Raw genomic sequence first — 72089 nt, 5'->3', positions numbered from 1 at the left:
AGAACAGCACAACCAAGTCATCAGTCATGGTCATCATTCGCAGACCCTGCCCTGAGGAGCAGGCTTAGGCAGTAACAATGTAGAGTAATGCTCTGACTCAGCATCCAGGCCTGATGCAAAGGGCAAATGCCATATTATAATAGTAAATTACTCCTAACTCAGTTGATCAGGCTATGAATTAATGATTTTACAAGGGGATTATTAGGAGGCATTTTTATGGCAGATTATTTCTTAAAGTGCAATACTATCCTGAGGCACCATTGCGTCATGTGAGGGTGAAGGCAGGCTTAAAATAACCTGATATGGCAGTTTTTTTTATAATTGGGAAAATATTGATACAGATTTTTGTCATGCTTTGTACTTGGGTAGGCTATCATAAATTAGGCCACACAGCCAGTCCAACAAGTCTGTTAAAGGAATACTTCACCGGCAAAATTACCATTTAACAACATTTTTAATGTAACACTTTTGTTTTTACAGGTTTAAGTTAAAGAGCTTAGACTTTTTCATGCACTTGGATGTATTGCCAAATTCAGGGAATAGACACTGAAGACATCTTATGACAGTGAAATGAACACTCAGTTTACGGGCAACAGTCACCATGCCAATAACATGCTCCCTCAAAACTTCTCACAAGACATCTGTGGCCCTGTGATCAAACTGCACATTTCAGAGCGGCCTTTTATTGTGACCATCCCATGGCACAGCTGTGTAGTTATGGATTATCTTGGAAAAGGGGAAGTGCTCACTAACATGGATTTTAACAAATTTGTGACCAGAATTTGAGAGGAAATATATCTACTGAGGGAATGAAAAAAGATCTTTAAAACTTAAATCTATGAAAAATGCGAGCAAAAACAAAACTGCTGTGTCAGATTTTTTTTTTAGTATATACTATCAGTTACTTACTGTATATTACCTTGAATTTGTGAAGAAAACTGTCTTTCTCGCATGTCTCTGCAATGAACTAAGAATCCAATGAAAGCCAACATTCTTCATGAACTGAAGTGAACAGGGACTGTTTTTAACAAAAGCAAAGCTATATTAAAACATCTCATCTCAGACACAACTCATGCAGTAAAATGCAAGTCCCATTTATCCAGTCATATGTTCAGTACTTCCCAAACACATGCATGTTTGCTAAAACATTATGTAAAACACAACAGAATAAACAGTCTTCCCTACAGCCGAATAGTGTGCCTAGCATGCCTGTGAACTCTTGAGCAGAGATTATACACAAGTGTGTGGTAAGGAGCATACGAGTGGACAAATTAGACCTCGATTATACTTCAGAAGTTGTATTAGTTTTGATACAGTTTGCTATTTCACCAAGATTGTTATCCTTTTTTGGATTCTTCGTTCACCATGGAGGCATGTGAGTAAAAAAAGTTTTCTTTATGAATTCACATGTTCTTTTGAGGCATCCTTATGCAATGAAAAATAAGTTAATTATTAAGTTAATTTAGCTGCTTTAAGTGTTGCACTACACAGCGTCTTGCTTTTACAAGGGCTGTGCACGTGATGCTGCTTTCAGTTAGCTGTCTCATGTTTGTAAGCTAACAGCAGGAATGAGTGCAAAATACATGTAGAGCTGTCAACCATCTAAAATCAATAAATTTAAAATCATTAAATAATTAAAATGTGTCCAAAATAAGTCTACATTTTCATTACAGGACTTAATAAATCAAATTCAGGTGCTAAAATTAGCTGCTGACTGCTGGTGATGCCATAAGTCAAAGATAATTTGCATCATTTATAGCCTCCTGAAAAAACTGACTCCCAGATAAGTAAAGTCAGTGTCTAACATCCTGGGTATTGTTATGAAATAAAGACCACATGATTATACTTGCTTTCCAAAAATATGGTTTGAAGAAGAAGCTGTGTCTTCATATACTGTAAAATTCTTTTATACAATGATTAAAATGATCAACCTGCAAATGGATTGAGTTATCTGTGTGTGCGCACTGTCCTTCCTCCGCAGCGTCTTCTCCCTACTTGCATCAATCATGCTCATGTCCCATAATGCAATCAAAAGCTTAATGGCAAACACGACCTAGCGGCACAATGCTGATGCAGGACATTTTTCTTGCTGGCATAAGTGGACACGTAAATAAGTGAGTTAGGGTAATCAGGGAGTAGAGATAGTAGTGGCTCTGTCTATGTGTGTGCTTGTGTGTGTGTGTCAGTCTACAGCGTCAGCCCAATATCGATCACATTCACAGTTGCGAGACCATGTTGGGCAACCTGCCTTCTAGTTTGACAGGTGTCCTTGTCGGCCTAATTCCTTTTCCACCGCTTTGTCTCTCCTTCTTCTCTTTTCCCTACTGGGGCGCAGCACCCCAGGGGGGCTGTTCATGTGACAGGTGTCCCAGTCGATACGGAAAGCACAGACGAATACAAAGGTGAAATAGAAAGACACCTGCTTCTGTGGCTCCCTCTTTAATATGTCGCCAGTGACCTGTGCGCAAAGTCACGCTCGAGCTTTAGCACATAAACAAACATCAGACACGCAGGCAAACAAACACCAAGGTGTCCTCATATGACTGGATTGAGGTCAGGTGAGAGGCGCTGCTGTGTGTGAAGAATCCTTGGAGTAGCTAGATCAGCAGCTGTGTGGCACACTGAAGGGAGGTAATCACTATTCAGAACGCAAAGGCTCTTTATTATAGGGATACACTGCAATGATGCAAGGCAGTCTTGCGTGAAATTGAAGAACTGACATACTGTGTTTTCATCTCCTTTTTTATTTGTCAGCTTTACGCAGTTCAATAACAAGTTGAGTCAGTCACTCACTCAAGTCGAGTGACGCTGTGTTATTGTTTTCCTCTTTCTCTCGTGCTCAACTTTTTCCCTTATCGTCGCACTGAATGGGGCTGCCGATTGAAGCGACATACTTTTCGTGACACCTGAAAACTTGTGTGTCTGCATCTGGAAGGCTGAATCCCCGTGATTGAGGGAGAAAGACCTTCCTTTGACGTGCCACAAAAATATGTCCAGGAGAATGGGTGATAAAGGGGTTTTGGGAAGGGACTGTCAGCAAAAATGAATATCAGCACGAGAGGACACAACGCAGGCAACGGTTCAGTGGTTCACCACATCCTGGCAGTTATTCACAACGACAACTTTTCAAACACGGCTTTGCGTGACTTTATCCCTGAAAAAATGCATTTGTCCGAAACCAACTGAATCTACTTGGATTATGAAGGCTATTCCAGGCTTGTGTCAAAGATGTTATTGTGGTTGCCATGTATATTTGGTTGTCTTTCATCATGTCATGTGTCTCAATTTATAGAAATGAAATCAGTGGCAATGCAGACAAAGAATATCATACATATACTCTCTAAAGGGTTTCTTAATTTCTAAGGTTTCCCCATGTCTTGGATGCCCCTTAAAGGTCCTGTGTGTAAAACTGAATCAGTCATTGAATCAGAAGTTTTGAATCACCAGAAAATTGGAATTGTTCTGTTTTCATGACCTTAGAATTGGGCATTTATATATATATGGAGAAGTTCCTCTTCCACTGAGGTGATCATGTTCATCTACAGTAGCCCAGAAAGGACAAATAAAACAGTGGCTCTAGATATGGCTATTCACATTTTTAAGTTGGCCACCGTAGTCCTCCTACATACTTGGTGCACAGGAGAAGTTTCAGTTCTAAATCCTACACAATAGAATCTTACAGTGCTGTCCTTTATCCTCTAGTAATACCCATTTTCACCCCAAATGTACAACAAGGCAGTTATGTAGCTGCTATTAAACGTTTTTGGCTGCCCACCATGAGCAATTTTAAGACTTGATAGCATCAGTTTAGGGTTTTGAGGACCATTGGTATTGTGGTCACTTAGGACTTTATTCTGCTCGCTAAAGTTTTCTGTTTTAAATTTTAATGTTTTGCCCCACTAATGAAAGTTCATATTGAATTCAGTGATTTAAAGGAGGAGTCCGGTATTTTGCACTTTGAGCCCCATGTCTGGGTTGTTTATGATGAAATAGAGTGGCTAAGACCAAAATAGTGACGATTGCTTGAGAATTTGTCTTTCCCCTGCCTGGCTTAACACTGCTGCCTATGGCCATGTGTGAACCTGTCCTATAACCACCCTAAACNTGGTTTCCTGCTGGTTGGCGACACCCACGTAAAGGAGCATTATCGCCATCAAGTGGGCTGGAGTGTTTAATGCTTCAGGGTCAAAGGAACGATCAAGCGGAAGTTTACACACAGGTGTGAGGCATTTTTATGTCAGAACATCAGCGAACACCACTGACCACTTGGTGAGTTTCATGGCTTTGAAAATGAACGTTAAGAGTGGTTTTAGGACAGGTTCACACATGGCCATAGGCAGCAGTGTTAAGCCAGGCAGGGGAAAGCCAAATTCTCTGAAAATGAGCAATCATCACTATTCTGGTCTTAGCCACTCTATTTCATCATAAACAACCCAGACATGGGGCTCAAAGTGCAAAATACCAGACTTCTCCTTTAATGCTCAAACTACTTTGCTCTCATAAGTTGTTGAAAAGTTTCCCGTGCTGTCCAAAACTGATCTTTCGTGCATGTCATCAGAGCAGTCTTGGCAAAGATGCACATGGAGGTGGTATCGATTTAACGGACTCCAGTCTAAAGTACATGTTTGAAGTCTCTCCATCCTATTGAGTTGCAGTGTTTTCTCCCTGGTACTGCAATGGGGAATTTACTGACAAAATAAATTCTTCACTTGGAGGAAAGAAACACCTGTCTTTTCTGCGTGGGCAGGTTGGTGCTTTTCTTACAGGAGTAACCACTTTGTTTAAAGTGATGTAAATACTCAGTTCAATATTCACTGTTGATTTCTCTATTTAAAAGAGTATTTCTGAGTGAGATGATACTGAGGAGTATGCCACATGTATTATATATAGTTTTGGCCATTTTCTGGAACTGATCCTAGCTGACACTATTTGAAAAGTGGGATACACCCTGGACATGTTGCAAGACTATCACACTATGACACTATGACACACAGAGATAGACAACCATTCACACCTACTGGCAATTTAGTGGACAGTCAGCTGTGGGAAGAAGCCAGAGAACCCACAGAAAACTCAAACCCAAGCGTGCAAATTCCACACAGAAGGGCTCTAAGTCTTGGTTCGAACATGAAGACTAAAATAGTATAATATCTTATTAAATGCATTATGAAAAGACTAGCGTTATAACACAAAAACATATTCTTTCTCACCTTGTCTTTTGTCCCGTTCAGCAGTACACTAAACAGACATTTCTGATCTTGTTTCATCTTCCTTTCTCTTCCTTTCTCTGTTTTCTGTCAAACTCTCACTATGTCTCTCCTTCCACTTTGGCATATCCCACTAGGCCTTGTGTCCCTACTCTGCACTCTCTACAATGCATTTGACCAGCTCTCACAAGACACTTTCTTTCCTCTAGCTAAGCCCATTCTTCTGTATCCTGCCCTAAATTCTACCATCCATTAAAACACAGATCCCCAAGGTTTATGATTAGATGTTTTTGATCTTCTCTTGCTTTAATATATATATATATATATATATATATATATTAGAATTTGCTGACTACCTACCCTCAGTATTATATTATTATATAATTATCCTATTTGTCCTGGTTTTGGAACAGATGACACAGTGTAAGACAAGTTTGCGGGTACACCAACAGACTTCCATCCAAAACTAATAAAATTAGCGTTTTCTGATCAGGCACATCGACAGGATGACTTTTGGTTTTGCCTTTTTTGATGTCACTGCATTGAGTAACAGTAGGTAAAGTTCTGGGCCGCGAGTAGCAGGTATTAGTGGACATACAATGCTGATTGGCCAGAGTGACACAATCAGCAACTCAGTATCAAATATCAACCGTGTTTGATGATGATGGGAACAGTGTGAGGCCTGCCTTCTACCAGCAGGGTGGTGATGAGACCTTGCCCGAGTTCTGACAATTCTCTGGAACTCATTTGGCATATAGCTTGTCTTTATTCCCACACCCGAACAAGGAAAGAAGCTGGATGGGCAGCTATTATTTCTGGCCGTCATGCTTTGTTTGGGCCCGAGAAAATTTCTGTAAAAGCAGGATAAAAGAGTCCTAAGAATTTTGAACAGGGCTTCAGAAATGTGGTAAGTTCATGGACTTGCCCTGTGTCTGATGGTGTTTGAGTTTCCTTTGTCTGAATCATCAGTGCGAAAAAATGAAGAGGCACAGGTTAGAATTACACTGTATTTGAAAATTGTGTTTCAGTTTTATCAGCTTGGTGCACACACAAGTGAAGTTAAGCATCGCACCAACACTGCACACGCTCACCATTTATGAATTAATGAAATATAAGTTATTAGCTTCTTTGACATCCATTTAGAGAGGCAGTAACCACTCATAATTCAGTAATGATAACACTTTCACATATTATGTAAAAATGAAACTCTGGCCTTGAGCTTTCAACCTCTGACACTGTTCCATTACAACTTGCAGAGTGTGTGTTTTATATTAAGCATGCTGGCTCTGTGGTTGCCATGGTGCTACAGCTTCCTAGTTTAATTTAAACCTCTTAGATTTGCAATCTTAAGATGATTCATTCAATACTTCTTGTAATTATTTTTTAAGAAGCAGCACTGAAAGCAGAGTGGATGAAAAACAGCTCCTCATGTTCTAATATAGAGTTTAAGGCCATCGTTCCTCAGATCTCAGTGAAAGACACATTCCAGACATTTCAGATAAGGAAATGGAACCAAAACAGAAAGCAAAGGCAAGGGGAAAGAGCTCTTGCTGCCCAAATACAGCTGGGCCGGGTGGGTGAATAGGCAGAAACTGTGGGTAATAGTAGAGAGAGACTGTGGGTAACATTGCATGTCGGTATAGTGGGAGGTGGAAACTGGGTGTATGGAATATGAAAAGCCCTAACACTGTTATCGTTGACTGTCTGCGCGTGCAAGATGCGATGTGACAGCTGAGCAGGGCTGTGAGGGCAGAGATGAATTCACAAATGGTAGCCCTAGGGACCAGTGGGCTGGGGTGGAAGGAGGTGGGAAGGGGTGAGAGGGTGACGGTGCATGCTGGGGGAGGGATGGAGGGACGGAGGGAGGGTCGGGGGGTTATCAAGGGCTAGCGAGGGTAAACTATCCGCAGTGCAGCCAGGATTCTCCCTCAACCTCTCTGCCCTTTGTTGTGATGGTCAAAATAAACTGTGGGATGGAGCATCAAAAAAAAAATCACCATTTATCAATTCATTTTGTGTGATGAGACAAAGCTGAGGGGAACACTTTACAGATATGTGGATAGTTGCATGGAGCCTTCATGGCAGAAGGGACCATTCAAGGTCAACAACAATGTCAACACACATGGTCCTTTCAAGTTACTCAAGCTTAACGCAATGGTTGCACATGGTAGGAAATATGATTATTCCCTTTCTTGCTGAGAGTTACATGGCAAGATTGATACCACTCTTTTGTCTGTATGGTAAATATGAAGCTACAACCAGCAGCTGGTTAGCTTAGCTCAGCATAAAGACTGAAAACAGGGTAAAAGAGGATGCATGACTGAAGCTACGAAATCCGACAACCAGCACCTCTAAAGCTAAAAAATATCATGTTATATTTATTTTTATTTACTTATTTAATCTGCAGTTTCCAAGGCTTGACGATTGGCTGCCAACCCACTGATGTGGGAAGCAGCAAGTGTTGGTTCAAAGAGGCGTCTATAGCTGGGTGCCCTGTGAACAGCTTGAGTCAGACAGTTGCTTTGAACACCACCCTTGAAAAAAAATAAAATTGAGGAACTCTACCCCCTCACATTCCTCTCTTTACAGGCAGGATGTTGGGTTTTGATGCCCCTTTACCTCCTGTATGTATCTATGTGTATGCCTCCCATGCTTTTATCTGTTTTTACTTATAGTTGCTCTATGAATTCAAGTTACTACAACCCATAATTTGCCAAATTTTCAATCAATTTCTTTTTTAAATTAGCAAAGTTTTCCTTTAACTACCCATATCTTTATTTTTAAGCTACTACAGCTCTCATGCTTTGCAGAGACACACCTTCAGTAGCTTAGCTTATAAAAATTGAATTTCCCCTCGGGGATTAATAAAGTATATAAAAAAAATTATCAACTCAAATTCAGCCACTGCAAACCCCAGGTTCTAGGGTCCGATCTTGGACCGCTCTCTTCTGAATCAGCAAACTTTCTGGCTTTGTTGTCTCTGAGTGGCGGGGAATGAGGCGGAGGGACCACACACGGGAAAAGTTAGTTTGTTCTTGCAGAAATCTTTTCATTTGAACCCAAAACACGTTTTTCCCTGAACCTAACCAAGAAAAACGTTCTGACCTAAGTCCTGAAGGCAAACATTTCCCAACAGTGGACCATGAGGTGGACTGGCTAGCTAGCCGCAGTCTCTTTCAATGGTGCTGGCTTGGAGTAGGTTGGCGGACAATCATTGGGCCTTGACCTGTCCGCTTCAATCATGCGGAAATGTGTGTGTTGCCATCTAAAGTGTGTTGGAAAAACAAAAAGCACTGCCTGGCAACTTCATGGTGATGACAACACTCAGGACAGATGTCGATGATACTCCCACACATAACCCTTGAACCACGAATGGACTTGATAAGACCTAGCTGTTTCCCTCAGTTTCCAGTCTTTATGCTAAGCCAAGCCATTGGATGCTGTGTTTAGCTTCATATTTAGCACACAAATATGACAGTGATATCAATTTTTTCATCCAACCCTCTGCAACAAAGTGAATACGCATATTTACCAAAATGTCAAACTATTCCTTTAAAGACTAAAATGTATGCATCTAGTCGAATTAAAGCCGGAATCACACACTGATACCAATGGCAAGTACTTTACTACAACGCAGCCACATTCATTTACCATCCTGTAAAACAGGCATTAAGAAATGCATGACATACTGATGCACTAATGGACAATAATTGTGTCTCCTGATTTGTCATGCTGATGATTCAGACAGGCTTGCAGGTTGTCCACGGGGAATCCCACTGAACATGTGTGTCAAAGAGCTTCTTCCATGTGCTATTCTAACAACAGGAAACTGCACAATACAGGCCTACTGATTCAGACTTAGAATGACTGTTAAATATTTCAGAGGCCCAAGTCTTCCATTGCTGTGAATTAAAAGTGTTTCTCATGTTCTTTTTGTTACCCCACAGTCTTCTACATGCAATGGTCTTGTCACAGGCCCATTTCTCTAACCCTTCATCTGACGCTGCCCTACATAAGAGTCTGTCTTTTCCTTCCTTCAGGACAAATTCACCACATGCCAGGTGAATAAGGATGCTAATTCCTGTTGTGATTTGGCTTCCAATCCTCCCTAACAATACAACTCTACATCCCTGGACTTCTTAAAAACACTGGGCTAATACAAGATCGCAGATGACATTAGGATTCAATCAATCAATCCATCACTGCTCTGTAGCTCCTCCATCTCCACCACACATATGTGCGTCATACCCTACCATAAGAACGCAGCACTCCTCTCAGCATAGGCAAAATTAATCACAGATGCCACCAAGAGTGAGTCTGACAGCAGCGAGAGAGAAGTGTGTGTGTTTGTGTGTGTGTGTGTGTGCAGCGCTAGTGAGAGGGGGGTCTGTTGAGTGAGAAAGAGAAAATCCGAAAAAACCATTTAGCATTTTAAATAGCTGCACCATCTCCAACTCAGCCGAACCCCATTAATTAAAAGGACATGGCCCGTTGAAGCCCAAATGAAATCTCACTCTTATTCACTGTAGAAGGAGTCTGTAAGAATGATCTCTCCCCTGCCCCATGGTAAAACCACGTAATCTAGGCTACAGACTTTATCATAATTGGATGAGGATGATTTATGCCAGGTAGAGAGAAATGATGAGGGGGAAACCTACTCCTCTACTTCACCCCAGTCCTCCTCCTCCTCATTTCCCCTTACACACTCACACTCTCACACACAGACAGCTCAAGAGGATGTCATATACTCTTGTATACACTTAGAGCTTCTAACATACTGAGGGAGGTCTCAATTATCTTGATTGACATTTTCATCTCAATGGGAGAGTTGTCGTCACTGTTTTGGCATCTAATTTCAGAGGATTTAATTTGCACTTCTGAGTCGGTGCTGAGCTTGGTAGTCAATTTCAAAATGTAAATGTGTTGATTGCACTCCCAAGGGCCAATGGTTATACTCTGATAAATAAAATACTATCAGTACTATTTTTTTTTTTTTTAACAAATATATGCACAGTATTTCTACCTTCTGTACATGTATTATAAGATCTTTAAAGTCACAGAGCGGCCCAAGGTAACCTCTGCTATGGACCCATGTTGTGATCAACACAGCTCACAATATGCTGAGCTGATGGTCCCGTGAGTTCAGTGTTAGCATTGTATGTTTTTGCAAACCCCAAATACATTACATTTGTATTTTTCATATGCATTTCTAAGGTGATGCCGTACATGAGCTGGCTTTGGGAGGTTAAGCAGACGGTGGATGGTGTGGCACCTAGGCGAGACACCTGCCAAGCTGCAGACAACTGCAGTGGTCCAAGACCAACAAACAAGAAAACTGTTTTTTAGCGAAACTTTGCTGCATCTTTCATTGGCTTTTTGGCCACCAAACATGGGTGTTTTTTAAAGACCTGTCACTGTATTTCCACTGGGGAAAGTACCACAAAAAGCAGTTGTTTTTTAGTGAGACGATATTGAATTTAAAGGCAAGAAAAGCAGTTGTTTTTTCCCTAACTATTGCTGCATTTCCAGGGTTTTTTAGCCATTAAAAACAGCTATTTTAAGCCAAATCATGATCTTTTCCAAACCTTAACCAAGTGCTTTTTGTGCCTATCCCTAACCACATGTTAACTACAGTGTTAATTACATGTAAAGTCCCAACGTCTCATAATAACATACAAATGTAACACAATGCAAACACTTATTCTGGTAATAGTGATGTTATTTTTGGCCTCTGTGCAAATATTCTGAGTGCCTTAGTAATCAATGTTAATATTTTATAGCTTTTAAGTCATCATCAATGAGCCTGGATCAAGTCTGATGTCTTCAAACACAAACTTCAAGTCTCAACTCTGTTCAGAATAACTATGACTCTTACATGTCCATGTCGTGCCGTGTGGCTGTGCAGCAGTCGAATGCCCTCATCGGTGCCCTTGAACCTCGAGATGCAACCAGAACTTTTGTGTGTATTTTTGGATGTGTACGTGCGTGGGCAAGCGTGTGCATATGCATGCACATCTGCATTTATGTTTTTATTCATGCGTTAGTAGTTTGCACTTTTTCCCCTGCTGTTGCCTGCTGTGGGATTTTGCTCTTGGCTATCCAACCTGCTCAAATTTCAGGTAGCTGCACTCCTTACCCCAGAGGAAAGTCATTGGGGAGGTCTTGTTGTTTGAACAAAACTTTCCACCGTGTCTTACTGTAAAATGTAAAGGAGGCTGCTACATCGCTGTAAACCGTGCATTAGGGAATGGAGGAGAAAAAGCAAGAGAGCAGGGCAGCTTTAAAAATATATCTGCAAAGGGCTTTTAACCTGTTCAGGTCTGGAGTAACACGACCAGGGAGCTTTAGCCGACATTAATGGGAGTGGGTGATGTGGTGTGCTAGAAAACATGATGAATTTATGCCATACACTGTCACCACACATGCTGTAGAGATACATATGATATAAACTATTTTAATTCAAAGCACGTGCAATTTGTGAATATATAAATATGTATAAAAAAACTCTGATAACCACACTGTATTCTTCATCCACAGCTTGTTAACTCAGAGATGGTATAATGAAGGAAAAGAGGAGGGGAGGTGGTAATAATGCTTCCCCCACCCTATATTGGGAGCGGATGCGTAGCTAATGAAATGGACGACACAGACGACATGTTGCTGATACAGTGGTAATTACCAACTGCTGCTACTGCAGTACCTACACTGCCTCAGTCACGTGCTCATAGCCCTGAGCATGACTTAGGCGATGCTCAGAGCAACTCTTCTCTCACTACTCCTCTCCCTGCGTGTCACTGTCAATTTCTGCATCTCTCTACCTTTACTTTAGTTCTCTTCGTTCTCTGTTGACTATCTTTCTTTGCACAGGCTTCCATCATCTACCTGTGCCAAGTGGGCAGTTAATAGCTTTCCTCTATAATATAAAATGCATATAGTTAAACAGCAAATAAAGCGTTATCTCATATGGGTCATTATTTCCAACATATCATATCATGCTGTAAACTCTACTACATAAAAGATAGGAACACAACCAAACCCTGATATAGTTTATGCCTTTGTTCAAATACTATAAAAGTTAAAGCTTCAAATAACCCTGTTTCAGGTCTTTTCTACAATTAAATACCCACTAAAAAAAGACGCAATATTCAATATACTCAACATTTTTCATGCTATTTTCAAATGCAGCTTCCACAGTTGCCATAAGACTCTTCACTTACCCTTCACTCATGCCTAAATCCGACCGCTACAGGGCAGTGATTTTAAGCCTCTGAGTGCTCACTCAGGAACCCTCGCTTTAGTGCCCTGATTGGGACCCAAGTAAACAAAAGCATTCATAAGTTCAGTGATGCAGTGCATGAATAAAAACTTGCTGATGCACATTTACTTTAGCGCGTGAGTCTTTTAACTAATTTATTACTACCCCCTGAAGCAAAAATTCTCATTGCAGTGATGCACGTAGTCCATTTAGGGCTCCTGCTGTCATAAAACTGCCAAACATTCTACTGCAAATTTGTGTCTCCCACACACAGTGACCATTTCTATCAATATCAGTTATCAATATGCTATGAATATGCTTGCTAGCTGCATCCATTTGTGGATATGACACCCTTAAACTCATGCATTAAGGTCAGAAATCATCTATACTTTTGCAGAACCACTTTTTGTTGTACAGTATGATATATAACATGGTCTTGGTGTCAAACAGCTGCATGCCTCTGTCAAACATTGTTACTATTCTAACTGTGTCCACTCCATTAGCTGTGTGGCCCACACATCTCCCTCATCCCACTAAGATTAGCATATGCTAATATGGCTGTAGGTGAAATACTTTGGAGTAATTACAGTGCCATGAGACAGAGGGGGTTTTGAAATTGCAATCCATTGATTATGTTAAATAGAAAGCATCTAATGGAGGGAAACTGATGCACAGGCAGTAGACTGCAGTTGTAAAGGCGCAGATGCTTCAGAGATCATACTGCAATGATTACATTGCGGGATGAAAATTATCACGTGCTTGGACAACGTAAGTGGTAGCACTTTCACGATAGTTTGCAGGTCAACGCCGTTTACCGTTCCAAACCCAACAGACGGCTCATTAAGCGAAGAAACATGGTTTAACAACAAACAATTATGCACAGAACCTAGCACTGCGAGTAGAATTGCAACACCTGCAGAGACCCTTAAAGCTAATTTGGGAGAAATCCTTTGAGTGAGACATTAACTCAGCACAAATGATATGAAAAGCTCAATTAACATTTAACCAAGTGATGAAATACAACAATACAAACAAGTGTGCCTCTGGGCACAGTGAGAATAAGCCCTCATTAGCCAGATGGAAATTATCAAAATAAGATAATATGAAGACCTCCCCCAGTGCAAGGCTGTGCGGGGTGGAAAAGTTAAAGATGCTGCTTTTATTTACCAAAGATGAATATTAACAAAGAATATTCACAAGGAGGAAAATACTGCTTATCTCACAAGGAAATGCAAACCAATTTGCGAAGATACACAAACATATTGTGATATTTTCCAGACTACATTTTGCTATTTTAATGCTATTTTTGCCTGTCGTTTCAATTTGAAAACAAGATTTATTCCACCCTGCAAAACAATGCTCATGTCCTCTTACTGTTATTTCAGTGACTGGGCTGCTGTGTAGCAGATAGCAATATTGATCTCAGTGTTGGTGGTCTCTGACCCACCAAACAGCTCGCTTATCTCGTCTGTGCATCGTAATGGAATTAAAACATTGGGAGCAGAGGTTGGGATCGCAGGGGGGAAGAGTTGCTACCAGAGTAGGAATGGTCCCAACCTTTTCCCCTCTCACGTGTACACCATTAATAAAGTCATACATCATTGCGAGGACTGCTTATCCTGCTGTTGTCATTCGTGAACTGCACCGTTGTGTCCTCGAACGCGCCTGACACTACATTCCTGACCCCACAGATGAATAAAGAATCTGTTTGGGATTAGCCCTTTATCGTTAAGGTCTCTTCCCTCCACTGAATCTGTTGAATTTCAATTTCAATCTGTCCCAGGCATTGATATTTTTCTTCTCCACATCCTGACAGTCTGTTGATATACGTTTATGCCGCAGTTTATGACTTTGTCTGGACTTTTTGTGAAACACAATAAAGAAAACAATAAATCTACTCTTACATATTCTCCTGCACAGTGATGTGGTGGCAATATCCTGGCTGCAAACCTGGAATGTACTGCCATAAAGTGAAGGCATGTGTTGCGATTAGAGCCACATGCAAGGCTATACAATATACAAATATGATTAATGGAACGCCGCCATCGCCCCTCCGATTCCCATCTATATCCGCAGCTATAATTACACCCAGCAGCATTTTTCTTGTACTTGCTGCAAGGATTGATGTGCATAATTTATTTACTTTCTGACAGATTTTAAATAGGAAGCATCAAACAACGGAGTAACCTTGGCGCTTCATCTGAGTGCACTTACATCGCTGTCACTTTGAGGAAAACAGAGTGTGAATATGCAGATGTATTTCCTTTTTACACGCCCTTACGCGTTAGACGGCAATGACTCCCTCTGTTGTTTTTATTAACAGCGATATGAAAATGCGACAAATGGCTATCAGGTTCATTAACACCAGTCTGATGATAAACTGTGAAGTAGGAGGCTTCAGAAACAAGGTGGACTCATGCTCGAAGTCCCTGAGGTGCGACAACAGGTGCATTGCATCGCCTAAATGCAGGGAAATGGACAGCTGAGCCTTTTAGCTGATACAACACCATGAGTAAGCTTGTAGGGATTCAATATCTCAAGAGGCGTTCAGCAGTATGAATGCATGTTTTATCTTGGAGATTGAACGTATGACTGTATGATTCAGTCTCTAATAACCAGATCACCCTGTTGCCCATATTAAAATCCAACTTTCTTGCAATTTGTCCCCACTCCACCCTGCGCACACGTGATATCAGCCAGTGACATCAATACATTTCCAACTGTCCAGCACTCCATCAACATTATCGGCTGGTTAATGTATAAACTGCTGCTTTCTGTTGCCAAAGGGACAAGATTTGCCCCCTCATCTAGGAACACCAGATAGAAAATATAAAATTAATATTTCATAGTGCTCCGACGCCCGTCAGACAAATTTATGTGGACATCCCGTCAATAAATGGTTGAAAGATTGATGGAATATGATGTCCCCGGGTGGAGCATGAAGCAGCTGGTGGCACTGTTGATACAAGTGCTATTTTTGGAAGATCCCCGGTTCTTTCCTTTAATCTAGTGGGGCAGCCAACTGATGCATTGTTGCATGCATTAGTGTGGTCCGGGAACATGGACAGCAGAAGGGCATGTCACAGGAATGTCCCATCTCTGTCACAGCGTGTGTAAAATCCCTCCACATACTGGACTTGTCAGATTTATGTAAGGACATAAATCTGAGGTGTTATGTTACTGACTGGAAATCAGTTTGCAAGTGTAGCTTTTTTTAGTAATAAGAGTTTCCTGCAAAAACTTTAATGGTCTTAAGGAGAAATACTTTGAGCTGTCACTATGACAGTGTAACATTTCATTATTCAAACTAGCCAAGCTATAATGGAAGAGTTCACAAAGTGGTGAGTGATAACTAAATTCAGTGGTGTAAGGTAGTTACGACAGGCCCCAGTGCACTCTATTATGAAGGGCCCCATAGTGTACGCTATCGTGCATCTTGTCACATGATCAGAGACTTGACATTGGATAACATTGACACAAATATTACCCAGCAATTATCATTCCATACCTGCATATCACAAAAAATACCAAAGAAAATGAGAAATCACTAATTTAATTTAACAGTTTTAATAGTCTATTAAAGTTTATTTGGAATAAGTATATAATTTTGTTATAGATGCTCTTGACTATTTTACAAAAAAAAGAAACATGATGAAGATGGGTTTGCCTTTTTCAAGGGCATATACTGTATATATATAGAGTTCTTCTTTGAACACGGGCATATCTCCAAGGTGGAAATCACTCATAAGGGCCCATTCTCCACCCAATACATTGTCGGAGGGCCCACTCTCTTTATGGGCCCCTCCACCTCATGGGCCCCAATGAAATTGCACTGCCTGCACTGTCTATACATACGACTATGACTAAATTAAAAGCAGGGTGCACCACACAAACTATTTTTTACATACAGATTAGTTGGTCTTAAGTATTTTCACCCTGTCCTACTGCCTGCCAGGTGTAGGCCTTACTGTTGCATAGCCAACTGAACCGACTGATAAAGCTAGCATTAGCTTGCTAACATATGACCAGGTTAGACTGCAAAGTAATATCTGAAAGTGTAATGCTATCAAAGAACATCAGCCTAAATGACCTGATAGCATTGGTTAAAGCAGAATCAGATATTTCCAATTCATTCTAGTCTGCATGAACACTGCTTACTCTGAAACACATATTCCGCCACATGCAAATATATATAAAACACAGTCATTACTACATTTACAGGATTGGCAGCTAAGTTTAACATATGGCTTGGACACCTAAAACCATAATTTTTATCAGTTATGTGACAGCTTGTGATGCTACAGTCACTTCCTGTTTGCAGCTGATCAGTTTTGATAGGAAGCACTATAAATTGTCTATCAACTGACTAACTAAGGTTACAAGGTTACAATCTAAAGCATGTCTTAAGTTTTACTTGCACAACCTAATATAGTAAATTACTATCTATTACCTAGTCAATTACTATTACCAAGAACTGTAAAGCACTCTACACACCATCCTGGTGACAAATTTATTAATAACTAGTGCAACCCAATCCTGAAACTGAGACATCTAGAGACCATGTTCTAAAAGATTAATGAGCAGAAATTATCATGTGCTCTCTCTCTGCCTCTGTGACATTTGTCCACCTGCAGGTCTCAGGGCATGTGCCTAGAGGGTTGCCTGGAGGGCCACGGTCTTCCATGAAATCTGAGCGGATTCTTAAAATGGAAATTACAAAATAGAAAAGATCTAAAAGCCTACAGTAATTGTCTACAATAATACTGGTATCGCATAACACAAGGCGTGGTCTTTAATAAGCTGTAGTTTCCATTGAAGATAGGGAAATGTCTTTGCTATTAGAGGAGAAAAAAAACACGTGTTAAATTTTAAAAAGTACCTCTAGTGTGCGTCTGGTTTGGAGTACATATACATAATGTACCTCTCACAGAGACACTGAAACAAGTTGTACCCAAACAGTGGTTCCCTTTTTTTTGTCTTGAGAAACCCATACCTTGACTTTTGTGGCTGATCAGTTATTCTCTACCTGCCCACAATATAGGTATTATAATGGTACCAGTGTACCTTTGGCAATGGAATAGCGATTTGTGTATATCCTGCAAAACATCTGTCTTTCAACTCATTCTGTTGCAGCTCCAAAGCTCCCCTGCCACTCTCTGACATCATAAATAAATTAACTGAATGTCAAGGCAAATACTGAACGTTTGTACAGAGAGACCCACAAGCCAAGGATAGAGGGACCACACAATATTAGTTGTGACAATGACACATCCAAACCCCTGGAACAGCCTTCAATGGATTTGACATGGTCCCATCTTGCCGGATCTGTCAAACTCCTCTTGAACTTTTCTTTCTATTATTTTGCGGTAAGGAACACAGTTGAGCCTAGAGCAGCTCTTGCATGGGTTTGAAGTAATGTGCTTTACCCTGACAGTGAAGATAAAGGGCCGGGGCTGGGGGTGAGGAGGAAAAAACAACAACTCTGAGGTCTCCGGAGAGCTTACTGTGAATTTGAAGGTTAGCTCTGCAGTTTTATGCCAATAGAAAACCGGTATCTGATTTGAGTATCCAGGAAAGCTGCTGCAAGCAATTAATATACACCCTGAGCATAACAATGAAAATATTTTGACCTTCTTATGGGCTTCATAAACATTGCTGCAGCCTCTCGATGAAATTACAAGGCAATATGCATTATTTCATTTGCATCACTGACTTCTTGTGGGTTGGCAATTTCAACCCAAGCTTATAGTATTTTAACACCTATTAACCGTGTGCCAATCATGCATGGTTTATATGGGTTCTTCTTTTATTTTTAAATGACAGTCCATCCCATAATCCAAAATTCTATTTTCCCCCTTATCTGTCGTGCTATTTATCAGTCTAGATTGTTTTGGTGTGAGTTGCAGAGTGTTGGAGATACCGGTCTTAGAGATGTCTGCCTTCTCTACAATAAAATGGAAGTAGATGGCACTCGGCTTGTGGTGCTCATAGCACCATGAAAAAATAAATAAATAAAAATTTGAGGGGAAAGAAACAATCTCTTTCCAGAAATCATGATTCGGTAACTCAAGATAATCCACAGACCTTGTTGTGAACAATTTCATTAAGGAACTATATTATTTTTACTGAACTACACCCTCCAGCTGTATCACTGCGCAGAAGAAAGTGTGAATCTACTGCTAGCTCACCAAGCACCACTGAGCTAGCTAACGTTACAACTCAGCAAAGAAGGATGCCCTTTATGTTTACATCCTGCGCTGTCACAAACACGAGCTTCTTGTCCATTAGTAGATGCACACTTCCTTCTGCACAGTGATACGCTTGGTGGGTGTAATATGTTTGAGGAAAAAATAGGTCCTACCTGAAACTGCTCACAACAAGGTCTGCAGATTATCTTGAGTAACTGGGTCATGATTTCTGGAAAGAGACATTGCAATTGAGTTTTTCAACTGTATTTTATTGGTGCTTTAAGCACCACAAGCTGAGTGCCATCTAGTTATAGTATACTAGAGAGAAGGCAGACATCTCTACAGTTGGAGCCCGGTCTCACTCCGAAGTCGTCGAAATCCGGGGCTTTGGCAGTGACTTGCAGCCAACCACTTGCTTTTGTTGCCTAAACCAAAGCGTGTGTGTTTGTTCATTCATTCATTCATCTTCTAACCGCTTCATCCTCTTGAGGGTTGCGGGGGGGCTGGAGCCTATCCCAGCTGACATCGGGCGAGAGGCAGGGTACACCCTGGACAGGCTATAGAGACAAACAACCATTCACGCTCACATTCACACCTATGGACAATTTAGAGTTATCAATTAACCTAGTCCCCAATCTGCCTGTCTTTGGACTGTGGGAGGAAGCCGGAGTGCCCGGAGAGAACCCACGCTGACACGGGGAGAACATGCAAACTCCGCACAGAAGGGCCCCCACGCCCGGGATCGAACCAGCAACCCTCTTGCTGTGAGGCGAGAGTGCTAACCACCACACCACCGTGCCGCCCCGTGTGTGTTTGTTGTTGAAAGAAAAAGAAAACGTCAATTTGTGGTTCACCAACGCAGTGCGTTTATTTTGAAAGAGTCTGTATGTAAATGGTAAATTTCCTGTGAAAACGGAAGTGTATCTTGAAAGAAGACAATGCATGTAACAGGCAGAACTTGACACGGCGTCCCAGAACATCAACAACCAACGCACCCAGGGTACTTCGTATGTGGATGTGGAAAGTCCATGACCAAGCACTTCAATGTGTGATGTGGCCGGAGTGAGAATGTGTTGACAATTGATATCTCCAACCCTCTGCAACTCACACTAAAACAATCGCGACTGATAAATAGCACTACAGGTAAGAGGGAAATGTGTATTTTTGATTTTTGGGTGACCTGTCCCTTTAAAACACCAATAAACACACAAGGAGGACGATACCACCACTTCAGTGGAACCATTATGCGTTTCAAGTGGCATTTGATCGATAGTAACTCCTATTTGAGAACAGCTGTGTTATCTTGTCTAAATGGAGGAATTTCCTTATCGACTATAAAACTAAAAATATAAACCCATTTCGGTTCCTTTGTAATTTCATTACAGATGTTGGTCTGACTGACTGCAGGGCTCTTTTTCCAATGAGCGCCATTTCCTCAGTGCAATTACATAATTGATGGCAGCCAGAGTGCTAGCCTGAACCCAAGTGCAAATTAGAGAAAGAGTTCTAATCTGGAGGTTTTGCATGTAAAGCAAATATTTGCATCACAAGGAGTTGGCATAACATCCTCTGATCAGCTGATTACCATAGTGATGAGAATCTTCAAAGGGAAAACTTTCTTCTTCGGGGGTTGAGCTCAAAGTTATAGGTTATAAGCTGCAATATTGACTGTCTCTGAGGGCATGTTCTGCTCAGCAGCAGGAATATGGGACACTCCACTGTTGATTATAATGAAGTGGGGGAAAAGGCAAAAGCTTACTTTTGGAAGAAGGGGGAAAAAACGAGAAGCAGCCTCTTTTTGACAGAGCTCATTATCTTCTCTGAAGGTGTTGGAGGCTTTAAAAAGCAGCAGCAGAGAGGAGTAGGGAAGTTGGAGATAGGATATCCAGAGAGGCTGGAGATTTGTGATGTGATGAGCTTTATACTGTGGGGGATCCATTTCTTAATTATTCCTCTAGGACAGCCATTTCCCCTCTATTCCCCGGCTATAAAACACCCTCCATATGGCACCTTTGGCAAAGGGCATGATTCTGCTCCTCAACAGGCAGGCATCAGGGGTGAGCCAGGCCATCTGAAATGTGCTGACACCTCACTTTCTGGAATGGTTAACGGGGTGGAGGTAATGGGAGGAGTGGGGAGGAGGGAATAGTGTGTGCAAAGGAATTGTCCCTTATTCTTTTTATTGCAACAGATGCTGCCTCCATGCTCTTAATCACACACTGTAAGTTAATATTAGTCATCGGACACCCTCTCTAGGGAGAAGTGGGGGAATGGGGGGGTGCTGTTTCAGTTAAATGATGGAAAAGTAAAAAAGGGTCTTGGATGCCCTGCCGCAGTCCGTTTTGTGGTGTGGGGCCGATGCCAGACATCCCTCTCTCCCCCTCGCTCTTTCTGATACTGCTACTCAGCACTGCAGCACTGTAGCAACAGGATGGATCTCTCCCTTAATGTGTGTGCGTGTTCGAGAGAGGGAGACAAAACGCGAGAGAGAGAGTCGCAGATATGAAAATGAAGTCACAGCATGTCAGCGGGGCAGCAACATGCAGAGCCTATATTGAGATAACAAGCATGTTGAAACGGGAGAGAAGGCTGTAAAGAAACGAAGCGGCTCGGACACCCCTCAGAAGAGTTTTGCATCCATTTGTTTTGGGAGGGTGTTGAAATGGGGTGGCATGCTGCCAGTGATGAGCTCTTGTCTGTGTGTGTGTGTGTGTGTGAGAGAGAGAGACAGAGAGAGTCACTTCATCAGATGTGTCTTACAAAGTGAGGACAGAACATTTCCCTGAAGTCCTACACTTAATATCTGAAGCAAACCTGTGGAAATTGATTGATTGGAAATGATTATTATTCTACTGGGGAAAGGATGAGTAATACTTAACTCTGGTGTGTGGTTGACTGTGTGCACTGTGGCTTTTCTACTGCAATACTTTCAGACTTGTGCAGTAATCTAAGGATCTTTCTGACTCACCTCGTTACATACTGGGATATACATGACAGATCATATGCATATAGACTCAGCATACATTAAGGACAGCTGTTGGAGAGACATATTGTAATGCAGCAGGCCTATGTATATACCACTTACTCAACAATCTAAAAGCGAGCCCAGTATATGTATGGTCCGCAGTCCTGAATAATAAATGACATCCACCACAAAAGTGGTTCTCCTGCTCTACTGAATTAAGCATGATTGATCCACATATTGCCACTAGAACTATGGGAACCACTAACACACCATACGTATCAATTGAGTCTATTCGGTGCAGGAGAGGTGGATGGTTGGTGCTGGATAAGCGCTGAGTAGCACTTATAAAAAAGGTACAGGCCATTAAACCATGCGCTGGATGCACTGAGTGGGAAGGAGCTCTGTCACATCACGCCGCCAAAGAGGGATGGCTTAATTAAACTTTCATCCGACAAATATTCATGTCCGTTTAATGATCCTGAATCACTTCATTTCACATGAATTATGAATATTAATGAAGAAGAGTAAAGGATGGCGGAAGGGTGTGTTGTGTGTAGGTTGGACCCTAAAGCAAGGGTGGATGTTGGTGGAGGAGAAGGATGTGTCTCGCCACCAGTCAATTCACAGTGCGACCAAACCCTCCAGGCCAGAGGTCATAATTGGAAGTGAGCGTACAGTGTGTGTGTGTGTGTGTGTGTGTGTGTGTGTGTATGGCCTCATTACAGTAGCCTTGTATGGAAGCACTAAACCGCCATAAGATTTCACCCTGATCTGACCAGCGCCAGGGTGGCTGGTGGTGGCCTATTTCTGAGGTCCGGCCCTGTCACTTCCCCCGAGAACGCTCGCTGGTTACCATCTTGCCCTTGAGCATTGCTCCCATTTTGTCATGCTTTTTTCTTCCTCTATTAATTAAAACAATGCGGCCAAGTCTTGTGTGCAGGCATCCAAAAAACAGGAAAAAAAAAAGAGAAAAAAAAAAAAGAAAAACCAAAACAGTCATTAAAACATAAACTAACGCACTCATGTTAATGACACTGAGGGTAGGATGTGATGCGCTTTCCATGCTTAAATGCCTTCCGCTGTTTCATATTTAGCTCGGAAAGGGTTTCTGTAATTGCCATAAATGAGCACAATGGTTTTCTGCTTGAGCACAACTTGTTTCCAGACAGATTAAAAGGCATAACAGTGCTCGCTTGTCAATGTCGTGGATCATAAAGTGAGTGAGTCAGGCGATTCTGTGATTTTCTACAGTAAATTAAACTTGAACATCCGAATGCACATTTGCTGACTAAAATAATTAGGAGTCAAATGTATGATGCAAACCACTGATCAATTAATACGACCTGGGGTGTTTCAGTCAAATGTACAGTGTGTCACATTGTATGCAGACTGGAAAACAAGATACTAAATGTGATACTCACATGAACAGCAGCAAAGGGCTAATGGTATCTAAATATGACCACATCACCAATGGTTTACAATATATCTATAGTAATGTAAAATGTAGATCTGTTCTGTTCCTCTTAAACTGAAAAATTCAAATACTCCAGAAAATACTTTCATGGACAGCAACACTACCTCCCTAACAAGCCATTTACTGTTATGAGAAACCTCAAAGTGGGCTACAGGCTAGAAATGAAAGATGGAAAGAGGAGATTCCTATGACAATCAAATCCAATCCCCTTTTCTGCATAAAAAAACATCCAAACTCTTCAAATTCAGCATTTTTTTTCCATCTACAGTGCATAGCAACCATCTGACATCCCCACAGAGATGAAGCCCTGCTAATGCACTGCTGCCACAACCAGAATCACTGGATCAATGCTGCCATCTACTGCTACGTTCCAGTCTCTTCGGCACAGCTTAGCATGCAGTATTTAGAACAATGACTGATTGTTAGAGATATTTAATTGATTTTTGAATCTAGTTCAGTTTACAGCAAACTGTAAGCAGAATGTATGTATTTTTTGGCAAAGGAAAAATACATGGCATTGTATTCTGTCTGTTTCTGTGGGCAGTAATGAGGGGTTCAGAAATTCAGCAGCTCTGCCTGTTTTGTCTTCCAATTCACTCTCCCCCTCTCCCCCATTTCCACACTGCGTACTTTGTCCTGTGGAACAGCACTTTCATAGTGCTCTTCTGAATTCCTTCCAATGGTTATAAAAAGGGAGGAGGGAATACATCAGGGAGATGTATGGGGTAATGGCAATGTGGGGACCCAAAATAGATTCAAGGGCTCTAGTCATCAAATAGTATACTGCACAGGTGTGGTTTTATGGTTTAGACTTCCTTTACTGCTTCCATTGCAACCTTGCAGTATTTTAAATCATAAGTATTTTGTGGGAGAGCGCCAATACGTCCAATGCGTCAAGTGTTAACAACTATGCACAACAGCAAAGGTCCCACAAGCCATGATGACAGCCAAGATTTCAGTGTTAAATGGCGGTGTTTATTGCCACGTCAGAACTGTAAGTGATGGAAACAGCACCTTGCACGGAATAAATATGTCAAAGACACTGCAAGGTGTAGATACTTTTACAATGGCTATGGCATGCAGTCCACTCTGATCTTTCATAAATTCAACAGCAAGAAGGGTAAAAACTGATCCACGTTTCTCTTACTTGAGCTTCAACAGGCCAGAATCGGTGAGGATATTTCCCAGGCATGAAGGAGAAAATCATTAGTTTAAATTGATCTAATTAATATGGAGGACAGACGCCACGGCCCATCTGATTAGGGTGGAAGTCGAGCCTCTCATGCCGCTCACTTGACCTCCACGCTCAGTGATGTCGCCAGCACCAGCGGCACTTGGTTCAAGGCGCTGGAGTCACTGACCCAATCACAGTGAGCCACGAGGTGAGGAAAAAAAACAGAAAACCTTATCTGCGTGCAACAGCCAGGCAGTCAAAGAAACTTAATAAGCCACCGTAGAGAAAAGAAGAGAAGAATGACGAACCAATATTAGCAACGTTCTGAGGCAGAAAATTGCATCTGGCTTTACTAAAGGCAGATATCAGTGCAGAGCTATGGGCGACAAATAACAGAGAATATTAAAGCATTAAACATAAGAAAGATCATATAATTAAAATACATGAAAAGGGTATGTATGAGGGGTGTATTGATGTGGGCCAATCTGCTTGCAGGTGTGCAATTTAAAAGACCTCCTCTCACTTCCACCTTCATCACTTAAAGGAATACTTCACCCACAAAATATTATTTAGTGATGCCGCGTTACCTTGAATTCATGAAGAAAGCTTTCTTTTCTTGCATTCCTGCTGCGGCACACTGATGTGCCATGATGCAAATCCAGATGTGCTGTGGGATTTTGTGATAACCACACATTATTATTACAATATACAACTGGGCCTATATAAAAAAGTTAGGAATGAATTTTTAATTTTATTTTGATTTTTAAAATCAGTATGTTGTGCACACCGATTTCCTAATAAAGAAACAAACTCTACCTAAAAAAAAAAAAAATAAAAAAAGTAATTTAATTTCAAAAACCGTCACAGGGAACCTATCCATCACCGCCCACATAAGGGGAAAAAAAGTTTAAAATAAATTCTTGAATCATTGTGTTATGTATATTTCATGAGTAATTGTTGATTGTCAATTGATATTTGATATTAGTAAATAAAAACAAAAATGTATGTCTTGATAAGAGTGATAACACACGTTATAGAGTCTATTACGCACAGATATAAATACAGGTGTGCCTTGAGATTTTGGCTTGCCCTGTGCTTTGGGGCCAAAAAGTTTAAATATCACTGGCCTAGGCCAATATAGCCTGTGGAATTAAACGATTAATCAATTAGTCAATCGGCAGAAAATGGATCTGCAAAAATTTTGATAATCTGAGTCATTTATCTTATTTAGCTTGGTATATTTAAGACAAATTTCCAGACAGTCTCTGGCTCCAGCTTCTCAAATGTCAGGAATTCCTGCTTCCCTCTTTGTTGTAGGCCTGAAATGTGCCAACACACAAAACAAGCAGGTGGAATATGCCAGTTTGGATTATAAGAAACTGTGAAGGGATTTGTTTTTTTTTTTACACTGCTCTGACGTTGTATTGACTTAACAAGAAATTGATTAACTTAAAATAAGACTTTTGATTAGGTCTAATCAACAATCAAATAATCTGTTGCACCTGTGGAAGCCTAAATAGGCTGGAAAAAGTTACCAATAAATATCAAATTGTAGCCCACTTGTACAGGTAGCCAAAAGATAAAACCATTTTGGAAAAAGTTTGAAATATTTCAACAGCACACCTGCTCTGAGTGGTTTTACAAATGCTACATAGCCCCCTGAAACAAAACTCTTTATCCCCATATATTAAATATGACATGTATTAACCGACATTATATTTATTACAGTGACAACGCGTTTACATTCATCCTAACTGCAGCAGTTTCACCATTTGAGCTATTTCAGAGACAAATATAGAACATTTCCACCACAGATTATCATACCGTGTTTCATGTGTCGTAAAGCTCCTGCTGTTCATAACGACGGAAGCAAAGGTGTGACGGCATTTCACTTTACGGCAGCCCAGGCCTTCCGGTTATATTCCGCAGAGCGCTCTTTACGCTAAACGTTAGCATTAATTTTCCTGCAGAGTGCCGCTATCTGTTCAAATACAATGGGAATAGAGGAGGAAACGGACCGGACGCTCTTTATTAGAAATTTGGATCAAAGAGTGACGGAGGAGCTTCTGTTTGAACTGTTTCTACAGGTGATGTTGTCTCTAACGTTTGAGAGAGAGAGCTAACGTTAGCTAGCAAATGTCGAGTCCACGGATAATGCTAACAAACCGAAAGCTACTCAGCGTGAAAATCTCCTTAAAATGTAAAATTATGAAGTGGCACACACTATTACAATAAGTGTAGCTTCTGTATGTTAAACCGTTCTGTAAGCGTTATGTTGTGGACACAAGATGGAAAATTTTAGGAGAATGTCTTGTATTACTGACGGCAGCTAGCGTTAGCTTTAGCTAACTGCTAGCTGTTGTTATGGTTTCTACCCTATTAACGTCGCCAACTGCTTGTTTTTGCAGGCAGGACCTCTCATCAAAACCAAAATTCCAAAAGACGCGGATGGGAAACAGAAGACATTTGGTTTTGCAGTTTATAAACATGAAGTGTCCGTGCCGTACGCCATGCAGCTACTCAACGGGGTATCGCTGTATGGAAGAACCATCCATGTGCAGTTCAGATCAGGTGAGTTGTTTTTTAACACGCTTTGACAACTTGTCATCGACACACAACATAGAACATATTAATTTAAAGCTGTTGAGTTACATTGTCAGACACATATTAAAAAGCAGCCTCAGTTTTTGTGTATTGGCAGACATTTACGTCACAGAGGTAACCACCGGTTTCTCTAAAAGGTCATTACTCGGTGATGTTTAACAAGCCTGGGAGGACATTTAAAAATACTCGTAGCTGCTCTGGTGATATTTTCTGAATCTCAGAAGGCTCCTGTGAACACCTGGTTAAAAGAAAAATCATCCGCCGTTTGATCATAAAGTTTTTTTTAACCATTTCTCAAGTTGAATTTTAATTATTTAGCGGATGAAAGATGTTTCCAACCAGATGGTTAAAGGAGTTTTTGAGGATACTAGTGATACTTTACATTCACAACCGAGATAAGTATTGTAAATGTCATTGTAAAAAAAAATTATTTGTCAAGTGAACAACTGTTAGAAGAGCATTCATCACCCTTAATTCATTTAAAGAGCCATGGCTACCTCTGTGACAGGAATGTATGCTAATTATTTCATTAAAGGTACAAAGTTAACTTTATACAAAGACTTGCTACTCTTTCTGTGATGACTCAATGAAAAGTTAAAGCAGCATAGTCACATAAATCTTAAATGTACACAATGCAGGATATTCCTAAAAAGCTATGTAACAACTCATACAGAAGCAACCCCTCTTAATCATCACTCATGACCTGCTTAAAGTGTGTGGCGACACATTTTTCTGCAGAGACTCTGCCCTTTGCCTTTGATTTATTGTGTCTGTGCTTGGGACATTAACAGGCGTGTACCTTTTTAAAAAGGTAGCCACCAGGGGTCTCATTTTTAAAACTGAGCTTAGGTTTCATACTAAAAAGTTAGTATGGACAAAAGCTGAAAATGTTGTGCACCAAAACAAAATCACAATTTCTACAGTCAGGCTTCCACCTCATCGTATGCGTCACCAATTTCCCATCTCCAAAATGTTTGTAAGCATGGCTCAAAGTGTCTCCTATCAAGTCTGTTTTTATAGATCACAACTTTTCAGTGGGAAGTGGCATGTGCCTCTTTCAGGCCTTGTCTTGTGCGTATGCAATGTTTATAAATGAGACCCCAGATGCCAATGTTTTTCTGTGAGGCTTGGATGCCTCTTGCCGTATGCAGCAGGCATCAAAGAGACACGGCACCGAAAAAAATGCAAATATAGTGAGATGAATCACCAAATGTCTGTGACTCTGGGGTTAGCTTTTACTTTCACTTTCACTGGTGAGTGTGTTTTCAAACAGACAACCCTGCACAGAGTACCTTTAAAGATGTCCTTTCACTTTATTTCCAGACATTTAAAATTCAGTTAATCTTGATCCAGCACTGTGGCTCGTCAGAATGTGCTAAAATTAATTAATTTTTATGCCATGACAATATATTGTATTTGCACTAAAGTAAAGAAATTAAACGGACAAACTTTTAAATAAAAGAGAGGAGTAGCTGTGATCCATTTAATCCCCATTCAGGTTTACATGACAGCTAAACCCACGGCAAGTTTGTCCAATTTCAGATTACTAACACACTTGGTGCTGCCAGCAGTTAGGGGTATAGTGTCTGCTCAAATGCACCTCTGCTGCTACCAGTCACTCGATAACATGGTCTGCGCTGGATTAGAAATGGCCACCCTCCAGTTCCCGAGCCACTACAGACTGAGCTGCTGTCGCCCCCATACAACTCTACAATTACACTACATAACTGTCTGCTTTTAAAGCATGCCAGTTCTGAGTATCCCTCTGTTTAGTTATTTAAATATGAATCACACAATGTGACACAAAAGTACAAGAATGACGTTCTTGCCCAGTATGTGTGGCAGTTTTTTTCCCCAGTCTTTAATGGTTTTGTCCTTTGCTAAAGAACTGTGTTTTGTTCCCTTTGCCCCACCACAGGTAGCAGTCATAGCAGCAGTCCGGGGAACTCACAGAATTCAAGCCCTGCAAATACCCCAAATCCGCATGGCCAGAGGTAAGAGTGTCTCATAGACAGTCTGTCCAGCAGAGCTAGGAACAAAATCTGGTGACCATCAGCAGCAGTAATATTACCTCAGCTACTGGCCCTTCTCTGTCTCTGTCTCAACTTGAGTAGACTTTTGTGTCCCTCTTGTTTTGCAGATAAAGCATCTTAAAATGTGGCCCTAGCAGTGATTTCAAGTCAGGCAAGAGGCCTGTTGCTTTGTATTTGGAGTACTTTGAGCTACCATTTTGACTTCCTTGGTGCTACAAGGTCTCATGGAGTCAAATACATCTATGTTGGGCTGTTTCAAGCTGTCTAAGGGGATAAAACAAAATGCTGTTGCAGCCAATTTTTTTCCTTCTCATTTTCCAGGTGAATTGTATAACGTGTAAATTAATCCAAACATTTTTTTTTTCTTCATAAGCCTAAAATACACTTTTTAAAGACACATCTTGGAAGCAAGTCACAGAGTGTAATAATCTGTGCAACATTTTTCCCACATATAATAGAATATGGTACCATAATAACGGTAATGGCAAACGCACACCTTGTTTTTTGGACTGTGAATGGAGACCTTTGGTAGCCCAGTTTGTCAGCAGTTAATAATTTTGAGGAATGGCACTGCTGTATATTTGTAATTGGTACCAGACTCCCTGCGTTTGTTGAGTACGTTCCCAAAGATGCTCCGTCCTTATTGAATATTACTTAGACATGCAAGTTGTTGACGCTCTTGGCAGTGCCCTGTGCACAAAAACTGGAGCTCTGGCAAAATATATGGCGTGAAATGGGATTGGAGTGGTCTGTATTTACCCATATAGACGACTCAGTGTGCAGTTGTTTCCATGTTACATGCCAGATTTCATGCAGCAGTGCCTGTTTATGGCATTTGCTGGAAGACTTGAAAGTATTGGCCCTGGAGTCAAATTAGGTAGTATCAGACCTGCGTTTGTGTGTGTTTTGTTTGCAAATCTTGCATTTTGTGGTGCTTAAATTATGTGAATTTGTTAAATTAGAACTGAGAAAAAAATAGCTCTCAACATATTTACTGGAAAACCGAGATTAGACGCAGTAGTTTAAAACAACTGATCTTTCTTGTTCAGTCCACGCACAGACAACACCAGGGACCTGTGTCACAAAGTATGATTAATGAGGTAGCCAGTTTCTGTTGATCTTAACCCAGGGTTTCTGGTATCACCACCCTGGCTCACTTTTAACCAGGGCAGATCACCAAGGCATCCTTTGTGACATGGTAGGGGTGTATCGATGTAGTCTGCTCAAGTTACATTACAATGCAGTGTTCATAGTTACTTGATACAGTAACATTTGACTGAACCTAACCTGATCTAATCTGACCTGAAATAAAAACTTAAATATTTAACTAAATATATTACCCTCTTACATTAAAAAAAACAACAAAAAAACCCTTGCTTTACTATATCTGCATCTCTACAAAGTAAAGAGAAAAATGAGTGTCTGGAGGAAAACTTCCTCAAGATAAAGCTTACATTTCTGTTAAGATAACATTGTCAAAATACAGTGGGTGGCCACAAACCAAACTTTATGACTGCTGCTGTGCACCTGATTTAATCAACATGAAGTGGCACTGAAGCATACAAAGTTAAAGTGAAGTTGTTAACGATGGCCAGCAGACACGCATGTGCACCAGTCAGCAGGATTTGAGGTCAAAGTCTGAACAATCCACTGATTGCAATGTAAGTTGCAGGTCAATCAAGCCTCTTGGAATTGGATCAGCCTTGGCTTCATAACAGTGCTGATGGACTTGTTCACCATATAATCCAACGCAGATCTTGGCACTAGGGCTGCAACGATTAGTCGACTAAGTGATGACTAATCGACTATTAAAATAATCGGTGACTATTTTAGTAGTCGACTAATTGGTTTGAGTCATTTTTCATAGAAAAGTACTATAAAAGTACCTCAAAATACTCCTATTGCAACTTCTTATGTTCAAATATTGGCAGCTTTACGCACTCTCCCATGACTGTGAACTAAAACCCTTTGGCGTGAGTATGAAACAAGACATTAGATGACACAATTTTTGGGTTTGGGAGAGACAGACCGACATTTATCAACATTTTAACACATTTTTTGAAGAAAATCAAATAAATAATCGACAGATTAGTTGACAATGAAAATAATCGTTAGTTGCAGCCCTACTTGGCGCTACTCTCAGGAACTCAAAAAGATGACCACTAGAGGAGAGGAGAAAAAGACAAATTACAGCACTGTATGTAGTTCAGAGAATCCCAAGGACAGTAACCCTCCAGGTGTATAAATCCCCCCTACATGAAGCATTTAAGGAGGAATCCCCTCTTTTATGAAAAATGAATTTCAGGCCCCGATGATAAATGTTTGTGTGTATTTACAGGTATTTCCTTAACATTTTACAGTAGATCTTTATGATTATAACTAGATTGTTGGATCACACATAATCAAAACAATATATAACCACTGAAGTATGGGCATGGGCCAATCACCTTTCAGTTATATTGCCATCTGTATTAGTGCCTTTGCTGACTTGGCTGGTTTGAGGGCTGGACCTTTATCCTCCCAGTGGCTCATTTTTATGCCTCTCTTGCACATCCAGCTGAATATATATATGTGGAGGTGACTCAGAAATATATGTATTTTTTATAAAGTGATCCTAAAGAATGTTAAAACACATGACCTTTCCATATATGCCATGAGGTCAAAGAATGAATTAAAATCAAACTAAAAATAATTCAAAGGTGGCCTGTTATGCTTTTTGTAATTTGTCTCTCTTATATACAGTGTTATAATGAAGGATGATCATATTAAATGTGGCCAAAGTTTCAAATAATTAAGTATAATAAGTTTCCAGCAATTTTTTCTACTCTGGCTACATTATGATGTCACAATGTGCTGGATTTCTTTATATGGTCAACTGCTCCATAACGTAGCCTACACTGCTAAATGAAGCTACATGCTAACATCGGGGGACGTGTAAAGTTGGTTGCTGGTGTTGAAAACATTTGACATTGCTTTGCTTGACTCTTCCAGGACCCCGAACCAGTTCAGCCCTCCTTCCTATACTCCTTCCCACCAAATGCAGAGGTCCCTTTCATCTCCCGATAATCTGCAGAAGCATGTCATGGTAACCTTTTTTTTTTTACTTTTATGATGACACAGCACCACACAGTCATGATAGATTTTATGGTTCCTATTTTAATACATGGCGTGTTCAGACCTGCTCTTTGCTTGTTTTTATTTAAACTGTGCCTCTGCTCCTCTTTAACAAGTGAAGAGGTGTCTACACTGTATAATTTGACAGGAATAGAAACAAGCTTTTTGGCCTCAGTGAACCGTATAAAACACGGGTCATGTTATCTGTCTTCTCCTTCATCTGTAGATGAACAACATGATGTGGCAGCTCCACCTGCAGCAGCTTGAGCAGATGAACGGCAACTTCTCCAAGCCTCTGCAGAGGCAGACGTCTGCAGGTGGAAATTCCGGCGGAGGCGGCTCAAGGCAGCACGACAGCTCCCCCTATCGGCATCCATCCCAGACGAACAGTGGTAGCAGAAATCAGCGCTACGCAGATGACCACGGTCAAGGCCGTCACCAGCAACACGGCCACAGCCGGGACAACTATCACCATCAGAACGACAGGAGCGCCAACCGCCACCATGACAGCAGAGGTGGCAACAGACATCACGATGATAGGGGTAACCGTGGCTACCAAGATAACAGATGGCGACGGTACTGAGACACCGGAAAGACTTCAATTCTTCACAAAATTACGGACAGCTCACTACAACATGTCATAAATGTTGACAGACTCACATGTATACTCAGGTTGTTTGTACATGATCCTGCTAGTTTGAAGATTTGATATTTTATGCCTTAGACAGATTTTTGTTTACTTTTAAGGCATTTTTAAATTTGTACAGTTCGTCGTGTGAGTTTTTCCTCACAGATGTTTTGAGCTAAGAGCAAGGGCAGAAAAAAATCGGACATGACTGGTGGTCATTTTGGAAGTATGAGGAAAAAAACATGTATTTAAAAAAAAAGAAAAAAAGATTTAGGATATTGGCAAGTTTTTATGTTATGCAAAAAGTATTTAAATGGTGCTCCTAGAAATTCTTCAGGTACTTTGCAAAAAAGAACAAAAGTTCCAGCTAAAGATTCCACCAGCACCACTTTTACGGCGAGAGGGCACCATCCTTTCTTAATGTTATATCTATTGACCTTGCTCTTTCTAAAAAAAACTGGCTTTATTTTATTTTTTTATTCTGAGTCTGTAAGACAAACTGTTTTAAAATGGAACATTTTCATTATTATAAAGCTCCTTTCATTTGATTGTCATTTTGATTGCACTGTCTTTCATGTGGCCACAACACAAATGCCTGGGTCTTGACTGTACATCATGAATGCTATTTACAGCTCTTTGTGTATGCACTAAGCTAACTAAGTGAGCTATTGTATGTTGATGCTACATGCAGTAATGCATGCACACATGGCCTTATCTGCACCTAAAAATGGCCCTGGGTGTAACTAATATGCTTGTGCACTGGGTTATGGAGTAATCTACAGGTGGCGCCACACACATCCTTTTATTGAATCAATTAAGATGGTAAATATAACTGAGCCACATGATCAGCTCCTACATTTGACCTTTCTATTTAGGATGCCTTCAAGTCTTTACATGGATTTGACACCCAGCCTGCTCACTTGACAGCACACAATTATGTTAAGGTTTATTTCATGTTCCCCACCGTTGAGCACGGTAGTATCTCTGTTATCTTTTATCAGAAGAGTCTTAACACCACTTTGCAAATGGCGCAGGTTTTTGTCAATTTGCAGATGTGAAAGAATTGTCCCATCCCAGAATTAGCAGCACTTTGATCCTGAACATCTCATGTTGCGATCAGCCTTTCGGCGTTGATGCCTTGGTGTCTCTGTTCGGACTTGCTTACAACGAAGTGATGATCAAATCCCTTAATGTCCGCGTCAGGGTCATAATCTACCCTTCCGAAAGTGCTTATGCCACCGACACAGGCTCCCCGCGCTGTATCGACAACTACATCCCCCAATAAATCTCCCGGTGTCCAAAAGTGGAGGTGCATTTGCACCCTCCGCACTAAGCTCTGTGTCTTGCCTGTAATCTGCCTCGTGTCAGATTGCATCCTGATGCTCTCAAATCGCTCTAATAGAGAGTATCCTCTGCTCGGTGTCAGTACTAGGAAGGCCCTTATTACGCTTCTGGCTGTGGCATAACTCTTTTAATTGGTTGATCTGGCTGGCGTCTCCAGCCCTGGAGCAGGCGGATTAGAGAGGCCGCTCAGTAGCCGCTCCTGTGTGGACTTATATAGAAGCGTGTCTGCTGAAATGATCCACTTCCAAACATCCAGAGACCCTCCCTCTGTAGCAGACCCGCAACGCAAACCACAAGTGACAAGATGCCTGCAGCCCTGAGTCCCGGATCTTGGCACCACTTCAGGTCGATGGGTTCATAGTGCCACAGTAGCCCGAGATATAAACTAGGCCTAATTTAGTTAGTCATAGTCTGTGGAAGAACATTTGGAAGAAGCCCACGGGCCTAACTGCACAATTTCCTCTGTAAAAACTACCAGAAATTACGCTTCATGCAATGTAATGAAAGAATAATTTACAAAAAACAATTATCAGAAAAGTATAACATTTTAGTTTAAATATTTTGTGTTTAAAATTTTAAGGTGAACTTTTAGCACCTCTTTTATATATATATACATTTCTGTATTGACTTCCCTCTGCACCCCCCTCAAAGTAAAATACACTCCACAGCAGTTGTTCTCATCTCCCCCTCTTTGATCAAGCCATCAAACCTCTGAACAAGAAGCCGAGCTTTCCCATGCACAGCTCCCATATTTCCTCCTCCATAATCCTCCCACACTTTGAACACGACGGCTCCGGGAGACACGAGCCTCCAGTGAGTTGCACGTATTCCCAGTGCTTCTGATGATAATCGGTTCCCCTCCTGAGGACACAGACTGTACTTGAAACTCTACCTACACCGGGGGTTCCTCACGGGATTATTTGTGTTATATTATAGTTAAATTACAACCTGTAAATAGTTTAAAAAAAAAAAGACACTTTTTTTATCACCTCCTCTATTTAGTTTCCAAAACAAATGGGCTGCCTACTCAAAGCTGCAACACCCGAAAGAGTTTCCACAGATAGAAAATAAGAAAATAAACAGCAATTTGTCATATAAACATCACTAAAAGGCAGATTTATGGAAAAATAAAAAATGCAAAAAAGGTTTTTGTCATGGTTTCCCCTGTCAAGTAAACTGAACGTGCCAGTATGAGAGGTATTTCCTCACATTAATGTCAGACTCATCAGCCCGGAGCCGACACTGATACTTTCTCTTAAAGCCTGTCTGATTTGACTGCAAAATAATATTCATAAAATATATTTTTATCTTCGATTAAAACCCTAATGTGTGCAAAGACAGAGCCTGGAATATAAACTACAGGTGCTCCTGCTTTTATTTCGCGGCAGCCTATTTTATTTAAGATATCAAAAAGAGAGATATTTCTACTCATTCAGTGTGCATTCACGCCATGCGCGCGCACTCAGTTGTTAATAGTAATTATAATAATAATAATTTATGACTGCATCAGTTTCCTTGAAAACGACATTTCTGACTTGGCCTTTAACTGCAGCTCTGCTAACTGAGTTTTTGCTTCTTTAATAAAAGTAAACTAAATGTTGGTGTTTTTATTATATAGGAACAAGAACAACCATATTTTGCGACAAATATTGTTGTTATTTTAATTATTATTATCACGTTAAATACTAACAATATTACACAATTTAAATAATGATCAAAATAAAGTTTACATGGTTTACTTTGTCATTCTAAGTGTAACTAAATGGACACAATAACGTTATTAAACCGACACAGAAATAAATAAATAAAAACAAAGAATTAAAGAAAGAAAGACAAAGGAGGAATGAGAGAGAAAGAAAGAAGGAAAGAAAGAAAAGTATTTTTCCTTGTGTCATTATTAGTTTAATTCTCCTTTTTTTCAGCTTAAATATTAAGTTTAAAAAATAAACTGAAATGATAGACTGTGTGGACTAATGCACGTTTTAAGCGACTTTAAAAAAAAGTTCATTTAATTAGAAAATAATTCACAGGCGGGTAATCAATAGCTAAAATATTAATAACTGATAAAGTCAAATAATTTAACTTGAACGCTTTAAACAAGAAGCGGCACGATTTTAGCTCCAAATGACTCATATCACGAGTCTTTCGATCTGAAACTTTAATAGCCTGAATATTCCGTCTAAAATTGACTATTTGTATTGATTAGGCTACATTAGTTTTATTTTTCTGTTACAATATGAGCTAATTCACAACTTCTAGAGGGGAATTAACAAGTTGCGCAACTAATATGTAAAATAAATCACAGAGAGAGAGAGAGAGAAAAGTTTTCAGTGGTGGGGGAGTGTTTGGGAGGTGGCTATGTGTATGTACAGTACATGAATGTATCTGTGACAGAGAGACAGGGGAGGGAGGGAGCAGGGTTAGATGGAGCAGCAGAGATGTGTTCAGGGATGGTTTATATAGCAGTGGGTGTGCGCACAGCTCGCACTCAGTTCATTACCACTGTGGCGCGCTGCGCAGCTCAAGTTGAAGGCTACTGATCTCCACCACGACACTTGAGGGAAAGCTTAAACTGCATTCTGAAAGGCAAACAATGAATTATTCAAACGCATGAACTGCAGCAGTCGCGTGTGCCACACGGTTCAAGCCGCACAACGTTAGATAGTAGTGAACAAAAACCTTATATTGCGCAGCGACGACAGCGCACGGCGCACAGGGACAGATCATGCACTGTCAAGCCGAGTTGAGGCTCTCCTCCCCCGGACAGCTGAAGGCTGCCAGGCGGCGCTACAAGACTTTCATGATTGATGAGATCCTCTCCAAGGAGACTTGTGATTATTTTGAGAAACTTTCACTCTACTCGGTGTGTCCTTCGCTCATTGTTCGGCCGAAGCCTCTTCATTCATGCTCGGGTAAGAGGACTCTCTTTTATATGTGTGTGTGTGTGTGTCGGTGTGTGACCAATTAAGAAACAGAAGAATAGATAAACGTAACAAGGCAGTTGTTTCAATTTGCAGATTTGTGGGAAAGCGAGAAAAGGTTATTTGGAGATCCTGACACTTTTACGCATGAGATTAATGCCATTATTAGAGGGATGTTGTATTTAAATTTAAAAAGGATGACACATTTTAATGGTGCATGGGTCAAGAAATGTGAATTTACAGTACAGAGACTTTACAACCGATATCAGACGGGTTAAATGTACATTGTATTTAAGTGTGTGGTGGGTTATACTGGTGACAAAACTTGTGTAGTGCCAAAAAGTTGTAATAACAAATAATTCCCTCTGGCTTCACTGTGCGTATGGGAATATTTGTCACCATTACATATCCTTATTTGCTCCTCTTAGTCATTTGAATTTGTAGGTGTGCATCAGAAGTATCTTTACATGAATCACAATTAATATATGCACGCTTCCTCCCAAAGTTGCAACACCTTTCTCACTCTGTGCTTCACATTATAAATCACTGCAGCTGAGTGTTTAAAATCAAAGACGTGCGGTCGCCTGAGCGAGGCTTCAGGGCTTTTGCTGAACTGATGAATGACTGAATTGATAATAGTTACACATAAAGGTCAATGGAGTGGCAGTGGGACAGATAAAAAAGTGAAATCTTACTCTGGAAGCCAGTGGTTACTTTGCTTCAAACTGTATTTGGTCTAATTTCATTTTAGTAATAGTTATTCTTCTTAACCAGAGGCCTTCCTTAATGAGTTTTTGTGCTGCTGGACATTTAAAAATTGAGATGATTGTATCTTGATAGTGTTAAAAAGTTACAGCGAGGTTGGTCACACCACCCTGCAAAAAATGAATTATACTGCACACTGATTTATCATGATTGACGTGGACGGAAATACAGAATGCAAACTTACAAATGCTTGATCCAATCACTGCACTTTGAAGCTGATTCCCTTTGAATGATAATCCCTCTCCTCCCAACTTTTACAAGCCCCATGAAGTGCTTCCTCTCATTTTCCTTTCAGTAAGATGGTTAGAATTACCCAGATCCCTCCATGAGAGATTGATTGACAGACTGACATATTCTGCAGCCTTTAGCTGTGTCTTGAAGTTGTCAAAAAATGACCAAAATAGCATGACAAAGCTCAGCTGGCACAGCACATGCTACCTTGTCAAAACAAAACCGATTCTCAATTGTAATTCCAGATGAATCCAAACAACTGAAAGGCTACTGCACACTCTAGTAACCATTAGGATAATTGCTCCAAAGTCTGAAATAATAGCCACTGCAATTTGATGATGACAGCGGCGGAGGGTTAAAAATAGGCAAAGCGATTCCCTCATCCCTCTGATATGGATTGGTGTATGTGAGAGGGCACTATGACTGGGCTTTGGCACCCCTCTGTTCGGATGGATAGAGTAACCCGCCCTGCATATCAGAACACTGTGCCCACCACTTATTTGTAGCTGCGGGGGTGTGAGACACAGTATATTCCCTAACATCAATGGCTTTTAGTGCTGGATATAGAAGCTGGCAGGCTTGCACGTCCTGGGCCACAGAGAGGCGGCTGGCCCCTGCGTGGTCCCTGAACAGTGAAAGTTGACTTCTTCATTCTGCAAAGGAAGGGATGCTATAACCTCCTGCGACCAGTGGAGGCCGCTGAAAGACAGTGATGCCAATAATGTTGCCTGGAGGAGTTGACGACAAATTAATTGTTGGTTGTGTATTGTTTATTACTGGTATGCCACTCAAACATACCAACATAATTGTCTTCCTGTGTTTTGTGCTGTGACACTGTATTGTGAGTCTCAGTCTAGTTTTAATTATCTGTAATGAAATACAGAGCGTAATTATGTAGGGTAAAAGTGGCTAATAATCTTGGAGCTAATTCTCTGTCAGTTACAGCGAGATCAGAGACAATGAGACCTGACCTGGTGCTGAACACTGAGCGACGTAATGGCAGGTTACAATATTTCATTTGGAGGCCCATCTCTCAGCAGGACCCAGGGCAGGGCTTTTAGTGGTGCTTTCTGGAAGAGGTGAGAGAGATTAAGATCAACTGTGGCGTAATCTCACCTGACAGCATGATGAAAAATAAAAACCAAAAAAACGAAAGCAGCAGTGTGTGCAGCCCGAGGGCCGCTGCGTACTGGTTTGGTACTGGCTGAGGGCTTACAGCAGAAATCCAAGTGAGCAAAAGGGTTTTCATCCCATCTTAAACCTTAATCCACTGCAGACAATAAAGTCTCCCATTAAGCATAAAGCCGGCTTGAGAAGGTTGATTACACTCATGTCAGCACACACAGGCAAGTATGCACACACACAAAGACAAAATGAACGCACATCTTCCATCTTCAGGGAAGGATAATGTTTGACAGCCTGTCACCTCCCTGTCATTTCCCACTGCCATCAGATTTTCCTATCTTGACAGAGCATCAGTGATAAATCAGTTCTAAACTACAGGCCTACAGGAGCACCAGCGTGGCTCAGGCAGGGTTCAGATTAAATAGTTAATGTCTACGTTTAATGTAATGCTAGACGCACAGCTTCAGCCGCAGAAGTTTGTCAGTGTGCCTGGGAAAATACTGACAATTAATCTCCTGACACTTTCCTTCTACCATTTGTTAAGGACTGACATTAAATTGCTCCAATCTGTCATGTTCTGAAGGTGAATGATTCTAATTAAAGCAATGCGTTAGGACAGATAAAGGCGCTGTGTGGCCTGTTGCCCTCCCACACAGGTAGTGTTTGATTTGCGCTTCAAGGACAAAGCCAAAAAAACAAAACCTGTTTAATTGAGTAGCTCCTTGGCTGTCACCACACAGTTCATACCCAAAACATTCACCTTCACTAGTCATAGCTAAGCAATGAATCATCCATGCAGCATCCCATTGACAAAAAAAGAAGTATAGATGCTATGATAGGGAGTGAACTGGTGCAGGAAATATGGTTCATTTAAAAAGCCGTGTGTCGTAATAGCTGCATGATCAACAGAGTAAACTGTTGGTATTAAAAGGAATGTTTAACAAACGGCTCCTCTTGATCTATTCTCAGCGGGTATGTCTTCTGTAATGGTCCCCAGAAGCACTTGTGTCGGTCCTTACATTCCGACTGTGATTATCAACAGTATCAGTGTGCTTTTGCACGGGGCTGAGTTGCACCCTTGCAGCTACTCAAACAGTTTATTTGTAGACTATTGACAGGACACTGGCACTTGTCAACAACATGTCAGAGAGACAGCTTCGCTGTCAGTGGAAAGTCACCACGACGGCTGACATTTCCCTCTCTGCTGTCTCTCTCCGGCGCTCCCTCAAAGGGACTGTCCGGAGACAACTTCAAGCTCTCTGTTGACAAGAGATTTCCTGACCATCGTGAAGACAAACTGAGATGTTTTCCGCCGCTGTGACACAAGTGACACTCTCCCTTCACTGTCGTACCTCATGTGAAATTCCTCCTATAACAGAACATTAGATGTGGTGATTCACTGATATCAGAAACACTTACACAGAGCTGATTCGCAGAGAGAAAAACGGAGAGCGACATAAATGGAGAGCAAGAGAAAAAGGTCTTCTTGTCTAGACTTGTAGCGATAGCAGCAATCTCACGTCGGAGGATTAGTGATGACCTCAGCGCCTTACCATGATGTCATGATGAGCCCAAGGCAGTGTCTGGTGTGTCTGTGTGTGTGTGTGTCTGACTGTATGTATGTGTGTCGAGCAACTGGGCCTACCTGCATGTGTACTTGTGTGCAGCACTTAACACTCCTCATGCTTGGCTTACATCTAATAGTGGGGTACAGTGTACACCGTATGTGTAAGTGTTCATGTCCTTTACTGTTAGAGTAGAAACAGAGACATGCTCAACCTTCTATATATATGTATATACTTCTGATAATAACAGAAAACAATCACGAAACAGCAATAAAAAAAAATCAACATCTGCCTTTATGTCTCCTGTAGTCATTGGTGCCTGTGTACATGTGTGTCTGTGTGTTTCTTGAGGTTGATGAGAGATTAAGGAGACAGCTCCACCACAGACCAGCAACACACATGTTGTGTTGTGTGTCTGTGTGCGAAAACCTCCTATTTCTCCTGCTCCATTGCAGCCTTTTATCTCTCCTATATCTTCCCCCTCCATTCCCATAATCCCCTGCCCACGTCCTCTCTGCTGCTCCTTATCAGCCCGGGCGTTACAGTCTGCCCCGTGCTCAGTTGGCTTGTAAATTTTGGTCAAGGGATTGATTTTATATTTGAAGCCGTAAGGATTTTTTCTGGCAGATATTATATTCACTTTGGTCGACCTCGCCGCATCCTCTCGGCCAACCTCCTGGTCTCCTTCCCTCCCATCTCGGCTCCAGACAAGTGTTGGTTTTTTTATTGATTCTGGCGTCTCGCTGCTTCTGTCTGTGCTGATGAAGAGCAAAAAATGTGTGTGTTTGTGACTGGGTAGATGTGTAAGAGTGAGGGAGAAAAGTTTATTAGCTGAACTGTTTGATTTAGTTTTGGGGGATTTTATTACAGCTCATTGTGTGCGTGTGTGTGTACATCATGCTGTCAGGCTCGGTGTGTGGTTTTGTGCTGGGAAGCCGGTTATTATTTAACAACCTCTGAAAAATAATCATTCATTTGAAGGGTTCAGAGGAGCGGTGTAAAACACAGTCTGCGTCATTGGGATCACAGCCCTCTACATGGAGGAGGTCAAAAGCAAAACACTTTTCACAGCAAACACAGGGCGATTAAAAATGAACCTGTCCAAGCAATTACAGCCGGTCGATAATGGTACAACCGAGGTGAGAGGCACATAAGAGCTCACTAAAAACTCCCAGTGATTCAAAAGGATATAATCTTCCTCTTTTTACACTGCATTTCTCTGTCGACTGACGCACTGTCTCTGCTCCTCCAGGCTCCTCGTCACTACGCGCCTACCCTCTCCTCTCGGTGATCACGCGGCAGCCCCCCAACTTGCCCTTGCACCTCCCTCAACCGTCATCTCCGGGCGGGGTCCCCTCACACCTGCTCTCCCCGCAGCATCCACGAGGCTCCGAGCCCTCGCCCAGCCAGACGCCCCTCAGCATCAGCAGTGAGTCAGAAACGGAGCGCAGCACGCCCCGCCTGAAGAAGCCACGCCGTAGCCGCACCATCTTCACTGAGCTGCAGTTGATGGGCCTGGAGAAGAAGTTCCAGAAGCAGAAGTACCTGTCCACACCTGATAGGTCAGTATAGTTGAGATACTCACATCTGATTGGATAGGTCTAAGTAGTCTGTTGTACATGCAGGAAAACACACACCAACTGCACAAAACACATTAAAATAAGAAGGTAAATCATGCCTGCCAACCTCACAGCTACCTAAAACAAAAAAAAGAAAGCAAACTACCGATGTGTAAAACTAATACCACAGTTCTAAGATTTCAACCTGATGTAAAAAATTACCAGAGTCGTATCAGCGTCACTCAACTGTGACATTTTGATAACCTGCCTACCTGGCATACAGAGCGTTTCTAAAGTACAGTACATGCACATGCACATGCATATGGACACACACGCACACTCCCAAAGCCGCAACTGCAATTATCGAGCAGTGGTTAACCTAACATCATAATTTTTGATTTATCCTGTGGGGAATGTCTCATGTAATGTGAATTTGTCTAAGCCAGAGCATTACCTCAGCATTCTAGTTGAGACAAGAGTAACGTTTTAACCCTGAGCTCTCGAACAGCAGAAAGCCCCAACAAAGAAACACTGCCTTATTCAAGAGAGCGAGGACGGGGGCCAACACAAGCAAACAGAAATGTATTACATTGATTTACTGCCAATCATTTCACACATGTGCAGGTGTATATAAAGGACACTGCTACAATAAGATGAAGTAATCTACATGTTAATATCTGTGTCTTAAATTCCATGCTGCGGGTCATTTTTGGGACCTGACATGAGGTTAGACTATATTTTCCAGTTTTATTGTGCGCCTCACATTTATATTTGGCCTGCAGGCTGCTTTTCCATTATAAGCCAGAATAGTATTGAACCGTATACGTTGTAAAAAGCTTTCCATCACATGCACTGAATTTCAAACTGCTTGTGAACCTTTGCATCAAGCAGAGATTGGATGTCTGGTACACTCCACCACCATTACTCATCCATGTTTGTGTCATATGTAGATACGGAGAGTACATCAGCAGCGATTAAAATCACAAATAACTGGCTTCACTTACAGTGCGTTCATGCGTTTAGACATGCAACTAGCTACACAGACGTCCCATGCATTGTATGCTCCTTGCAATGTATCTGCTTACCACATCTAATCTGAAAAGACATTAGCATATTTGGAATAAACCAGATTTATTTGTCATTCCATTTACGTCCTATCCGTAGGGAAAACTCCCACGATGCATTATTAAATATATCACATCTTGGCTTGCCTGGAGCCGTTGGAAAGGCGCCATGCCTCATCTTAAAGCAGAAGCCCTGAGGCTGAGCACAACTCAGTGATCAAAACCAACCACCCTTACGAATGGCTGTGCCAAAATACTGTGTCCTGTCAAAATATCCGATTCTGACACCGTGTTGAAAATTAATTAAATACCCAGCTGGCGGAAAAACATCAACAGAGAAAATCCCCCTTTAAAGCCCGACATCAAAGGTGCGGCGTGCTCCCCAATTTGGTTTGTTATGATCCAAAGATAACTTTTCTTTTCTCTCCCTTTTCTTGGCTTGCAACCTCTGTGGTTTTGAGTTGAGACTATGCGCAGGGGCGAGAGGATCCTAAACCAAAAATATCCCTGAAAAAGACTTTTAATTATTGATATCACAGAGCAATAATGATTTTTTTTGCAGCTCACAATTATAATAATTAGTGTCTTAATAATCTTTACTGTCATCATCATAATCATCATGAAAAAAGGTTTTCAGTTACACCCAAGATTCCCTTGTGAAAGGTGCGGAGGTAGAACAAAATGGCGGTCTTGCAGTAGCCTGAAGGGAGGAACTCAAATACTGTTTCTATTGCTGTGAGTGTGTGGTTTCTCTTCATTGAGAACTAATGACCATAAATAAGCGGGGTGTTTTCCTTTTCTGCAATTACTTTTCCTTGCCTGCAGTTGTTGAACTGCTACAGACTGGGGCACGCATGATCGTGGAGTTTGATAGACAGCTTGATTGCCTGTATGTCTGGTGCTTTCTGAGGCGCAGACACATACACGCACACAAAAACCACACACAGCCCTTTATGTGTAAGGTATAAGGTTATGCAGAGGATCCCTTGAATCTCCGGGGTTTGTTGTTGCTCTGCTTTTTAGATTCTGTTCACGCCTTTTCTCCGTCTCGGCTTCCACTTTCACCATCAAATGGAAGTCAGTTCCTTTCACTGGGGGGTTGGTGGTGGTGGTGGTGGTGGTGGGGGAGGGACTCCCTTCATCTGACTGTTAAAGACTTTGAGAAGAGCAGGGAAGAGGAAATCTCATTTTAAAACTAACTCCCAGATAACTGCTCTTTTCCTTTACAAATGGCTGCCTTGTTCACTTTATCTGTCTCTTCCTGATGTATCACATTACACACCGTCCAATAGCCCCATTAGTCATGGATCAACACATGTGGTGGATGCATTCAGAATTCTCTCCCAACAGCTCCAATCGTCCGGCTACAAGCGCCGTGATTGGATTACTGACCTCGGTACAGATGTTTCGAGCAGTGTTTCCTGAGCTGCAGGTGTACAGTGTCAAACTCGAGGCCACTAGCAAATCAGCTTTGATGTGAGATTCAAAGACTTAAGAGTGTAAGAGAGGTCTTATACTGTACTTAAGCCTGCAATGCTGGCAACCTCTAGGCATGGAGCTGCATTATATACCTGGTGGAAAGGTAAAAACCACAATTAGTGTCAAGATTCTTATCGTTTCTGGGGAAAAAAGACAGGGATTCTACCTGGTCCTTTCCAAGAAAAGTGCCTATTAGTTTAAAGCACGCATGCTACATACCCTGTTTAGGTTACCCCGATTGCAGAAAGCACATAAAAAATTCATCTAATGTGCAGTTTTTTTCTATTTTGCAGGTTAGACCTGGCCCAGTCACTTGGTCTCACACAGCTCCAGGTGAAGACATGGTACCAAAACAGGCGTATGAAGTGGAAGAAACTGGTAAGAGACAGTTAGCAATGACTGTTGGAAAGCCTTACATGTTCCTTTGATTTCACTGCTAACTCACTGATGCATGTAATGCTGATCTGAGCTATAACATTGACAGAGGTGAATAGCACAGGAAGAGAGGGTGTGGTGAGAGGTCTGACCGATGATGACGGCAGGGAGAGCAAACACTTTTGTAGCAGGGTCAACAAAAAAGACCTGAAATTAAAGACGAATGAGTGCACATGGGGGCAGCCAGCAGCCATACGTCTTCTCTTAATTACTATAATAGCGAGCATTGCCTCCGACTGCTGCCATTTATTACCAGGAGGAGTCCACTAAGATTGCCTGTGTGTTATTCTAGGTGCTCAAAGGAGGTCACGAGGCCCCGACTAAGCCCAAGGGAAGACCCAAGAAGAACTCAATTCCTACCACGGAGGAAATAGAGGCTGAAGAGCGGAGAATGAGGGAGGAAGAGGAAAGGATGAGGAGTGTGACGAAGGAGGCGGCGCTAGCTCACGGGGGAGATGCGTCTCAGCTTGAACCTCAAGATCTCAGCTCAGAAACTCACAATCCGAGCGCGGCGCTCAAGGGATCTGAGCGAGAGCCGACACTCCCCATGCAGTCAGAGACTCGCGCAGCCAGCTAAGCAAGAGCAAAACCAAAGACTGATGCCAACCTGAAAACAAATAGTGCCTCAGGATCACTGTAAAAAGCCTGTGTGGTGTGTAAAGCCATTTGCTTTAGGGATTTGACTGGAAACATATTGCTGGAACCCAATCTTTACCTAATGTAGCCTTTTTATTGTTTTGGTGTATCAGAAAATGTACCGTACAAAGAGCTAAAATGCATAGACACTGGTTGCACTGGTAAAAATCTGGCCTTTAAAAAGTGTATTTGAGCAGGTCCCTGGTATAAGGAGTGTAAATCTGTCCAGTCCAAGCAGGTCAGTCAAAGCAAAACACCACATCACCTTACTGTGCATTACAACCATGAACGATCACACACACCACTGACCCTCCAAGCTGCCTCACATAGTGCATGTGCCAAAAAAGACAAGATCTGCCTTACTGTACTTTCTCTATGTATCTCTGTATTATAAGCCACTTCACTGCCAAAAACTATCATATTAAATGGCTACAGTGCCTTGTTGGTCTCAGAGGAAAGCTTTTAAAGTGTTGATAAAATAACTATAAAATGCAAGTATATTTTTTACAGTGATTTTTCATTACATGTGCCGTTTTTTGGAGACAGAGTTGTAAAGTTTTGAAGAGCACTTCTGTGTTTACATTGGAGTTCCTCTGCAGCTTTAAGGTGCAAAAATGTGTTCACTATTTGGTCAGTAAAGCTTGCATTTTTATTTTTTTTCAATCTGAAAAGTCAATATTTCTGCCAAGCCATACACTGTATTATACTGTAGAAATGTGTATAAAGTATAAAATATATGGTCTTTTCGGATATATATGTAAAACAGTATTTTTACTGCTGTTTTAAATTGGATTAAATAGTTTGTATGTACAATGTTACTGCCGTCCCTGATCTTTTTTCTCCTTTCGTGGGAGTTGGGATGACTCTGCTTTCTGCCACGAGGCCACTAAGACTCTTAAGCTGTCAGAGATTCTCAGAGGGAATAAATCATAGCCTGTGCCAAAGATGCACAGCAAATGCTGAACATTTAAAATCTCGAAGACCTTTTCAGCCTGCAGGCTTCGCATAAGTACCCCAATCAGTATGTTAGACTTGCATTAACATAACACTGTCTTCAACTGCCTGTCACCGACTTCTCCGTACACTTCCAGCTCTATTTTCTTTCCTTGCAAAGATTTGTAATTAAAGAGTTTCACTTTTTTGAATTATACAGATTTATTTTTATTTGTTATTGTTTCATATGAAAAGTGCAGTATTTTTCTGATGTAAATAATAATACTTGTTTGGTAAGCTTGTTTGCAGTTTTTTTTAGGTTTGTGTACAATCATTTTTACTATATACGAGTGTGTGTTTATGTATTTAAATGCACTTAATAAAATAGCAATCATTTAAATTCCATCTGGTATTATTTGCTGCTACTGTCCTGGTTTTGCATGCTCTGTATGCAACCGGATATTCTAACAAATTGTTTTGGTGTGTCTCTCATGAAAACAATCAACAACAATTAAAGTCGCCAACAGGTTTCTTTGGTATGACTCTGTCTCAGATAATTCTCAGATGCACTGTCACGTCATGCTAAGTGTGTGTAAATCAAACAGTTACAGTAGGCCTGTCAGGCTGGAGTTCAGGCAGATCCATTACCGAGGAAGCTTTTGAAGATGTATTAGCTTTAGTCAAAGTTCGCCATAAATCACATTCAAGAGAACAAAGCATTTAAGCACTCTGTGTTGTGACATTTATCATCTTTATCTGTACAGCAAACAAGATCGCCTGCAGTGCACCTGAGGGCTCCTCTGTGACCCTGAGCGAGTCTGAAGTGTATTTTTAGTGCCTGATACCGGACATGGATGGTTTGAAGAGCAAACAGTGCAGGTTTGCATTGTGTAATGTGTACTGCGCTTTAACGCCTTGTGTAAACATTCTCAAGTATGCTTCATATGTGTGCACATTCAGCAGCAGAGGCCCCGACACTTCGTGGAAGTATGATTGAACATTTTGCTTTTTCAGTCTGACAATAAACTTGTTTTGTCACGGGAAAAAAGTCAAAACATGCCGTCTTTTTCCACAGAACAGGCGATAGAAGAGAAAACTTTTCCGTCTTTACTTAAGTCTTTTCCTGTGCAATGCATATTTGCTGATGTAGCGTCTCATCATTCTTGTTTCTGCCTTATTAAAAGCATGATTATAAGCACAGCAGGTGAGTGTGATTACAACAAATGCGAATATGAACATACATTAATGGGATCTGGTTAAGATTTTGCGGACTTCTGCGGAACAGTGCACAATGATTATATCTCTACAAATGGACAAGTATGCAAGAGCCAAGTTAAAAAATGATTTAAAAAATATTTAAGAGAAACATTTTTGAGCGTTACAGGTCGTTATTGTTGGCACTGGTATTGGGAGTAATTGCTAGTATGTTAATCAATCATACTATTAAAGCTCTGTCGCTGTCACCAACATGTGGAATGTGTAAAATAATCAATGAAGGGTGTTTGCATGGATTACTACCAACAGTGTGTCTCTTTCAGTGTTGCCATATTAGTCATTACCATCCATTGTCCCCATCACTTAAACTATTTAAATAACTACCTCCAACTGCCTGGTAAAAGGGACGGGCAACTTGTATTATGACTGTAAGAATGTATGCTAACAACTGTTGGCATTTACTTACAGTAGCTATTTATTTGGAATTCATTAAACTTTGATTATTTAGAATTGGCCCTGCAGCTTGCCAGGCTTATGAATGAGCTGTGACTGAGCCTCGCCACCTGGTTAAATTAAGACCAAACTAGCCGTTTCAGTGCATCTGCCTTAATTGCAGGGAATGAGCACAAACATTTTCCTATTAAACTTCCTTGAGAAAACACCGGCTCTGGCTGGCAGGCAGGGAGGCAGGTCTCCACAGGCTGGCGAGCTCCTCCAGGCTAATTGTTGTGTGGCGAGGTGAGACACTGGAGGCCTAATTGGAGAACCTGTTATTTTCTCACAGGCCCAAGTTCAGCTGTAGGTCACAGGAGTGGAGTGGTGTCAACGTTAACCCCCCCCCACCGCCCTCGCCCCCACACCCTCCACCCACAAAGACATCCATTGCACACCTTCACCTGTCAGCTTAGCGTACGCTCAGGCAGTTAGCGGGGGAGTGGGTGTAGCTCACGGTGTGTCACCCTCATTTGTGTCATGACAGAGGAAGTTCTCTCTAAATGTTGAGTGTAGGAGCAACAGCAGGGCTTACCTAAGTCAATAAAGGTGGATGCTCACTTAAACGTGCACAATGCTCCCCATTGTCTTTCATTACGGTGGAGGAGAAGCAGTCATTGTCGGCAACGGCACGAGGGTCAGGTCCTTTCTGAGAAGCATGTGGACGACATGTGCCTGTTGCTATGAATCTGTTGAGCAAGATGCAGTTTCCGCCTGGAGGTATATTTGCATTTATTTCACAAAACACTGTAAAACACAAATCAAAGAGAATTCATAATGCAGAGCATAAATTTGAAGGCTTTCGTTTTTAAAAGTCCTGTCACCAGCACTTGCATGTGGCTCACATTAATTCTTATGAATCACAAATATGGACACAGGACAAATCATTACCGAAGTAAAATTACGAGTGCAGAGTGGACACACATGATTAATAATTCTCCTAAAAATATTACATTGCTTAGAATGTCAACGTTGTCATGTGAAAACCTTGTAAGTACAATGTTCATGTTTTAAAAAAGGCACCTTCAGCTTGTGAAGCCTCATCTACGCTTCTTACTCTCGCTTGATGAGGATGACTTTTTGCGCTCTCAAATGCATTCCCAAGCGTGTATTTTTCAGGGCCCGATGGCTGCGCCCTGAATTAAACCAAATTCAACATTAGGAATGCAGCAGTGCGAATTGCATGTCATGTGACGAGGACCAACCAATCTCCGCCAACAGACATCTTTCCCTTCCTCCGTAAATATCAATCTGTGATAAATACGGAGAAGTTGAGTATTTTAGTTCAGAGCTGCCACATCAGTCCCATGGACTGATGTGGCAGCTCATTATTCTTACAATCAAAGTTACTAAAACTCAAAGACATCATAGAACTGCAAACATCAAAAATCATATTCAAAGCCAAAAACAATCTACTACCAGGAAATATTCAGAAATTATTCACTGTAAGGGAAGGGGTAGATTTAATTTCAAAATTCAGAGGGTGCGCACTACTAGAAGAAGTTTTAGTATATCTGTGTGTGGTGTCAAATTGTGGAATAGGTTGAGGGAGGAGCACAAGGAATGTTCAAACATAAACCAGTTCAAATACACTTATAGAAAAATGTTTTTCACAAGATACAGGGATGAGGGTTATTGATTGTCACCATGTGTTCATTGTTGTTTATATATATACTTATATATATATATATATATATATATATATATTTCTTTTGTTAATTATTATTTATTTATTTATATTTTGTCAGCACAAATAAGAAATGTAACGGAAAATGAGTATGTGTGTGTATGTATGTATGTGTACTTGTATGTTTGTGTGTATATGTATATATGTACATACAGTATGTATGTGTATACATATGCGTATGTGTGTGTGTGTGTGTGTGTGTATGTATATATGCATATATAAATAAGAAAAGAGTAATGTAAAAGGAAGAGGGAGATAAATAACGATTATTAATATTTTATGGAGAAGGGGCGGGATTAAATAAGTTGCACTTCTTCCCACCCCTTTTCGGACATGTAAGTGAAATTATTGTGCTGTTTTCTTTTTCTAAAATTGTCTTGATTGTCCAATTTTGTATTATTATTTCTGTTTAACTTGTTCATATACGTTATATATCATTTGCATGTTCGGAATAAAAATCACTACTACTACTACTACAATAGGCCTACACAAAAACAGCGCCTGGAAGAAGAGCAGCTCTGCACTCAGGATTCCGATACGATGATACGGTGCTTGTTAAGATTGATCTGTAACTTCAGATGCAACCTGCCACCGTGCTCTTGAGAGCTTACACAGGAAAAGGCACAAGACTAACAGCGCCCAGCGGCCAACATGGGTTTTCCAGGTGGTTTGCCAGGTGGCTGAAGATGCTGCAAGTGCACCGCCCCTTACAGTGTACACACAGTTGATTTGAGTCTGATATAGTTCCTTGTTACAGTGGAATACAAATATTAAAATGTTAGTTCCAGTTTGCAGCCGGTTTTGGCTTGATCAAACTCCATTAATTCCATCTTCTACCTACATGTTATGAGTTGTTTCAGGTAATCAGATACGATACCTGTAAGGCCTGTTAAAGCAACTGATCTGTGACATTAAATGCTTATCAGACACCAAAACACTGCACAACGATTTATTAAACTATACAAACGCTGTCACGGCAGAAATAATTTTATTTATCTTTCAGCGAGGTGATTGCAAGATAACCTGTTGGAATACTTTTGTTTTTGTTCGCCCCACTGAGCTTACTGAGTGGTCCCATTCAAATGAATGAGGAGGGATATTTTTTTCCTGCAATGCTGTTGTCTGCCTCAACATGACTTTAGACTCCCTCCTATCTTGACGGATCATTGACAGAACTTTGTGCATAATTCATTTCAGATCTCAGTGTGTTGACCTGAGTCAGATTACATGTTAAGGGATGTCTTTGACAGTTATGCTACACTTGTAGATTGATTCACGCCATGAATCATTCATTCAGTGACGCACAGACTGCACTATGCTCAGACTATGCATTTAAAGAGAGTGTGCTCAGTCATGTCTACAACTTTAAATTCAATTGAGTGAGCACAAGTAAAAAAAAAAAAAAAAAAAATGCCTTAAAGGGGAACTAATGTTTTTTTTCAACCTGGGCACTATTTTCTGATCTATTTTTGTCTAAATGAGTGATAGGAAGCTCGGGCTGACCTGCCTGCAGTCCGTGAGCGCGCGCTATATTAAATAATAGGGCACTCAGACAGCGTCAAATAACGTCAAAATATGTCCACTAAAAGTGCATTTTTTTCACACAGATAGGCTCGGATTGTTAGTATAATTATCCGACAACATAACGGAAAGGAGAAATGAACGTCTGTGTTTACCTTTAGCTGGATTCGGACATGTTCCTCCACCTGTTGCTGCTCCCTCTCTCTCCTCGTCCGTGTACGTCTGTGTACTCCGTGTTCAAATAAATACGGGCGGTCATCAAATTCAAATGGCTCATCCAGATCCAGTTCAAAATTGGGTAAAAATTCGGACATGTTTGTTGTGTCAAGTCAAAACACTCACTCAGAGAGTGAAAGTCTGGCTCTGAAATCTCACGTCTCGCGATATTTGAGTTGTTGCAGGAAGTCACCGCTGGAGTGACCTTACAAACGCCAGGAGTTACTCTGTTCGGAGTAGTCATGGCTGATTTTCTACCCAATTTGGACCAACTGGATTCTTGCTAATGCCATTAGAAGCGCTACGAGGAGGCAAAGGACCAGGATTTTTTTTCAAAGCTTATTTGATTCTTGAAATACTGACAGTTTTCAGCAAAGTTATATTTTATAAAAGTTACCAACTGCAGCTTTGATATAGTACATGGATTTTTTTTTTTTCCCACAAGAAGCATCTAAAATTTAAATTCACAACCCGGAAACAACCCAAATAATCAATGATGTGTTGCCAGGACTTCATGAATCAGATTTTCTTTGATTCACTTCCGTCATTTACGCAATCATCCTTAACACAGATGCTTTGGGACTAAGTGCCCAAATCATTTCTCAGTGCATCCCCTGTTGATGTACTGTGGGATCTTTCAGCCTAATGTATTTAGTGCGTTAATTACAGTGCTGCCCGACTCCCTGTCGTCTTTCCATAGCTCATGTGCTGGTCAACATGTCTGGGAGACGACGACACTGCCTCCCACCTCCAGGCTCTCAAGCCCATAAATCAAGCAGTGAGCATGTGTGTGTATGTGTGTTTGTGTGTCTGCGTACATGTTTAGCTGCGGGGATACTGAGGGGCTTGTTATGGAAGTCATGATCACTGGCTCAGGGGTGGAAATCCGCCTGCTGAGGAGATGGGCGGTAATAGACCTGTCAGTTTTACCCAGGAGCTACCGTGCGCTGCTACGTCCAAATCACTGCCAACTCCCGCAAACCACACAGACTTCCATGAAGATCAACCCCTGCACTGGCAACATGCTATAAATGTGTTATTGTAAAGGATACCAGTGTGTTTGAAAAGTTTTAGCTCTTTAATCACAAATCATGTAAAGTTTACGTTTTTGCTGACCACTTTTTCTTTTTTATGAAGACAATCTAAGCTCAAATGTCCAGTGATTGTCCAGTGATTTAGAGCGTTCAAGCCATCCCTACGAGTAGCGTTCAACTATTTCACACCTCTTGATTTATGTCCAGTGCCATCGTACTACCTGCCAATGCAGAGAGTAGTCTGCCCTTAATGTAAGGAGGTGGAAAGTCAGGGTGCGGAGGTGAGGGTTTTTTGCCTGAGTCTTACCCCAAACATATCTCAATAATACTGCACATGCCATATGCACATATTGTGGAAAGGCAGAATTTAAAAATCCTTCACATGAAACATTTAAAATCTGTCACAGAACGTTGTCTGTGATTTTGCAGAAATCGGGGGGGAAATGGAGCTGGGTCCGTTGTTGTCATGTGACCTAAATGTGAACCTTCACTCACATAAAAACATAAATTGCTCATAGATAAAGAATAAACATCCATGCATACATTTAAAGTTTTTGCTGTATTGTTTTTGTCCACTATTTCCAAAAAATCGATAACAGACTCTTATTATCCAACAAAGTGAACATCATGCCAATTTTCGTCCAAGTTATATTATCTTTAACCAGCAATTCAGCTCGCGTACAGATGGATTGAGAAAACTGTGATGGGTTGCACAACTCAAAGAAGTTTCAAGAGTATGTCAAGAGTTTTTTAAATCTTGTTAAATAAATGGAGGACAGGAAACTACAGGAAAAATGCTTTAGAACTTCTAAAACACAGCATGCAACATATAAAATCACTTGCATGGTTAATGATTGTCAGCTTGCTTCACAACAGAGTGCACAAGACAACCCCACAAACCATCAGACAACTTTTCAATGATATGAACCCATTTTGGGAGTTAAAAGGAACGCAACGGGTAGAATTGTTTCTCAAATTGCCATCTGTATATTTCATCAAATGTTGCAGAGGCTTCTAATTTTAACTTAGTCACACACCCATTGTGCAACTGCAACACATTTGATGGTTATTATCACAGACGTTACGGGGCACTGTCATCTGACTACTCACTGCATTTGCTCTGTTGCCATTGCTTTCCATTCATTCATTCATTCTCCGTAACAGCTTATCTAGTTGGGGGTCGCGAGGGGGCTGGAGCCTATCCCAGCTGACATTGGGCGAGAGGCGGGGTACACCCTGGACAGGTTGCCAGACTATCCCAGGGCAGAAACATAGAGACAGACGGTAAAATTCACACCTACGGGCAAATTAGAGTCACCAATTAACTTAACCTGCGTGTGGGAGGAAGCCGGAGTACCTGGAGAAACCCACGCTGACACGGAGAGAACATGCAAACGCCGCACAGAAGGGCTCCCCCACCTGTTTGGACCAGAAATCCTCATGCTGTGAGGCAACAATGTTAACGGCCAAAAGCAGGAAAACAAGTCCCATGTTAAAAATAAAATGTGTTGGGCTCATCACAGGTTTACTAATTCTTTCACGTTAGTTGATTAATAGTGCAAGCTAAGAAGTTAACATGAAAGCCAGAGAGCTAAATCTCCTGCACACATTTCTGAAGTTTTAAAATGTTCCTGTGGTACAACTGTACCTGTGCTTACAGAAAATATTTTACTCATGACAAAATGCATGCAAACTGCAACAACTGGGTAGAAAAATCCAAAGTGAGGCAGCGCCATGTGGGTGGTGGGTACTGTCAGAGTTTCTCACTGTGATCATAACTCATCTCAGGGACAGCTGAGTACAAGGGAGTCATCCATACAAAATCCAGCAAAGCCTGCTGTTCTTTTTTTGCTTTTGCTTTTTTTCTGCCGTGACCTGGTCTGGCCTTTGAGAGACGTACTCTTTGCTGCCATTTTAGACAAGAAATTTGATGGTGCTCTTTTTTACTTTGCTTTACAGTAACAGGTCAAACCTTTCAGACAGACAGAACAGTGTACAGGAGAGGATGTTTGCAGCTGACAGCAAATCGATCGCTGACAGGATACTGTATTTCTAGAAACATTTTATCCCATGGCGAGGTAGAAAGTTCTCTACTTAATATTCCATGAGTACAAATATGAACTTTCATTTGTGCAATATTTAAATGGCTGCGTCTTAGACTATTCAAAACAAACAGCGCTTTCACAGACGCTACCAGTTTACCAGAGGGATTCCTCACAAATATTATTTCTTAACCTCTCTTTCTCGTCACGTCTCTTTTTTCTTTTTACACCGCCCTCCCTCTCTCTTCTCGGCTTTCACACAGGGTTTTCCCTAATGGTAAAGAGCAGCTCCTAATGCACTTAATTTAGGCAACATGAAAAACTGAGCTCAATAGGCTTGTAATCCACATTTTACACCGCGACTGGAGTTTATAAAGGAAGCCGCTCTGAAAGCCAAGGAAATGTCAAAGGGAGTCGGGGAAAAAGTGCAATAGTGCCGGCTGTGTAATATGGGATCAACCGAGTGGCAGAATGACTGAGCAATTACGTATTTGTTGAAAGCTCATTTCATAGGTCTGTGCCCAACTGAAATAAAACGGAGTGAACCGAGGAAACAAGTGTGTGCGTGCGTGTGCGTGCGTGTGTGTTTCTTGCCTTCGCCTCTTGGTTCTGTATTCACATCCAGACACCTTTTATCAACTGATGTTTTCTCTTCTCCAAATGAGCAAAGAAAACTTCCTCCTTGTCAACATTTCTTTTAAATAAGACTTCTTTTTTGACACAAATCCGTGCCAGGGTTCATTCCTGTGCTGACAGACTCGACTTTCCTTTTCTTTACCGGTGGACACTTAGGACCTCTTCCTGCGGAGAGAAAAGTGTGTGAGTGTGTGTGTGTGCAGAAGGACTTAATGTCACTTAAACTGTGTTGTGTTGGGACAGCAGGCAGGTAATGAGCTCAGGTGAGCAATCTGTCCTCTCTTCAAATATTTCCACTTGGAGGAAGAAAAAAAACAGGATGGGTACGTGATTGGCAAGCTGCGAGGAGCTTCTATTTTCTCAACATGTTTAGCTTCTCCTCTGTCAACTGCTTTGACAGCAGAGCATGTCAGTGATCCTGCAAAGGGGCTCTTGCGCTTTTCTGCCTTGGCTGATGTCAGGGAGCAGCCGGGGGTCAGCCGTCAGCTCCAGGGGTGGATTTAACAGAATGAAGGGGGGGTGGAGTCGGCAGACTGGCAAGCTTCGCGAGCTAGATCCTGAATTTATGAATGAAATAAACTCAGTATTCTTTTAATTGCAACACAACATATTTATTCTTATTATTAGTTATTTCCAATCAAGATAATCACGCCGCTGTCATTAGAATGAGATGTGCTGAAACAGCTGTGCTTATGGCCGAGGCACATTCAAGCTGCTACACGTGAGGCAGATGCATGCGTGACTCATCTGTGCTATTCCAAAGGAAAATATACCACATATTACTCATGATTGTCATAAATAACAAGTGTGAATTACAAATCATAGACAGAGGTTGACATGATTAGTTTTTATGGGCAACTTCAGTGAAATTACTCACGCCGAGATGTTTTAATAAGTCCCATAATAAGAGCGATCCAAAAGGCAACACACTGTGTTCGCACTATGTTTGACAGCGGGCAAGTGAGAAGGAAATGGCACAGTAATAACGTTAACGTACAATTTGTTTTACAAGGTGCAGCTTCAAACATAAATACAAGCCTGTTGCCACAAAAGATATACTAGATCAAGTCATAAATGCTGTCGTTTGCAAATTACACTTGAGTAATATGAGAGCATGCATTGCAGCACGTTTCTCCTGCACATTTTAAACCCTCTCTCTGCTGGAGACAAAACCTTCTTTATATGGGACATGCTCAAGTGAGTCAGTTCCTCTTGACTTGCTGTCATAAGGCATCAGAAACCACAGATCCATGAAGTGCAAGACCTGCCAGCTTGCCAAAGGTTCATCCCTCTCCACCTGTTGTGGCGCTGGTTGCTATAAACATTTGAGTAATTTGAATTGAGTATGCAGTACTGTAATGTTTCCTTCAAGATGTTATCTGCCTGCATCTGGCTCGCTGCCATGCGCTCAGGGTGTATGCACACAGGCCGAAACACATACACACTTAGTCACCACACACAAACACACACATTCACAAGTTGGAAAATTATAATAGATGGTGGGGAAAATTTAAAAAAAAAAAGAAAAAAGAAGAAGAAAAAGAAATGAATAAAGAGGGGAACACAGCGATGATGAGAAGGTGGTATTCTCCATCCTTGGCCCTGACAAGGTGAGCTCTCTGTGCCCCGAGGACGGACTGCACAAACAACATTGCTGGCTGGTGAAGCAAAAGGGAAAGGCTCTGAGCCATCAGTGAATATAGATCATTTCATAAGCACTTAAAGGTGATGAAACACAAGGGCATGGCAGATGGAAGAGAGATACGTTATGTCCCAGAATGTGTGTGTGTGTTAACTGACAAAAAGACAGACACACTTTATCACAGTGTCAGCAGGTGTCAAAAGGAGAGGCCGGTGAAAGAAATACATTCTTGGACAATGCACAACACATCCATTTTGGTTGAATCTCTCTGCATTAACCCTGTTTACTGGTGCAGCTCAGCCCAAACATGTTTGTGCTTACAGACTCAGCAGTTTAGTATTGACTCGTGAAAATTCATTCAATTTCTGTGCTCGCTTAATCTTTTTTATTCATTCATTTTCTCTGTCAGTCCACTAAATACATCATTGAAAACTAGGGCCTATCCCAGCGTGCACTGAGCAGAAGGAAAGGAAACATCCTGGCCATGTATACTGTACGTCACAGGCCCAACACTTGTCTTATACTGGCTCCAGATGGAGTTGACTATTTCTAAAGATGCCCCGAGTAAATATCTGCTCATCCTCCAAGCTAATCTTGCTTTGCACCAGTCAAAGCCACTGCACTGCTCCTGAGAGTGAATCATCACTGAGAATGCTTTTATAATTGGTCCTAAACTGTCACGTAAATGGCAGGAAGATGGCCTTGCCAAAATGACATATTCAACCTGTAATCTGTTTTTATGATGTGATGAGGACGTGTAACAATGCTTCCTGTCATTACAGTTAAACCCTTTGCATAATGAAGAAAGTTTTGCTTCTGTTTCTCTAGTTTTTTATATGCCCTGAAATCTAACTCAACTTACCATGATACAAGGACTAAAAATAATACGGCTTTATTTCCACATTTTCTTCTCCATGTATCACTAACTGAGGAAGATGCGGACTTTTGCCCAAAACAGGCAACTTCTTGCCAACGAGTGCATACTTAACATCCTTTTTTACATGGTTCTCGTTTCAAAATGAGTCATCTTACCAGCTGTTCTAACAAACTGCAGATATGTTTTCCTACGAAAGTTAATGCAGCCAAATTTGTACATATCCCACAGATTTTGAAAGGCTGCAATCATGACCAATGCACTGACATTAGAAAACAAGGAAGCAGTACTGAGAGGTTTTGTAAGGGGCAGCTAATTTGTTTTTCTTACAATGACGAAGGCATGGCTCACCCTACTCTCCCTCTGATTGGCTAGTAGTCATTGCCTTTTTTGGCTGGATTGGTTAGGGTTAGTGTAAGAACGTCAGAGTACGTCAATCAGAGGCAGAGTAAGGCAGAGTAGGGCGGGTCTTGCCTTCGCCATCCTAGGAAAAAGAAACTCGCAAGTGGGCAGATCGGGATGGTGGATGGGTCACAAATAAACTGAGCTTTTTCCAGGGACTTTCCCCTGGAGTCGTGTGTACGAAACCATGTGAACTTTGAGCGAACTTTGAGTCATTTTAAGTTACGTCCTCAACACGTTTCTTTTCCTAGACCTAACCTCAGCAACTTGACTTGAAACCGAAAGACACTCAACCATGTTTCAATTCCTAAACTTAACCAGAGTAAATTTACTTGCCTAAACCTAACCTTTGTAACTTTATTTCAATTATGTAACTGTACATTAAGGATGCAACATCATTCGTGGGCTGCAAATTCGTAGGATATTATCCAAACTGTTATGCATGCATATTTTGTAGGATATCATCCAAACTGTTTTATGAGAATACGTTGCAGTTTGAAACTTTAAAATGTCAGCTGAACACACTGCTTTCGACCAAGTCATAGTAATGATAGCCAAAGCTGATAAAATCTGCAAGCAGCTGTTGTCACATTCGCTTCAAATGTTCTCAGCCCATTAAATGGCACTTATCAGCTGTTATTGCTACCATTATAATGTTTCATACAGGGCAAAATATAAATATTCCTACAACCACGTGGTTAACATTATAAAACGATAACAGTTTGGTTAGATTTAGGCACCAAACTAGTTGGTTCGGTTTGGAGAGTCATGTAAGTTACATACATTTGTAAGTAAGCCAATTTACATTATGTACATTACGTGATGTAACTACTACCTCTGTAAATTAAAATAAGTGAAAGTTGACTTTTGGTTTCACACGGGACACAAACAGCGGCCTCCTGGGTGAAAGTCTTTTGTTTGTTTGACCGATCCATCCATCCCAACTTCCCCTTCATGTTGACTTTGTCACTCTTTATACTACGTCAGCTGACTTCCTTCTTTCCTTCCGCCATAATTACTTCGGCCACTAAAGGGTTGCTGCTTACCAATATACCTAAATACAGGAGGAAGAGTAGAGCTATACTCCCTCAAATCTATGCTCCCAGTGACAACTGATAACAGCCATTTAATAGGCTGATAACATTTGATACAGCTGAGATCAATATCGGTGGCTGCTGCTAGAAATAAAAATCTTTCGTCAGAAATTAAGGGCCCATTATTTAAAGAACTTTCAGTGGTAAATTGGCCACTGTTATCAATATAAGCTGCATATAAGCTGCTGTGCAACAACAAAAACTCAGGATATTTTGTATTTGCAACTAACAGCAGACATAACTTTACAGTTAGAGAGAGAGAATATTTTAAAGGTGGAGAGGGACGACTTCTGTTTGAGTCTGTAAATTGTTTTCCAAGAAAATCCTGTACAGTATTACAGTTACATTTATGAGGCAGGAACCACAGGTTTAAATTATTTACACAATTGTTTATTGAAAAACAAACAAACAAAAAAACTGACAAACAAATGAGCTAAAAGTAATCATTACCAATAAAGCGGGAAAGGATCAACAATCTTAAACTCTTTTACATTTATATGATAATAATATATTCTGATAGTGTGTGATACAGAGATATTTTGGAAGCTTTTCCCATGGGACAGTTACACCAGAGCTAAAACATGGAAATCTTCAAAGGTCACGTCATCAAGCCAACTCGTTTAAAGAAGATCAAAGCATTATCATTAACCCCTCGCATCTGTTAAAATGCATAATGGCAATCACTATAAATGCAGTCACAAAATGCATTAGGCAATGATGATGTTTTTCTTTCCTGTGGTGTGGGTGGTGATGATTCAATTTCCATGATAAATAGGGACTAGGTGCTTCCTGATTAGCGACCAAACTGGAGGCGAAAAAACAGGGAAGAGATGAAGAAATGATGAAAATGGCCTCACTATTAGGTTTGGGAATGATGAAGCAAAAGGAACAGCCGAGCTTGTTGATCACCGAAAGAAAGAACAAGAGAGACAGAAAAAATGTCACTGTGCTATTTTTCTTCCACCAAAGGAACACGGTAACAGAGCCTCGGGGGGGATTTTCCTCACAGTTGAGGGGCTTATTTGAATTGGATCTGCTGTTGATTGAAATGAATCGGCCCAATATCACAACTCCTTATAACTCGATCCTGGGGACAGATGGACGAGTCATCTGAGAGGACACTTTCTTTAATCCTCAGTCCTCTCATGTGCTGTGGCATTCTGGGATGTCTGAGAGGGAAGAAAGAGGAGGGAAGAGGCCGATGACCCTTCGGGCCCTCAAACGTATACACTGATATATGCCCACACATACATTCACACAAAGAATCATCTAAGAGGCATTTTCGGCTCTTGGCCGTGGGGTAAACTGATTTCATGGTGGACAGGAGGGTGAGATCAAAAACAACACAAAGGTGTAGAAGAGAGTGTTTTCTTAGTTTTGATTCCCATCCTGCAGTCAGAGCGGCAGGGTGCTTGTGTCAAAGGTCAGCTTGTCAGACGAAGTTATCTAAACGTGGCTTTGACCCTTGCTCACCTCTGCCAAGGTCGAGTTTCAGTGAGTTTGAAAGAAAATGCTTTTTCAACTGTTGACGGATGCGGCCACTGCTTAGAGTGTAATTCAAAGTAAATGTTTTTGTTTGTCACATAGAAGTTCAATTGACACATAATCACAATGTCAGGTTTATGATGATCAGAATGAACATATTTTCACAGTTGGAAATGTTTTTAAAACCAACATATCAAAGACGGATTATTGGTGTGATGTCGTCTGTTTGTATCTCAGATATAATATCAGAGATTCCACAAATGGACCTTTGTCCCGCTGGGTTTTTCGACTTCACAGCTACTCTTCTTCGCTTACACTTCCGCTCTACTTTCCTTCTGAGCGACCCTGGTATTTGAATCCCTTCTCTTTCCACTCCCTGCTGTTAAATCACTCTGGTGCTGTCAGCACCGCACATTCAGGGGCTCGTATCCACTCATCCCCGTCAGCAGAGTGCCCACTCTGTGGTAAAGTTATGAGATGTAGCACTGCTGCAAATTTCTGTTATGACTGCAGAGACTCTTAAATACATCGGGGGGAATCCACTAATGCCAACTTCAAAACATTGAAACGGCCATATTAATTGTTATTTACCATTGTGAGCTAATTTTGATGCTGTGCTTAGTTTTAGAAAGTGATAAAATTGTTTGTTTGTTTTAATTTGTAAAATGACTGTGGACATAAGACAACTTCCATTTTAGGTAACATTCAAGTTTACAGTTTTAAGAAAGTGGCTGCTGTAGGTCATATATGTTATAAACGTAGCTTTCTGTACATAAATGTGTTGTATGGTTTAGTTTATTTTCACATACATGTAGAAAACACAGGAGAAAGAACATAGTGGAGGTTAGAAGCCAAAAATCGCTTGGGGAGATACCCCCCCTATTAAATAACAACAATCATACATAAAAAGAAAAGGATAAAAATGAAGATTGCACAATGGAACAAGAGTTCGAGACTAAGAGGTATTACAAAATTGTTAAAGATGTACAATTTACAACAACAAAAAATACAAATTAAAAATAAATCAATGAAATGTGAAGAGTCTTTGCAAATAAGAGCCCCTTTCAGATGTATTTTGAATAACGATTATGTTGATGTAGATTGTAGAGATGGAATAAGGTTGTTGGCGGAAGAGACGTCCAACAATATGGAAGATAACGGTCCTAAAGTGTCTTGTGGAATATGAGTGAATGTCTGAAGAAGACTTTTAAGAGTTCTGAAGAACACTAGGCAAGTCATGAGTCAGATGTGCATATTTATACATGAATCCACAAGTTTGGTATACGTTCACATTAAAAAACTGCCCTGTGCAATCACAGAGTCATGCACCTAACAATAACATGCAAATACAGCCTGAGAATCAGAATTTTACTCTGGAAAGCATGGGGTAATGTGGTGTTGCAGCCGACTGTTGCAATATCTTCAAGCAAATTTTTGCATGAAAAATGCTGTCAATAGCGATGCATCATTTTAGCTGGTATCCAGGGTGAGTCAGTAGAGTCGCAGACACAATGAGGACTATTGTTCAAGGAAGGCCGTGGATAAAAAAACTAATGGTTGCTATCTTTATCAACAAAGGCTCAAAACACATCTGGTAAATTTCTGTTAGCTTGAGTGGCCACGCACAAAGGAAGCCAGTGTTCTGAGTTGACTGACACAGTCTGCGAGACATAAATGATTTACTCAGCCTTTAATACCAGGGCAGGGCACTGTTCATGTGTAGCATTATGCCGGATAACACGCCAGAGAACGAATATACCTTTATAGTCACTTACACATGCATGCGATCAATATACATGTGTGCAGACTCTGGTGCATGCACTGCAGACTCATGTATGCAACAGACCTTCACTGACTGTTGCACGCAGCATATGCACACACGCACACACATTACAAACACACCGTCATAATGTAAATACTTGCGCATTACTCATTCAGGGTATTATGGCTTTGTGAACCATGTGCACACTTCATTGTATGTTGTTGTCAGTGTGCAGGGTTACCCAAACAGAGCGGCAGCCAAGAGATACAGCGAATAACACCTGATACTTCTGTGTTTTCCATTAACTGTCATCCATGACACTCAACTCTTTCCGCACATTGAGCAAAAGTTCCTCGCAGGTTTCGGTCCGGATTTAAATGTGCACGAGCAGCATGAAGTCCTTTTTGTTTCTGGCTTTGTTTTGCTTTTACAGTCCTGCACACAGGCTTTGTTTAAAATATATATCTTTATCTATTTTCCTCCAAAATGCCTGATGATTCAAAGATTAAATAAAAGTACTATGTTGGGTCTCTTAAGTGTTTTTTCCAGCAGTTCAATCAGTGAAGATCTTAAGGCTGTTACACTGCTCATTTATAAAAGGAGCATTAGGCCTGAGTTATTGGGAACAAAGGTCTTGCAGACTCCTCTGGCGCAGTGCTCACATAAATTATTGTTTTCTTAATTGGATTAAAACCTCAAAGTGAGTTTGGAGACCTCCCACATACAGACAATGGAAAAAACAAGCTGGATCATTGTAGATTTCCATCTCATAAGGTCTTCAGTTTCTCAATAGCTATTAGACAAGGATCCTTGTTACAAATTCTTTTTTTATTGAGACAATAAATCTATCATCTCTACAATACAGAAGGAAATAAAACTTTTTTTTCCCTTTTGCTCCCTTTCCCTCGGAAAAGATGTTTCATATAAATAAACAATCGGTATCTTCCCCATCATCTTTTTCTTTTTCTCCTCCTCCCCTCTGCTTTGTCCCCAGGTGAAAGGAAATTGTTGGCACATGTACGTGGATTGCTCAGTCAGTCATGATGCACTAACCCCTCTGACAGTAATCCTGGTTGATCTGTGTGTGTATGTGTGTATACATAGGTGTGTGCATTTGCCGCATGTGCGAGTGTGTGTGTTTGTTTGCGCGAGTTTGGTTGAGGCACTCGTGTGTTGACAGCAACCTGCTGGGTGAGCTTAGTGTGCAGAGTGCGTTGAACTGATGACACTGTGACACATGTCAGCAGAAAGCATCCTGTTCAGTCAGCAGTCATTTGTAACTATTTATTGACACACACTCAGGAAGTCAAACATACAGTTGAGTATTTATTCGTTCTGTCTTTTGACGGGAAGGAAGAACGTGTTCAAGATGACGACCTCATTAAAGTGGATTAATGCAAAATAAGTGGCAAACTTTTAGCCGACAGGAAATGGGATATCTATTAATAATATTGGAGTTTGGAGAATTATACTGTTGCACAAGATGTGATAGATTTCATCCATCATATTGCTAGAAGTTAAAAAAAAACAAAAAACATCTGAAATGCCAACACGTTCTCACTCCCACCTCGCCAAATACCAGTTGTTCAGGAACAGTGTGTCAACCTGCATTTTCGCAGGAAATGTTCAGTTGCTGCTTGTTGATACAGTCTTTTTTAAAACAAACTTCGAATGTAGGTAGGTGTTTTTAGTTTTAGTTACTCAAGGTTAGGCAACAAAAGCACCCAATCAGGTTTAAAGAAAACATCATGGTTTGGCTTAAAATGCAACACATTCTCACTCTGACCTCGTCACACATCGATATTTGGTCATGGACATTCAAGTTCTGCCTGTCACATGCATTGTCTTCTTTCAAAATACACTTCCGTTTTCACGGGAAATTTACCATTTACATACAGTCTCTTTCAAAATAAAGGCACTACGTCGGTACAACAACACAAATTGACGTTTTTTTCTCTCCCAACAACAAACACACGTGAACACATAATCTAACGGGACACAAACACCACTCTCATGGGTGAAAGTCGGTGTTTGTTTGACCTGTCTACCACCACTCCGTCTCACCCTTCTCAAACTTTTGCTGCCTTAACTTTCGTTCTTGTCCCGCCACGTTTTCCCGACACCGCCGAGCACCATTCAAGTGTAACGGCAATCGGCCGTGTATCATACTGATGTTAAAGGACAGCTTTTTTCATCAGTGTCTGATGCTGTAAGTCACTGCCCAAGTGCCGGATTTCGATAAGTTCCGAGTGAGATTTGGTTGTAAAATGAGTACAAGTGTCACTAATGTTAGTCATGTGATGTACGCCACTAAAACAGCATGCTACACACTCAACGTCACTATTAAAATAACTTGACTGACTTGGTTTCACGTGTCACACAAACAGCAGGCTCCCAGGTGAAAGTCCAGCGTTTATTTGACCTATCCACCTCCCGTCCCGCCCACCCTGCGTGAATTTTTCTCGCAATTTATCCCACAGTTCTTGCCTAGAGCATCAGAAAGTGCTGCCGTCTGGGGCAATAAAGGATGCCTCCCATGCTGACTGGCCACTGACCAAGCGTCTATATCTGATGAGTAGGGAGTGAGACCAAGTTGGAAATGCATATGATGCAAATGCACTGCAGCATTAAGACTCTGAATCAGACTCAAATGTTTATCCCTGCCAGCGTTCTTTCTCTATGATGAATTATGTTTATTGGCTCTGGAGATCAATGAGATGAACAGCACAGTTATTGCAACTGTGACAGTTTTGAGTAAACATATTCATCACATAAAACATTTTATTGCATGGTGAGAAATGCAGCTGTGAATCACAGCTTTCACTGAAGACAGAAATAATCATAATACAGCCGTATACTGTAGGCTGAAAGCAGAGAAGAGATTTTTGTTTGCCATGCAAGTGGGGAAGATAGAAAAATCAGAATTAATTTGTTGCAGTAGTGATTGACATTACTCAGAGGGAAAAGAAAATCACAAACATCTGGAAAGTAAACTCATAACATTGCATGAAATAAAAGGATAATCTTGGAAAATGTAGGTCTTGTGTCTTGTCTTGTGTTTTAGTTGCTGGCTGGAGAAGACCTGCTGCCCTTTGTATGTTAATGTCTGTCCAACTGTTATTTCAGTGGATTAACTGTCAGTAACCCCACCTTTCGTCAGAACTCACACCCACATTTTTACTAAGCTGCATTTGCATACAGGACGTCAATCTGACAATGCAGGAACTTAGGAAATACCATAATGTAAAATCACGTATCCAAAGAAGTAAATCATTTAATTAAATAAACAAAAAACTAGAAGAGCAGTCCTCCCATCAAGGTACAGTATGAATGAATGAAAACAGCTATGTAAAAAGCAGACCTCTTTTTACAGTACATACTTTTTCTTTTTAAAATACTAAACCAAACCAATTCTCCTAAGTGTTTTCTGCTTTGTAGATTACATGATTAAGACCATATCTTAAAATATTGCGTGTCTCAGTCACAGTAAATAACTTCATGTGGTATTGGTGCACATTTTATATGGTTTTTCAAAATGGTAGCACAATTTTCATTTATCTTTACTATCAGTGTACAATGTCAAGAACCTCTGGGTGAGACTACATCCAAAATAAGCAATACACGCCTTTATTTTAAATGTAAAAGCTTGTTACTGAGTGAGAGCAGGACCGCTCTGACAGTAGCAACACTACAAACAGCAGTTGTTTTTACAACTAAAGCCCTGAATATGGATTTTGGATGTCGAATAAAACAGATTAAAAAAAAAAAAAAAAGAGGGAGCAGACAAGGATGAAAAAACAAACCCGTGCCTGGTTTTCAAGTAGAGCCAATATAGACGTATTCAACTCTCACACACCAGCAAAGGTTTCCACTTGCTCATCTGAAGAACCCAATCCTCCCTGAATTACAGGGAGATTAAGGCTGGATTACGCTGCCTCTGAGAATCCCAGCCAGAGAGCAGCTATTATATCCATCAGAGGAGACAGTGGGCCGCACCTGTTGCCACACAGCCGCGTGGAAGTGGACAGTTCAGGCCCAATTTAGGATATTTTAAAGGGCCTACACAAAAAAAGAATAAGTAGAATTTATAAAATGAAACGCTGTGTTGTTTTAAACCTTTCTTATTTATTCTCCAAAGGAGCAATTTCACTTTAAAGCACCACATGTGAAATGTGTTTTGGATTTTATAACATTACTTCATACCCTGGCAAAAGATGTCTCCAAGAGAACATGAATGTGTGTATGGCCCAGGAGGTTCTTTATTGTCCCTGCAAGCACTTTACAACCAGCCGTGTGTGCAGTAATTCACTTAAATGCAATTATCTTGAAAAAGTGGACCATAAAAAAAAGGCAATTTAAAGAAAACGGTGTCAAGAAAAGTTAATAAAAATGGGAGTTATTTACATGGATAACTGTGCAAATGACTGCTAATGCTGTGGTAATGGAAGGGAGGCCGGAGCGAGCGCTCACAATTAACTACCCCTCTTAAAAGTGCTGCCGGCTTGCAGGTGGAACATGCAAAGCCCTATTAATGTGTGCATCTTGTGGAAATAAAATACGAGAAGTCTCTGTTTGCTTGAATTACTTGATCTTGTAACATATTATGACACAACTGGAACGTTTTTATGCAGTTGACATAATGCTGTGTAAAACAAAATACAGCCCAGTGGACTCACTAAATACTGTTCCACTGAGTGAAAACTTGCTGAGACAGAAAATTACAGGAATGATAGATTAAGATTGGAGATTAATTCGTAAAACAATAACAGCATTAAAGGATCAAAAGGGACAAACGCAGATCACACCCGACTACCTTCCCAGGTCCACAAGGCAGGTTACTCAACCTTAAAATGGCCGCACCTAACTCTTGCAAAAACTCCAAAGATGTATTTACACGGACAACGACAGCCCTTTAGTCATGCCAAGATTGATTGAGCAAGCATGTAATGGTTTAGCATTAATGCACTGCGGTTGAGTCAGCAAGCCCCGCAGCTCGTCAGTCAGAGCGGTGCTGTGCTTTTTACTGTGTTTTGATAAGAGGGAATAAAAGGATATGAGACAGTTACTTAAAGCTCTTATAAAAATACCAAATTACAAGGCATTTGTTAAGTGAAATGCTGCAATTACCCAAAATCAAACCGCTCCTGTAACATATGAGCATCTGTAATATGTACACAGCAGGGATTGGTGTCTAAGTGATGGTCTGACTGCAGACAGACGAGCACTTGTTCTTTATAACCAGTCAAACTGTCCCCAAATACAACAATGCTATTGTGCAATAAATAAGATGAGACAATTCACTGTGCCTGTCAGAAGACAAACAGGACAGGTAACAGTACATTAGGAAAACAACCTGCAGCTGCTAAGCAACCAGCAAACAAACAGAGTGGAGAAAAGAAGTGGTTGGGTGTAAATCAGCCTGGAGGGACAAGGGCCCAGTCACTGAAGCACAGAGAGCCAGTTTCACAAGGGAGGCCCAGCCAAGTATCATCCAGCGTGAAATACCAGCAACTAATCGTTTACCTTTTCCCCTCTCTCGCTGTCTCTCTTCCTCTCTTTCTTGCTCTCCATTTATCTCTGCCTCTTTTCTTCCTCGTCTGACAGAAGGCAGCAGATCATTCTTTCCTTTAATACTAGTTCTTTTATTTGTCCGTTAAAGATCTGTGGTCAACATTTGTTGCCTTTAACAGCGCTATATAATTAATCTGACTGAATTTAGTTGCTTCTTTTTAAGACATATACTTGCAGGGTGTAGAATAATGAATATGTGAATACATTTCTCCTGCAGAAAAGTGGCAGCTTCAAATTAGCCTGTCATATTGTAACCATGAATTTTAATTGCTGCTATATTACCTTGCTAAAAGATGTTCCAAACAAAAAAAGCATTCACTCTGGCACGTGGAAGGTTAACTGTTTCCTTTGACCCCTCGAAGCCAAAGATATTCTTTTCAAACTACAGCCACGCAGCAGCGCACATGCTTGATGCGTCAACTCTCAGCACGCAGCGTGCAATTTTCTTTCCGCTTAAGTTGTTCCGGCAGATGACAGACGAGTTAAAAGGGTAACGTGAAGTGAATGCAAGATGTAGGTATCTGCACCTAACTGCGGCCTCTCAGTATCACCGCTCGGGCTGAGGTGATACTTGCTCTCTGGTTTCGATGCCGTTCCGCTCGACCGGGCAGACTGGGGACATTCCTCAAATGAACAGGGCACACTTAAAACACACTCGCACACACCCCTTGTCACATGCTTAATTCATACCCACGGGGACAGCAGCATCTCATAATATGTTTCTCTTCTTGACATGTTAAGCTGGAGAATGCATGTGGAAAAACACGGCGAAGGCCTCGGCGAGGCTCGGTGGCCTATTTTTCAGCACCTCTGGATCATCTCGCTGTGACAGGTGTACATTAATGACCGTACACACCTCTTTGTGCAGAACATCTCTCTGTTTACTAGTTCCCCTTAAGCTGCACACTTTAAAACATTTGCATAAAAGGAAACACTCAGTTACTTTAACGGACCAACTTCACAAAGTGCATTTGAAGAAGGAAAAAAAAAATCATTTAACACTGACTGTGATAACCTGATTTCTTTGCAGCTTATGACACACACTCACAAGTCAAGTCGAGTACCATGTAAAAGCTCAAGGAAGTTATGTCTCAGATTACAAAGGAAAGCATGATTCCAAGATATCCAAACAAATAGCACATTCTATTTATAGGCAGGGTAGAAATAGATTTTGTCAAAGCTGGCATGCAGGAAGCTTTAGAGAAAAATCCCACTGCATACACTGACACATCTCTTTATTTGTAAATTTATGCTTAACACATTAATATACCAGGTGTTTCCTTGTACTGTTTTGGGTTAAAGCACTTGCACAGAAAGAGAGTTCTGCTGGTTGCTTTTCTTGGTCACCTTATAGCTCCAAACCTCATGCGGGCTGGATGCTGTCAACCCAGCTGCTGGCAATATCAATCGGCACCAGCAGCGTGGTGCCGTGCTGCGAAGTGAGCTAATGGGCCCCGCGTTACTTCATCGCACTTCTAAGTGTTGCTCCATTTAAGAGAAGCCGGAATGACTGCAGAGGCACTAATAAAGCCATTCAGAAGAGAGAGCGAGTGTCCCTGGAGATTTCATGGCTCTACTTGTGAATCGTTGACAAGTCTTTCCTGAAGGCCCAGGTGTATCCTTTAAATGGAACTTTCACTCCTCCGCTGCGTGTTCAGCTACTCTGCAAGGCCCTTAAAATCACTTTTACACATGCAACAGCTCAGCTGAGCACAGCAACTTCAAGCGTAGATTTATTTGCTTCCAGTTTTTCGATTTGTCTGCTGTGTTATTATTTGAAAAGCCCTTTTTTTCCCCTTTTCAAATCTGCAATGGTTGCATTGTGTATCATGAGAGCTGGATGTGAACACACAAATGCATGCTGTGTCGGCTTTAATCATCAAAACACATGTTTTGCTCACAAATGAAAAACAGCTAAAGGTAGTAATATAGACGTTGGAGAATTACAGCCTCCTGCGGTGCAAAGCTAAAAGCTGAGAGCTCAGCAAAAAATGTGTGTTGCACTGCAATGAAATCATTTGGTGGTACTCCTGCTCTTGCCTCCAGGTGTGCCCCCCACAGCTCGACACAAGGAGACATGTGTCTCAGGACCTGGGACAAATTCTTTAAGCACCATAAACCATAGAGAAACGGTAAAATTAATGTAAGGATTCACGGGGATGGAGACACCTGTCTGGGTGTAATGTGATATCTATTTTTTCTACAAGAACAGGGGGCATCAATCATCCCCTGTTGAGGAGATACGTGCTGTATGTGAAATGTCATATGGCCCATGCATAAAATCCCTCGTCACTACACCCTGCAAACTCCTCGCAGCCTGCTTTTGCAACTTGAGTTTTGCCCGTGAGGCATTCTGCGTCTATAAATTAGATAACAATTACATAACTGGTTGACAAAGCAGAGAGTTTGTGCTTGACATTTTGGCATGACTGTCAACACATAAGGCACGGCTGTAGGTGTGAGCAGTGGTTTATAAATCATCCTCTCTTCAGAGAGAGATTGGAGTGGTGTATGCGGAGTTTTGCTTCACAATACACACAAAAGCTTAGCTTAAAAAAACTCCAGTCTTCTTCATTGCATGCCCAAATTTAACAGTAGTCACTTGCTGCTATTAATTCATCAGATGCCTATCAAGATTATCAAAGACTTACAAGGAAACTCTGCTGTCTTGATTTTGGATGCAACGCCCTTAGGCAATCTATCATGAAGTATAAACTGTTTTCCAAGTACTCGATCAAACAGGTGAGATCACCGCTTTGGCATTGATCCTCAGGACTGGACATGCTCGGCTCCTTCCCCGCCAGGTGAACTAAAGGTTGTCTTTATTTTACAAGAGGGGTATGTTGTTTTTTTCTTCTACTTTTTTTTTTTTCCACTGCTCAATGTTGTTTTCCTCTGTCACTGAGATGCCAATTTTCCCAGTAAATTCACAGGATCAGATGCTTACCTATCAATACATGTCACTCATATTTTATTTCCCCTGAAAACTGACAAAGAGGTGCAAAGACGGAGGGGAATTTTGGAGCTGTTGCTAAGGAACAATGCACGAGAATCATAACAAAAAAAAAGATCCTGGCTTTCATTTCAACCTGTTTTCACCTGGAGGCATCAGCCAAGGTCTCGCTTGACAAGTTAAGAGGACACACAAATATGAACTGCTCAATTTGCCATACTGGACGGGAAAAAAAAGTCTTGTCCAAACAATGAATAATATTTGCCTTGTGCAAATGTGCACAGTTGAGATTAACTAGAACAGCAGTGTATACAGTATTAAAAGATAATGCTTAGTACGTTAAGTTTGATAAACCCATTGTGGACAGATTGATGCTTGGACATCTCACTGTGCAAACACAGTACAATAAAGACTTAGCCTCAGTCAACAGGTACATTAATCACCACACGTAGATTTATCATAGGATGGTTGTAATAGCAGATGTGGGAGAGACGGAGGAATTCACAATGTTAAGAGTTCTGTGCTCAGTCATGACATCACTTGCAATTAAAATAAAATAAAATAATATAATATAAAATAAAATAAAATAAAATAAATAAAATAATGTGTGTAAGTTGAAGTACAAGTACAGGTAGAATTAAGGGCATGTAGCTTTTTCACCTTTGCTGGTAGATCAGAAATGTAATATTGTATGATTCTATTGAGCAAATTAGTTTTTATTATGTCTTGGAGACAAAGTCAGAACCTTGCAACACCGTTTCCAG

General features: G+C 41.0%; 2 protein-coding genes across 2 annotated transcripts; both read left to right on the top strand.

Annotated features, from left to right (window-relative positions):
- The first annotated feature begins 26155 nt into the window (after positions 1-26155).
- On the top strand, positions 26156-33196 carry rbm7 (RNA binding motif protein 7). The gene is made up of 5 exons (XM_050064756.1): positions 26156-26350; positions 26672-26834; positions 28786-28861; positions 31892-31985; positions 32241-33196. Exons 1-5 carry the CDS (start codon positions 26258-26260, stop codon positions 32595-32597), a joined length of 783 nt encoding a protein of 260 aa, XP_049920713.1. The 5' UTR covers positions 26156-26257; the 3' UTR covers positions 32598-33196.
- A 3224-nt stretch (positions 33197-36420) lies between these two features.
- On the top strand, positions 36421-47114 carry barx2 (BARX homeobox 2). Its single transcript, XM_050064749.1, has 4 exons — positions 36421-36898; positions 41846-42155; positions 44989-45073; positions 45423-47114. The coding sequence occupies exons 1-4, from the start codon at positions 36712-36714 to the stop codon at positions 45705-45707; spliced, it is 867 nt and encodes a 288-aa protein (XP_049920706.1). The 5' UTR covers positions 36421-36711; the 3' UTR covers positions 45708-47114.
- The last annotated feature ends 24975 nt before the right edge of the window (positions 47115-72089 follow it).

The sequence above is a fragment of the Epinephelus moara genome, chromosome 2, assembly GCF_006386435.1.
Source record: "Epinephelus moara isolate mb chromosome 2, YSFRI_EMoa_1.0, whole genome shotgun sequence".
NCBI classification, from domain to species: Eukaryota; Metazoa; Chordata; class Actinopteri; order Perciformes; family Serranidae; genus Epinephelus; species Epinephelus moara.
This window is presented reverse-complemented; position numbering and strand designations above follow the sequence as displayed.

Bases quoted from the DNA above. Each gene is read 5' to 3' on its own strand.
- barx2 (XM_050064749.1), top strand. From the start codon at position 36,712: ATGCACTGTCAAGCCGAGTTGAGGCTCTCCTCCCCCGGACAGCTGAAG. The intron at 36,899-41,845 runs GTAAGAGGACTC...CTGCTCCTCCAG, and splicing joins GCCTCTTCATTCATGCTCGG to GCTCCTCGTCACTACGCGCC. The intron at 42,156-44,988 runs GTCAGTATAGTT...TCTATTTTGCAG, and splicing joins TACCTGTCCACACCTGATAG to GTTAGACCTGGCCCAGTCAC.
- rbm7 (XM_050064756.1), top strand. From the start codon at position 26,258: ATGGGAATAGAGGAGGAAACGGACCGGACGCTCTTTATTAGAAATTTG. The intron at 26,835-28,785 runs GTGAGTTGTTTT...GCCCCACCACAG, and splicing joins CCATGTGCAGTTCAGATCAG to GTAGCAGTCATAGCAGCAGT. The intron at 31,986-32,240 runs GTAACCTTTTTT...CTTCATCTGTAG, and splicing joins ATCTGCAGAAGCATGTCATG to ATGAACAACATGATGTGGCA.